This window comes from Microchirus variegatus, assembly GCF_963457635.1.
Source record: "Microchirus variegatus genome assembly, chromosome: 12".
Classification (NCBI taxonomy): domain Eukaryota; kingdom Metazoa; phylum Chordata; class Actinopteri; order Pleuronectiformes; family Soleidae; genus Microchirus; species Microchirus variegatus.
The window spans coordinates 6452322-6524410 of NC_139813.1; the positions used below are offsets into that span (position 1 = coordinate 6452322).

At 40.3% G+C, this 72089-nt stretch overlaps 1 protein-coding gene across 1 annotated transcript; it reads left to right on the top strand.

The window, feature by feature from the left end:
* Window positions 1–9844: 9844 nt before the first annotated feature.
* On the top strand, window positions 9845–57976 carry ptchd4 (patched domain containing 4; the record flags this gene model as incomplete). The annotated part of the gene is made up of 3 exons (XM_083899128.1): window positions 9845–10444; window positions 35972–36467; window positions 56301–57976. The coding sequence occupies 3 exons, from the start codon at window positions 9845–9847 to the stop codon at window positions 57974–57976; spliced, it is 2772 nt and encodes a 923-aa protein (XP_083755254.1).
* Between the last annotated feature and the right edge of the window lie 14113 nt (window positions 57977–72089).

The following is a 72089-nucleotide window of genomic DNA, read 5'->3' on the forward strand; positions in this document are numbered from 1 at the left end:
AAGTGCATAACAATGTTATTGCATTTTAACCATTTGTGACAACATAATGATGCATTTCCCGAAATGACTGTCAGAAAAAAAAGGGATATTTGAGTAAACCTTGGTTAAGGCTCATAGCATCGCAACAGTCTCTCTTTAAAAACACACTGGAACTTGATATATTGTAATAAATCGTATAAATGTTGATCTCAAAACAGGTAATAGCAACGCTTTAAATTATCTTGCTATTAAGAGGATAATAGATGATAATGCATTATCTTTATACTTGGACAGCTATACTTATATGCATTTGTGATTGACAGCTTTAAAATACAACTGTCATAGCCACCTGTCAAATCTCGAAGATTCGAAACGTGAGCTTGATTTCCAACTGGAAGACTTCATCCATATTTTTTATGGAATCCTGCCTCAAATACTGAGAAATGTTTGAATAAAACCATTTGCCACCACCCATGATTTCAGAAATGTTCATAATTAATGTGGCGGAGGGAGGAGGTCATATGCAACATTCCCCATGATGTGAAATAGAGGATAATAGCAATGTAGATAGACTAAGCTGTTATAATCAGCCATATTGGGTATTTAGCTAGCAAATTTAGAACATATTTTACATCTGTTAAGGCTGAGAATTTGTCCTTGTTGGCTATTTTTCTCATTCCCATTTTTTCTGCAATGAATGGAGTGGCCGTTCAAGAGGCTTATCATCAATAAGAAAAGACATACTGGCCAACTGGAGTGTACAATAAAATGGGTGGACGCACTGACAGACTGAGGTGATTCATGATGCGTGCGTCTGTTTGTGTCAGCACATCTGCGAGAGGAAAGAGGTGACGGGCCTTCCATTCACGGACTCACCAGAACAGATGGTGAGGGCAGTCAGCTCTTAGGGAGTGTTATTTTTTTTATTTTAATTTTTTTTAATCAAGCTGAGAATTGAGGTCTGCTACCTTCATTCTTCTACTCCTACTACTACTTATAAGGACATTGCTCAATGCTTTCTTATCTCCCTGCAGGCAAAGTGATGTGTGAGGGCGCTGCTGACGCTCAGAGGCCATAAAGATGCTAACTCTGCACAGGGTGCTCTCCATCCCCCACAAAGCAGTGCTCGACTTCTATCATCTACCTCCTCTTACTCTGACTGCTCTGTCTCCGTGGAATAAAAGTCATTTTCATGTAGGTGAGAGGGGGGAAGAAAACCAGAGGACTCTCTCTATCACGCTCTTGCACTTCCCCATATGCAACTTTACTCTTGCAGATGATTGTTACGCACTGCTGCTGAAAATCCATAAAACATGCTTCGCACTATACTACATGTTCATATGCATCTTCCCTTTAATTATTAACAGCGTACATTTGCGGTTTCACATTTTTTTTCCTGAGCAAAAACAAGAAAAGTGGTTTCTCGCAAGCGAGAGAGAGAGACAATATTGAATTAATATAAATTAAAATAAACTTTAAAATTGAAAACGGATAAAAAATGCTGCTGTAAATAAAAGCTGATTTTAGAGACATAATTTTAAGCAGAATCATTTCTTGCCTTGCAATTTCAGGCCCCTAATTTCCACCTCGCTCAACAATGACTCATGTAGCCATGGGTTGAATTGGGCTACAAGGCTGTAATCAGTGCTCAAGTACTAAGGATTTAATGCCACAGTCTAAGATAACAATTTAGCAAGTTAGCAGGTACACAAATTGATACAAACAATACAAGAGGCACTTCACATTAAACGGAGTGTGATCTTAAACCCTGAAGAGTATTACTAACTGGAGACATGTTGCTATACATTCTGGAATGCATTCCGTTCACCGACTGTATCGAATGTGAAAGGTTAAAGTCACCTACGCTTCAACATACAGCTAACTTCTGAAGATGACCCGCGTGACTGAGAACCTTCACAGACAAGAGAGTATAATGGCAGAAACTGAATTAACCACCCATAGTTATGTATGCACTGTACAGAAGTGTAGAACTGCCACAGGAGAGACAAAAAAGAACCCAGACCTTTCTGGTTTTGACAAGAAAACTTTCTTGTTACCCTTAAAGTCGGCATAATTGATCAATTGTTGCGGGATGTTTACATGGCACCTTTCCATTACACAGTTCCAGCGTGGCTCAACTTGACTCGTCTCGTTTTTTTTTGCTTTTCCATTAGGGATAGTACCTGGTACCTGGTTCTTTTCTTTTATTATATCTGCTCTGGCGAGGTTCCAAGCAAGGTGAGCAGATACTTTAGTATCAATATTTTAATATCGGCTCAGCTACACTGATTGGCAGAGAGTTTCGTCACTGGAGGCTAATGCCAAATAATGCCAAACTATAGATCATCTCAGCGACAGCACTTTTGAAAGCACTGTTGAAAGCGACCATCGTGAGCCGAATCACAACCCCTTCCGCTGTGTATCTCGATCGCTAAGTGTATAACTTCTTTTTTTGTTTTTGTAGCTTAAGGCCACATTATGCTTCTATGACTGCGTAATACGTTACCCGACTGCTTAACCACGGAGCCCCCTCAAGCCTTCATACCTCTGCGTCGTGTACGGATTCGCGCTGCAATTTCCCGCCCGATCAGTAGGGGTCGCTGCTCAAGGTTGTTGTGCTTATGGCTACAGTGAGCAATGGCGCCTTTTCTCAGTTTTATGTGTCACGGAACGCAGTTTTAAGATAATTTGAGACGAGGAATTGTCAATTTAGTGTCTAGACATGTGGTTTGTGTATTAAGATATGACAGCGATGTTATGGCAGCGATGTTGTCGGCGGTGATCAGCTCCGCCTCTGTGGACGCTCGGTGCACACTGTGGCCGGCACAGAGCAGCTTAGCTCGGCCTTTCCTGAGGACCAATCGCAGCTCTTGTCGTCTCCGTTGTCCCTTGACGGAGTGACTTACACTTCTTCACAAATATTTCGTGCAGTCGGAGACGACTCTGCGACAGGCTCTGCGTCGACACAGAGGGCTTTACGCAGAAGTATAAATTGGGCTTTAGAACAAGCCTTTTATTAGGCAAGAGAGGCCGTCATCTTGTGCCGTGTTTTTACAGCAGCCTGAAAAGACAAAACTCCCGAACTGTGCATTTTGGAAAGGAGCTTACTGGGTACTAAAATGGGAATGGTATCCTTTCTAGTATACAAAGGCCACGATTATTCACGATAAGTGCTTCATTAGATGTCAATAATACTTCATTTTCATTGTGAAAAAAGTTTAATCGTCATTTAGGTCCATGTCAAACGACTCTGCCAATGCACATGGGTTCTCAATGGCTTCATCTCTAATCTGCATTAATGAACACGCAGTAACCAGGTGAATTTTCTAATTGCCTTTCTCCTCCTTCATTTTGGCAGTGATGCAAATTTCAGCATCATTTCCAAGGCACTTACACTAAGATGCTCATTAATTCCCTTGCTGTTAGTACAACTGTTAGCCATGCATGTTTTAGGTGGACCTGATTTTGTATGTTTCGACAGTGCTCAAAGACATTGTTAACAAATTCTTTATTCTAGCATCAGTTTTGAATGAGGGACCGAAGTAATAGATATTGGATAAATATTCATGTAAAATAAGTCAGACATGAGCTACAAAACCCTACAACATATATATATATATATATATGTTTCTTTTTTGTTACATAAAAAACAAGAAGCTATAGGTAATTACTTTAGTCTGTGAGAGCTCAGCATGATGGTCATTTAATGACAGCCAATCTGGGTTAAATGGGCTTAGCATGAACAGTGAGGACTCATTAGAGCCTGGTCTATGGGGAACAGTGGAGTACAAGCTGAATCAATCAGTGGCATTCGCTCCCCAATGCTCATTTAGCAAACACCCCGCAAATACAAGTCAGATAAATAGAAAGATGAGGAAGAAAATACACGCTGCTAAAAATAGCTATGCTTAAAAACCTTTAAGCTCATTACAGGTTGAGCTGAAGTGAATAAGACCATAGTAACTGAAACAGGATGCCTGTGTTTAAGGTCTGGACATAATTAAGCATAATTAAGCATCACCCACGTCATTGTGTATTTTATAGGAGTTATTAACGGAGTCAATCAGCCCATAAAGCATCCCTTGCTTATGTACGCCATGCACCAAACAGATTCAGACATGCTGCCATGCAGGAAGAAGGGCACAGTCCTCACCTGTCAGTGTTCAAAAATGTTATTGACGAGGCAGAGACAGAAATAGCAACACATGGCCTCAATATGCACAGGTATTTTGGGATACGAGTGACACTGCTGATGTTCCTTGAGCTGACTGCAAGCTATTTTAAGCAGTAGATGTTTGCTTTTCATTCCAGAATCAAATGCTGATGTTGTTTTTGTTCAATTAAATAGGACAAGTTATATGATATTATAAAAAAGAATGGCTGGTATATAAGAGAAACAAGCATTTTTCTAGTTTTTTTTGTTACGATATGCCATCATTTGTTTACTCCTACAGCACAGCCTGGGGTCATTTAGCTTTTTTTTTATTTTATTTTATTATTTTCCTCACTGTCTGTTATTGCAGTTGTCCTACATTGGCCTGTTAATTTGCCACAGACAGAGATTTGTGTTTATGCAGCGAGTCAAACTAATGAAGAGTCAGCTCACATCTCAGTTGCCTTCAGTGAGATGGTGCAACACTGAGCGAGAGTTTAACCATCAGGTTAATCTGTTCGGTTCAATGGAAACAATGAGCCCTGAGCTCCAATATGGACAAATATGAAGTGTCTCACGTGTGTTTGTCTGTGTTGTTAATACCTGTATTCTCTTGTATGAACATCACAGGGTGACACTACTGTTTTCCAGCATGATTTCCATTTTGTGCATTATGGTCCAATTTAGAGTATACATAGGACGTGTACTGGAACATTGACACCATGGGATCGACAGTAAACCCTGACAAATTATGTGAATGATTGCAGGTGAATATGCAAACACGCAGGATACAGACGCTCTTCTAATTTTGGTTACTACTGGACTACGAAAACTATCCCCCCTTTCATTTTTATTTAGAATAATTATATTAGCTTGGTGCAAAAAGCAGCTCCACAGAAAAACGCATGTATTGTAAATAATAAGCATTCTATAAGCATTCTATTACACTTAAAAAGATATAAATATATTATGCACACACTGGTTTACATTGGTTTACTCAGGTTGCCACTGGCGACACTAACCTTACTGACGCATAGATTTTGGTTTCTAAAGGGAAGCACTTGGCATCCAATCAGAGGCTAAATGGAATGTGGTCATTGTATGGCCTTTAATTAAGTCCATCCAGACAGGAGGATTTACGGTTCTGGGAAGAGAAAATAATGACTACATACTGTAATATTTTCTCACTGAGTAAAGCCAGTAATCCATAAATCATTCATGGTACCTCAAACTATGCGTATAGATGAGGATTCATGCTGAAGCAATGCATGTTAGTGCATAATGGCTTGGCAATGATTGGTTGAATTTAAAGTGATTATCCCTGAAAGGGTAAAACATTAGATATAAAAGCAGCTCTGAAATAACTTGCCCCACTATTTCTGCCTTCATTAACTGAATATGCTGCTCCAAATAGCTTCACTACAACAGAAGTCCACATCACTGCAGAAGCTGCCCTGATCCGCCTGTCGATCTCCCTTTTTTTTAATCCTTTCCTTACTCAACAAGACCCCGGGATACTTAAATTACTCCACTTGAGAACTACGACCTTCCAGCTCTTGTTGGGGAGGTTTACAGACGAGTGTGAAGCGGTTGGGATGAGGATCAGCACCTCCAAATCTGAGGTTATGGTTCTCAGCCAGAAAAGAGTGGATTTCCCACTCTGGACCATCGGCGAGAGGTTGTTGCGTCAAGTGGAGGAGTTTAGGTATCTCGGGGGTCATGGTCCAAAATGTAACACTGAAACTATTCATTTTGTATAGAATTCAGTTCAGTTCAGTTTAGTTTATTGTCCCAAAAGGGAAACTTGTCTTGCAGTCAGGTACACACAGATAGCACAAAGATACACAAAGGATACAACAACAGAGAGATTAACTAGCTAATATAAGTTAAAGGGACATTGTGTATTATTTATGGGTTTATATAACCCATAATCCACTTTTTTATACATATTATGTGCTCCTGCATTGTCTAGTCGCTGTATAATATTCTTTGTTTCATTTTCGTAGTGTTTCAAAAAGTCATGTAAAATAACATGGTCGCGGGCCACTACTGCATTGCCACGACGTCATGTTTCTACGGGAGCCTGTATAGACACACGCGAGAGAACAAATCAAGCGTCGCTTTACTTGTAGTGGAAGTCCCGCCTCTACTCTCTCCGCTTCGTCTGCTACGGCCGCGGTAGCTCCGCCCTCTCCCTCGCCTCACGAACCTCATCTGCTGACACGGAGAAAGACAACGAGGACCGGCTGAGGATACCGTAGCGCTCAGGGAAGGGAGGGGGTGAGCAGAGGAGCAGTTCTTTGTTGTAAATTTCAGCCTCTCCTCTAGATGGCACTATAAACTACTTACTTCACCTTTAAAGTTAAAAACACTATCCTACTTTCTTAATCTACTAATTCAATGAGATTTACAGGGTTGTGCAAAGAGTTGTGCAAATTTAACAAACGTATTGCACTGGGAATAAAAGAGTTCTTTGTCCTGTTGGACTTAAAACAGGTGGATTCTAAATCTCCGGCCTGAGGGAAGGACCTCAGATGAACAGTGAAGGGTGTGATTTACACAGTTCAGTATAGGATTTGTTTTCCGCATAACATGTTTCTCATAAATATTCATCAAGGAAACTTGTGGGCAACCAATCAACTTACCAGCCACCTTTACAATATGGCTGAGGTTGTTCTAGTCTCTAAGGCTGATGCCCCCATATCCAGGCAATAAAAGCAAAAGTAAGAACAAGACAAACGCGGACAAGCAAACATTCCTGCTGCTGGTCGCTACCGGAAGAGCAGCGCCCGTCTCTCTGCAGCGCCCGTCTCTGAGGCATACACGCTACCTAGAATATACGAATGTATAACATATCCCAGCCATTTAAAACACAAGGTACATTGAAACTGTTTCAAACTATCACAAGGAACAAATAGAACAAGTGGATCTGCTGTTGAATCTTTTTCTCAGGAGGCTGTTTGTGAGCAGACTTTACTCGTGCCAAGATGTTACTCAGGTGCAGAATTAGTGACTGTTTGTGTCCTACTTTTTATGCCGCCTCACCACTCTCTCTTTAAGAGGCGCTGCTTGCAAAATCAGGCTCTGATAAGGTATTGGGACAACAACAGTGACATTTTACTCTGCAACACAAAGGGATTTTTCTATAACCCTTACTTTGTATAGTATCCTCTAAATCCAAGTCTATACAAATGGTATTAACCATGTTACAGCCAAGGGATAATCCTAATCCTTGACTGTAATGGATTTTTCAGTAATGAGATGTTTACTTAAAGATTTTAAACCAGGACCAGGTTCAATCCTTGTCCGTGTGACTATAGTCAGTGAGCGACTGGTTGATTAAAAGGACAATGCTGACATACCTAAGGTTGTGATTATTATTCAAAGGGTTTCAATTCAGTGAGTAGATGGGTTTTTAAATATGAACATTAAGTCTTATTTTTGGAGGTGGATTTTGTCCAATCTTTTAAGAATCAGTTCTCTCACAACAACACACACTTGCAATGTGAGACAACTTGAGAAATGTGAGGGACTCTAGAGGATGAAGTCCTTGATGGCTGAAATGTGTTGGCATCTTTTTACTGTTTATATTATTCAATGGCCATCAATTATTCAAGGCATTTTAACTATCACTTTCTAGAGTGCCTCAGATTTCTCAAGTTGTTTCAGATCTTTTGGATCCCCAAACTGAAGAGCACCATAGGGATATTACTTACTACACTCCTGGTGTATTGTTGCTTTCTTGACACTTTCATTGTGCTTTACAGAACACTACTGAGTAAAGGTAAATAACACTATGGAGAGTTGGATGCCTCCTCATTAGAAAGAAGAAAGTCAGCCAATCAAATCAAATGTTTTACTGTTCATCTAAAACACTACAAGGCTAAAATGGAGCTCTTGGACAAGGTTGTTCTCCTTGTTGCCAATGTTTTTTTTTTGTCAGACAAAGTGCACCTCACATCACCATGTTAGCATTAAAGCTCACATAGAGTGGTCCTGTTGGTCAAAAACCTCCTAGTTGTTGTAAACAAGCCGATAGAAATCCTCTTTTCTGACGGTGTTTCCCAGCCGCGAGATTTGAGACTCAACTCTCTCACCCAGAAGACAGAGTCTTGTGATTGGCCAGTATATTCAGCACACCCGCTCTCAGAAGCACAGCTCCCCCCTCTGGAACGGTGGATGCACTGCTACCCAATATCAAAACATTGTTTTAACAATGTTTAAAAATAGCTTCTTCACGACTCCCAGCCGCAGTCCCTTTTATGACTTTGACCCGGAGTCAGACCCAGAGTCAGAAGACACTGTTGCTCGTGAAACACCTCCACAACGGACGTTGCGTAAACCAGCTTTGAGTGGTCATCAAAGACTAGAAAGTGATGCATTTATAATTCACGTCTCATTATATCAGCTTTGAACGAACTCTTGTTTGACCGGTGTCCTTTCTGTGTGTGTGTGGGCTTTGTCCACGTAGTCCAGCTTCCTCCCACAGTCCCAAAACTGGACACTTAAAATTGACCATGGGGTGATTGTGAGACTGAATGGGTGTTTGGCCCTGTGATGGATTGACAAACTGTCCCCCAACTTTCACCCCATGTCAGTTGGGATTGGCTCCAGCTCCCTCTGACCCTCATGTGGAGGATAAAGTGGAAGACAATGAATAAATCAAGTCAACTGAGCTGAGCAAGAGTCAACTTGAGGTAGTCCAGCCAAGGAGCCATATTTTACCCACGCATGTGCTACTGCAGAAATGGGCAGATGTTGAAATATACCACACGCAGACCTACACACGGACATGGGCTTATATTAAATGAATAGAAGTCAGTGCTGTGTCAAAATGTCCATGTGTGCATGCATGTGCGTGTGTGAAAGAGAGAGAGAGATGGTTAAGCCACAGCTCCCTGTCTGGCCTGCATAAAACACTCAGCAATGCTGGGTTTTCCCCATTCATGAAGCCAACACTGACTCATCCCTGCAAGTGCTTCTGCTCCTCCAGCCACCTGCAGGAACATTTTTACAACTCTCATCTTTGCCTGTTGCCTCCACTATTCCTAAAATAACCAGTCACCCCCCCAACCTCTCTCTCTCTCACACACACACACACCTCCCACTCCTCCTCCTCCAGCCATCCTTCCTTCCATCCTTCCTCCTTTCCTCGCAGACCTCCCTGCAGCACACATGGTTACAGTTAAGTACATAAATCAGGCGCCACCACCACCGCCGCCGCCGCCGCCGTGAGAGGAGTTGTGCAGAGGCAGACAGACAGGAGTCGGAGCGCACACATGCACATCACACCGCCGCGGCTCATCGTCGCTGCGGCTGCAGCCGGTGCAGCGAAGGAAGGGGGGCGCGCGGCTGTTGCTGTTTATTTATTTGAATTTTTTATGAATTTCACACACATGGAGGCGGAATAGCGTGACAGGATGAGGCACACGGCGGAGGACGCGTCTCCATCGGCCGATGCACGATGGTGATCCATTGACTGTCTCTTGCGTGTGTGTGGCTCGCGGATTGCTGCAGTGCTGTTTTTCCAGGTGTTGTGGTGCGTGCGTGCGCATGTGAGAGTGTATGTGTGTGTGCGTGCGTGCGTGTGAGTGTGTGAGTGAGTGAGTGTGTGTGTGTGTGTGTGTGTGTGTGCATGGTGCTGATGTTGTTGCCTGGTGTTATTCTCTTACGAATTGGACTATAAACCGGGGGAACAGAGTCTGATGTCACATGTGCTTCATCGGGGGAAACGGGGCATCTGCAAGCAGGATTTTGTGGAGGATGCTGCGGCAAGTGATCCACAGAGGGCTCAAGGCTTCGTTCTACTGGCTGGGCTTATTCGTTAGCAGGCACCCCGTTTTCTTCCTCACTGTCCCCGCGGTCCTCACCATCATTTTTGGATCTACCGTCCTGAGCCGCTTCAAGCCGGAGACGGACCTGGAGGTGCTGGTCGCCCCGACGCACAGCCTCGCCAAGATCGAGCGGAGTCTCGCTAACAGCCTGTTCTCCATCGACCAGTCGAAGCACAAGCTGTACTCGGATTTGCACACGCCGGGCAGATATGGCAGGCTCATCCTGCTCGCCAAGTCCGGGGGGAACATCCTGGAGCTGGCCGACCAGGTCCTGCAGGTCCACAAGCAGGTGTTGGATTTACGCGTCAGTTACAAAGGGTTCAATTACACGTTCGCGCACCTCTGCGTCCTGAGCTACAGGGACAAGCGCTGCCTGCTGGATGATATCATCACCATCTTCGAGGACATCAGGCAGGCGGTGCTGTCCAACAGCACTTTCCATAAGGTGCCAGTGAGCTACCCCAACACCACATTAAAGGTGAGGAGTTTCCCCCCCCTCCCCCTCCTCCTCCTCCCTCTTCATTTATTTTTGACACTGCAGCTCCTCTTTACAGATGCACAACAACCAAAGCATGCGTGCAACATCCCACCCCACACACACACACATACACACACACTGACGGTGACAGTGCAGCATCAGTCAGCATGTAGAATATAGCTGGCCCTTATTGGAGCTTGCCATAATTTCTGAATGAACACAGCGGGCTTGTGCTGGGGGGGGGAGGGAAGGGGAGGGAGGGCTGCAGATTGTTACATGCAGCAGCAGCAGCAGCAGCAGCCAGAGAGGGAAACCCTCCTCACAACACACAGACGGCCGGTTTGCAGTTTTCCACCTCCCTTGTTGGTGCAGGTGAATTGATTGGCTGCCCGCATACAGCCCCCCTGACTGTTGCACTCTGCTACACCACACACATGCAACACACTCTCCCCTCTCCCTCACACACGTATGGGGATATCCTCTCTTTTTTTTTTAATGCAGTGTCTCCCTCTGGCTTTTTTCCTGCCTGCACATGCTTTACAATGACAAGGCTACTGTGGCTACACTCGCCTCATGTCTTCCTCTCTGTTGCTAAACTGGGAATCTCACTGCACTCATCGCAGATGTATTAGTTGCACACAAAACTGTTAAAATGTCAGTATGCTGCTTGTAGTACAGGAGCTAGCAATTTTCCAAAAAAAATCAAGCTCGAGTGAATGTTCTGTGGCACGCCGTTCCTTGGACGATATATTTCCTCCTCCAGCACATACACAAACGTGATTTAATATCACTCTGGATATTAGATACGCAAGGTTGAACACTCTGCCACTGCACCACTTACGGCTTTGCTAACATGTGAGTCCGCAGATTTTGTTCCTCGCGTTCCCATCTGTGACAAAGAATCTGAAATAGGACCACACACCACTTTCAGCAGGATCATTTAGCCCCATGGTGTTCATTTTCACAGCAAGCCAACGTCAGTCTTATTTTTCTGATGGTCCATGAGGACATTCATGTTAAATTGTAGGCCAAGCCATGCTCACAGCATCCTCTGCTGGACCACGCAGCATTCGACAAATGGTCTGATGCACTTTAGGCTCTTTTTTAGATTTCCAAGTTCCCCCAAGTGTATTTCAATATGTTGAATGCAGACAAGCAGGTGCTCATTCAATAGACCAGGGGTTCTCAAAGTTTTGATACCTGAGGGCTAAGTTAGGAACCCAACATTGGACTGAGGGCCGCCAAAGGAAAAAAACCAGAAAGAAATCTGATTTGTAATAATTGTAATGACCAGATTGCAGTTCTACAGTTTAGCCTTAAGTAATATAAGCGTTAATATAATGTAATTTAAGCATTAATATAATAAAGCTTTATAATTTACTGGGTAATTGCCCAGTATTTTGGCCATTGTGCTTACCTTATAATTACAGGTTAATACCAAGTAACACATTTCTGTTACCATATATTTACTGGGTAAATAGAAATTGGAGGCTGTAGCTACCTGCTTATTATCAGCTTATAACCCAATAATACACTAAAATTCACCATATAGAAACCACCACCGCCGCCATTGGCCCCCGGGCTGCACTTTGAGAACCAATGCAATAGACCCACAAACACATCAGGTGCAAATTGAGATAGGCGCCATTTTTTCTGATATGGTCCTCGTGAGCATGTTGCGTGGTGGGATTTGTGGTCCAAGGTCCAATGTGTTAAATTAATGAGGATTTATTTGCAGAACTTGAACATACCATTACCCATAGAATACAGATGTTTGTTTATGTGTATAATTGCTTTAGAATAAAAAATGTTTGGTTTTTGTAGCCTTACATTAAGCTAGGGATGGGGCTGATCCGATCCAGTATCGATATCGAGTGTCGATACACATTTAATTCACGGAATTCGGAAATTTCCGATCCGTCTTGTGCTTTCATATTGTCTGCTGAAATGTCTCCTCAAGCGATTCACTGTCTGCTCTGCTAGCTGGCTGTAAAAAGTGGAATGGGTTGAACGGAGGCATGTCTCAATGAGACGCGGCGTAATGATGCACGCATCGTTCCATTCCACAGTTTACACCCAGCTAGCAGGCGAGCATTATTGACCAGGCGTAAAAACCAGGAAGATCAGCTCCGTAACCTCCTGCAGCCGACGTAATCCCAGCCATCACCGTTTTAAAATGCCTGCTCGATTAGTAGAACAGTACTGACAGCGGCATAAAAACAATGAAAATCACACTCCTCTAAGCCAGGGTTTACGTTGGACGGCTTATTATTGGCTCAGCAGTTTTCTTTTAATATATACCAAAAAAAGCAAGATTCTGTCTTTTTTAATATAACATGAAATAACCATGTATGTGTAATTCATATTCATTTCCCACAGCTGCACAGTGCTAGAAATGCATGAAGAATAAACTTGAACTTGGAAAAGGTGCATGAACCATGAATCCAAAACCACTGTCAAAAAATGTCCATATTGATACTGTGTCTGCCACATTCACTTCCAGATGATAATATGAGAAAACTGCCCTTGCACAATAGCAAAGTGTCCTTTGTGCCGTAAATCAATCCTCCATTCACATGGCAGACAGCACAGCATATAGCCAATGGTGTTATTTATTAGTCATTTTATTCAATCAACATTTCACATGATAATAGTCATTTTAAAGCAAACGAAATAACTGACATTTTGGCTTAAACTTGTCATTGTGTTTGTGGGCAGTGTGTGATCGAGAAATGCTACATATAGATGCACTGCGATGGCTAAACTGTTTTGTAAACCGGTTTTATTCCTTGGACGAGAAGGTGCATTATTTGCTGAAACATTTCAAATTTTAAAGGAGCTTCATTTTACAGCACTTTAAACAATGAAGAGTATATATATTCACCTCATATCTGTCTTTTCCTCCTCCGTGACTGGGGTCATTTTCATGCAGGGGTTCTTTCTATGGCACAACACAACACTGTCTTCGAAAAAAAGAAAAGTACCTGCCTCCGTACTGGTGTCGTGCTACTGCAGCATCCTCATGACTGTGATCAGACAACAATACACAGTGAAACTGCAATGGGCAAAGAGGTTGCCTGCTGCCTCTTTAAACTGAAAAACGATTGTTTGCCCATAGCTTTTTGTGCTTCGAGGAATAATAATAATAAAAATCTGACTGTTATTTTAATTGTCAGCAATAAATATGTTTTTCGATGTCAAACCCGAGTTCACACTGAAAACATGGCACAACGTTTAACCTCTATACGCCAGTGCAAGAACACAGAGCAATAAAAACATATAACCATTAAGTTGCAGGCTTTGAGAGTTACTAATTGCATTGTTTTAAATTGTGATTTGAAAATAATTAAACGTCCAGCCCCAGTGCAGTTGCAGTATGAATGTTATGGGTTTATTTGGCTTCAGCTCTATGATGCTTTAGGATCGATGACATTCACTGTACAGTAGGGCTGCAATATATTAGGGAAACATGCAATATATGATATAGTTGTTGAAAATTGCAATCAAATGACTTTGCAATAAAAATTTTATAATGAACAAAAACTGAATTATAAGGTGTTACTGTAATCTAAAGAGAGTAATTATTTTAGGTGGCTGTTAGTCTGAAAGGCAACAAACACGTTTACATAAATACCACTATCAGTAGTTGTAAAAGTCAGTGCAATGTATTATTAGTGTTGCATATCTAAATAAAAGAGTCCAGCCATTCAGTCGAGCCTGCAGTTTCCACAAATTTAAGTATTTACGGTACAACAACAGCAACAACACCACCTGCAGTGTCGCATAACATCGCAAGAAAAGTTTCCTTATTTTTCAATGTCCCCTTTTACTAGCTCCATATGAGACTGTTGCTGTATAAGAGGAGTATTTAAAGGTCCAGTCTGCAAAATGTTGAGAAAATTATTTTAATTTGGCAGAAATTGAAGATACATTTTTATATGTATAAGTGTACATTCACCTGATTGTATGAATTGCTATTTTGCATTATAAATCAGATTGAGCCTTTTATATTTCCATCAGGAGCTGGTTCCGCTCTGAAGAGGCTGCCATTTTGGACCACCATGTTTTTACAGTAGCCCACAATGGACAAATTAAATTAAACAAGTTGTGATGCTAACCGAAACCTACATAGGTTCTCGCACACAAAAAAAGAAAGGATAGGGAGGGATATTCAGCTGTGACATGGAACTTCACCCATAAATCTTATTTAATCTTACAAATTGTACACGTTACAGGTTAAAATAGGTAAAGAATAATTTAGGGATACAATGGAAAACTACATTTATTGTAGTATTGCAGGCAATATGTAAAGTATCTTTTGTGATATGTGTGTTGCACATGTTGCTCTTGTGATAATGATACATTTTCCATGTATTGTGCAAACCTACTCCACAGCTCTGACAGAAAGTGGACACAGCCACTGTAGCAATTAGCTTATTCATCAAATGCAAATAGCATGTGAGGCACACGCCACTGTAGCTTCTGCAAACGTAGGCTCAACGTGTCACAATCGCATATTCATTGTGTGACAAGCCTGGACTCCAGCGTGGCAGGCTGTAACTTCCACTGAATGCTGCAACATCAGCGCCCCCTATTCATGCTGTATCAGTGTCCGAGTGGAGCAGTGAGACCATTCATCATCCTTCTCCTTCTGCTTCTTCTTTTTTTTTTTACTACAGAAAGTTAATATTTACGAGATACACAGTTTTCACAGTAGCTTTGATGAGGATTTATGTCTTCATCTAGTTGTGCGGCATAACACGCAGAAAGCTGCAGTTCATGCTCGTGCTCGTGCTGAACGGTTCAACAACGTAGATGTGAGGCTTTAATACTGGACAATCGGGCAATTAGAGTGGTTATACAATCTTCTGGTGTTGCAGCTCTTCGAGCAAAATGAGGCCAGTGTGTGCTGCAATCCAACAAGTCCGTTCCTACAAGTGTTTTGGCATCCGCATAGGCAATATGCTTAGTTGGCAAATTCACATTGATAACCTGCGCTCAAAATCATAACTCAGCAGAGAGTGTATTATCTAAGAAGGCTTAGGCTGTGTAGTGTCGCCAAGAGATTCATGCTTCTGTTCCATCAGGCTGTTTTAGAGAAGCATGGAATACAGGTCTGTTATGTAGACCTGTACTTTCAAAAACAAACACATTTCCCACAGGTCCTTGAAATCCTTGAAAGTTTGTGAATTTGTAATACGAATTTCAAGTCACCATAAATAGACATGGTTCATTGAAAGTGTATGAATTTTGTGCAAGAAAGAAGTTCAGTTGATACCTAAATGTAAATGTCTCCCTCCTGTGTTATGGTGCCACCTGTTTCATGCCCTGCATTGCTTGAAGTACGTAGACTAGGCCTACGCAGAACAAACTGTCATAATTACTAGCGGTATTGTGTACACTGTCTCTCGCTGCGGTTGACGTGAGAGTCCATGCAGAACAAAGAGCGAGTAACATTAAGCAAGAGATTGCAAATTACGTGATGACTAGGAAATAAGAAATTCCTAGATCTCTGGCTCAGCAATAGAAATTACAAAGACTGGCTTGCCAAAGATCCCAAGGACAATCACTTGTCCAGATGCAGAATGTTGCTACAAATCAATAAAAGTGGATGCCGTGGGTGAAGCGGCTCTCTCAAAGTGCCCTACGATCTTAAGCTGTGTCAGCACAAATAGCACATTCTGTTTGAAAAGCCCTTGATCCAAGGTGTGGGAACCCTGTAACCAGTGTTGTGCACAGACTTTTTGAAGGGCAGGGGCGAAAAGAAAAAAAAAGGCACGTGTTTTTGTTTCCCAATAGGGCACTTTAGAGCGCTTTTTGGCTCCCAAGAGGGCACTTTAGCACGTGTTTTGGTTCGAAAGAGGACACTTTAGCACGTGTTTTGGTTCGAAAGAGGACACTTTAGCGTACAATTTGCCACCAGAGAGCACTTTAGCACACTTTTTTCAACAATTGGGCCTTCCCCCTCCAGCTGTGCACACCACTGACTGTAAGAAGAAGAACTAGCCCGGCTAATGCTCGACTGCATTTCAAGTCTGTAAAGGGTGTAGTCACCTCCCACTTTCAAGAGGTGCCTCTGCACACAATTGGATAGACCTACAACCATTCAGACCAATAATCCAGATGGAGAAAAATGGATGGTATCTACCGACTTTTGCCCAGGGAGCTTCATGGAGCAAGTTGCCAAAATGGAACAGTCCGACCGAAAGACAGCTCCTCTTCAGTTGCCGTCAAGTTTGATATACAAAAGCTGCTAGATGTCACTTCTCTGTCATCATCATATTAAATCCGCCCTCTAACGCACCAGGGGTTTGTGATTGGTTCGCTTCTTTAGGGGATTCAGAGGTTTCTGCAGAGCGAAATCAAATCACTGGCAGTCTCGGCTGAATTTACCCAGGCTAAAGAAGAACAGTCCCTCCAACTTAAAGTAAAGTACAAACCTGTATCCTGAATATGAACTATAATCTTCTGGCAGACTATTTAGAGTTAAGCTGCACAATATATCAAACACTTGCCATCAACATCTGCTACACACACACACATTGCAAAGTGCTTCCTTTTAAAATAAAGATAGTTGTGAAATGTTGTCCCAGTATGGCAGCCTTGCAAACTTCGCTTAAATGGGCAGATAAATGAGCCAAGAACCGGCCAGGCTTTTGCAATAAAAGATTTCCAGTTGTAATTGAATTCCGTTTCCTATATTTAAAATGTAATTTGTGTTTAGATTGTTTTTTTCTGGGCCATAAGCGGTGTTTTCTTTGTAACAAAACTGTTTTTGTTTGTCTGGAGTTTTTTTTCGTCCAGTGTCTGCAAAAGCCACTCACTGTCATGGTTAACAGTGAATCCAAGGCAACACTGCATACTTTCAAACAAAAAGCTGCGACACTTTGAAAACTTTAAAACCTCTTTAGAGTAATTTGCATTTAATATCCTAAACAAACCCTAAATCAGGATCTATGTGCAAATTCATTGTAAACCTTAATATCAGTGCAATACACTGTAAATACTCTTAGCTAAATTAAGTTGGGTTAGGGTTAAGTTTTTTAATTCTGTTCTTTGTGTTTTCTTACTGTATATTCCTTCTTGAAGGATGCAACTTTTTTGAGCATCAGAAAATAATAATAACTACAACTACAAATAGCGATAGAAATAGTGAGAGCATCTACGGATCATGCCCAATTTAATCACTTTTTCCTGGTCCCATTGCCTACATTTCCTGAAAATTTAATCCAAATCTTTCCGCGACTTTTCGGGTTATGTTGCTAACAGACAGACAGACAGATAGACATAAAGACAAACAGACAACCAAACTCTGGCGAAAACATATACCTCCTGGCGGAGGTCAATAATTTCAATTTAATTTTAAACTGAAAACATTTTCTCACAGAATCTCTCTCTGGCATTCTATTGCAGCTTGAGGTCCAGTGAGTATTGTTTGTCGTGATAGTTTTCAAGATTGTGTACATTCCTTAGCAGGAAGTAGTTCCAACCTTATAGAACCTGCAGTTCTGTATTTAAAACAGAACCCAGCTCATAGTCCTATTGAAAAGACGCAGCAGTTCTCTTAATCAACATCTTGATTGACAAACAATGACGCTGATATATCTGTGATTGAATGAGCAAGAAAGTTGCTTTCTTTACAGTCCACAACGTCGAATTTAATTAAAGCATTTACTTGTATTGCCCTTTCCAGTTATGCACAAATTGCGCCTGTTTTTCTACAAGTATGGACCGAGTCACATATGCACATTAATTGCAGCCTGTGTGCAACATGAAGGGCAGTAATTCACTCTTGGAGGCTGGTGTGTGACCTCTTTCCTCTGCTGTTCTCCTCACTCTGTATCAGGATTTCTGTTTCTCTCAATGTCCCTGAATCATTTTTTTTTCTCCCCCCGACTGCCTGCCTGTCTGACAGGCTGTCTGGGCTTATTCCATTTGCCTGACTTCTTATATCTCATCCTGCTCTTTGAAGACACAGCTAGGGGTTTTATTTCTGTGCTTGTTGTACAGACACACGCTTTGTAAAAGTCCTACTTTTTGGTGCACGGAAGTTTAGTTCTTTTCCCAGGAGAAACCGCTTAAAATACACAGTATATAGAAATATATATGTATATATATATGAACAGTAGGGGCAGTGCATTACAAAAGATAATTATTAAAATAGCTATAAGCTTAAAATGCAATGAAAACACACACAAATAAAAGAATGGGCCAGAGGGAAGTTTACCACATGGTTCAAATCACCTTTTATGGCAAACACACTGTCTATGAAGCCATGCTGTTGTAACTCATGCAGAATGAGGCAATCATAGAGTTCCTTGTAAAAGACATCGTCTTGATATATGTTGATACAATTTCAATATAAGCTATAAGATCACTCATGCCCCCCATACCATCATGCATCTTGGGTTTTGGATGTTTTGTTGATTGTAGTCTGGATATGTTTCTTTTTTATCTTTGCCAAGTAGAGTTGCATCCATTCTTCCCAAAGACAAGCTAAAACCTGGACTCGTTTGACCACAAAACATGTTCCTACTAACTCTCAGTTCGTCTCAGAGAAGTTTGGGCCCAAAGAATTCAGTATTTCTTTTCATTTAATAACATTTTTGACTGCATTTCTTGATGCAACACAGCAGACCGTGTGAAGTGACAATGATTATCCGAGGTACTCCTGAGCACATGTGGCATTGTCCATCATGGCAGCATGACGGCTTCTCATACAGTTTGTCCTGGGGGTTCGATGTTCCCACATATTCAACAGCAGTTACTGCCCTTAGTCATTTATACACCGATATTTCCCCTGACTCCCTGAATCTGTTCACACTATTATGAGCTGCAGATGATGAAAGAACCTAAAAGTTTTTGAACTAACTGTGAATTATCTCAGGAAGTTTGTCACAAAATGGTGAGCAATGACCCAATCCTTGCCTGAACAGACCTTTGGTGGATGATCCTTTTAAACCCATATTTTAACACTCTCACGTGTGACCAGTTAATCTAAATTGTGGAACCTTCAGGAACATCATTACTCCATGACTATATTTTCACAACATGTTTTATATCTACTCAAAATGAGTTTAACAATACAGACAGGTACTTTAATATGTAAAGTATAGGTTCGAGTGATTCAACAAATTACAGATATTAATTTTGATTGCGATTTTGAGAATTTGTCCCAACTTTTCTGAAAATTTCTATTCTGTAGGCTACTTACATATGCATCCAACCCTTCTCTGGGTTGGTGATACTGCTGCTTTTACTGTAAATAGCACTTTGGTTGTTTTTGTTTCAGTCGCATAGTACTGTTACATATTTAACTGTAGACAAGTTGTGTTGCTATTTGTGTGCACCAAAACACTGAGTGTTGTTATTCATTGGTATTGTTAACAGTGGCTAGCCTGAGACACATTTGCATTGCATCAACTGGAACTTGGTGAATTTGGAGGTAACGTCACACCCATGTGTCTGATGTTAATGGAACACAGCTTTAGCCTCAGCGCTAACTACAGCGGCTTCATATTTCCTCAGTGCAGCCTCACTGCGTTGATCACGACTTGTTAGGTTGTGGGTAATGGTGATACGGTTGTAGAGGTAGAGTAGGTCATACTTTGAAGTTGAGGGTTTGATTCCCAGCTTTGCTACTGTATACGCTGGTGTGTCCCTGTGCTGGCAGCGTGTGAACGTATGAATGCGTGTGAATGAAAAAACCTGTAGGGTAAAGCAAATTTGAGTGGTCATTATGACTGGAAATGTGTTAAATACACAACATTTAGCTTTTGGTTCTTTTCACAATCAGGTCTATTTGTCGATTCAAAACGATATCAGAATAATGAAAAAGAAAATATGATAAAAATTATTATTTATTTGGTATGATATTATTCTAGATTTCTATTCATAAAGTAGATTCTACAAACTGAGTAAATACTGTGCAAACAAGCATTTTTATTCAAGATTCATTGTTTTTTTAGCAGTTAAGAAATAACATGGGCTTGACATTTACAGTTGAAAAAACTCTATGCCTCTGTGTAATGGAGATATTGATTCATCATCAAACAAGGTTGGGTGTAATGTTATTACAGTGCTGTGAAGAAGCATGTGCATTGGAATGGGAGGTTGGGGATACAAATCTGACTCTGATGTAAAACCACCGTTATCATTTTTTTGCATAATGACCATGTTGTTTTCTTATTATCTCTAAGTAGTAGTGTTCTCATCTAAACTCCTCCACATGGAGGTTCATGCACTCATTCAATTCAATGTGATATGCAACTTAAAGTGATGATAGTTTGCAAAATGCTGGGTTGTTTTGGAATCCAGTGACATTTTGTTCATCTAGGTAGGAGGACTTATTATATTTGCAGAAGGAAGGCATTCATTTGTTGGCCAAATTTTTTATGTTCTCTCCGTGTGTGAGTGGGTTTTCTCCGGGTTCTCCGGCTTCCTCTCACAGTCCAAAAACATGCAGTGTGGGGATTAGATTAAATTGGACACTCTAAATTGACCGTAGGTGTGAGAGTGAATAGTTGAATCATTGTTTGTCTCTGTTTCTCTCATATCATGTGGCGCTGATATGGACTGTTCAGTGGATGGAGCTGTAGAAAATGGATAGATGGAGGATGGCATTGATAGATTGTCATTCTATGACAATGTGATTGTGAGTTGTGAGGTTATTTAGATTTTTGTTCTGAAAATAAATGCTGCAAAATGCACTAAAACTGAAACATTCTTCAGGTCAAACAGAAAATGCAGATTGTGCTTAAGTGTTGAGTGTTGTTCAGCAAATGTTATCTTTCCGAATTTTGTGTATCATTAGTTCTCACTAGTGCAGTACTCGTTCAATATTGTATGTGCCTTATTTGTTTGGTTTTGTGTATGTGAGGGGGTGGAAGCGGCTCATCTTTTTTTATATCTGTCACATTTCTACCAATATCTTGCATTTGATATCCAAACCATGTCGAAATTTGCATTGCACACACTGGTGTCTTGACCTGTTGGATATTTATGTGATTAATGGGGAGATGGACAAATAACTATTAGTATTTTATCAAATGGATGAAAACAAGAAAGTGTGCCCTACATGTAACCCCAAAAAAGATGATCATACTGTATATCAGCCATCCTCTTATTTCTTTAGATTGACATCACCATTAAAGCTCACATAGAGTGGTCCTGTTGCACATATATGTTAGTTATGGAGGTCTACTTACATACATTAACTTGTTTTTATGGTCAAAAACCTCCTAGTTGTTGTGAATGGGCCGATAGAAATCACCTCCTTACTGACGCTGTCCTCAGATGCGTTGGTTCAGACATAAATCTTACACCCAGAAGACAGACTGTGTTGTGATTGGCCAGCCAGCGTAGAGCCTTCCCAACTGTCTTGTGATTGGCCAATTCCCCGGAAGTGACATAATTAGCACACCAGCTCTCAGAAGCGCAGCTCCCCCCTCTGGAACGGTGAATGTACTGCTACTCAATATCAAAACATTGTTTTAAAAAAGGCTTTGTCACGTCTCCTCGCATGTGTCTTAAGTCCCTTTTATGACTTAAGACACTGTCGCTCGTGAAACACCTCCACAACGGACGTTATTCTTCTTCTGCGGTTCAATGTACGCAACCGGATGTACCCGGACTAGTGCCCAGACCAGGAGAAATGCTGTTTACGTAACCAGAAGGGAGATCTTGTTGAGCCCGAGATTACAATAAAACACAGCGTTCTCAGCAATGGCTGAACTGTTTGTTTCAAAACTTCAGGACTTCGTAAACGAGGTAATGACGCAGATACACACTTAAAAACAGCGGTAATTGGAACTTCCGATCTAGGTCCACTTTAAAAAAAAATAAAATATTGGACAATCTGTACACAGATCACACAACAGTCACATTGAAATCAAGAAAATGCACTGTCATTTTTTAATCCTTTATACTGAAGTCTGCTTCACCTGATCCATTCTGATTGTCTCTTCTGTGTACACAGAGCAAAGTTAATTGGACGTTCCAAGAGCCAGCCCGTCAGACTAAATTGCCATTTTGCTTCACCTCTTTAGTCAGCCTAATTATAGTGGTCTCCTTAATTGGCATTATATGCCTGTGGGGTTGGTGTTTTACTCCTACAGGTCAGAAGAGAAGACCTGTGCCAGTCGATGTCATTATCAGTCGGTGAAAAATCAGTTTGCGATAGCACTTGCTTGAATCACTAAATGTTATTTACGCCAATTACAGTTCTGTGCAAATGTTTCTGGGCACCACCAGCTTTGTTGTTTTTTCTGTCAGTCAAATTCTGTGATCATTGGAATTTGTAATGAAGTGATGCCACTTAAAGCTGTGTAACAACGAATTACGTAATAACTCGATGTTCCGATACCATTTTTTCCCTCCCGATACCAATTACGATACTAGTGCTGTGGGTATCGGCCGATACTGAGTACCGATACCAATGTGTTATAATTGTCATTCTTTTCTTTTTTTTTTTTAAATCTTTATACACCTCCATGACTTTAATATGATTATCACTGTGGTGAGGCCTAAAAACATGAATGAATACAGCAAATTAAGGCCATTTATATTTTTAAATTAAACAGTATAAAACAGTAGCAACAGCAATAGCAACTTAACTAAAGAAATCCAGAAATAAATTCCTTTAATAAAACTTAAGTGCTGCTGCTAAAGTAGACATAATTAAAGCCTATTTCTCCAAGTTAACCGAGTTCCACCCTGCCAAAACAGCCCTGTTCAGAACATACGCTTTTGAGTGCCTGTCTCTTTAAATGCAAACGAGACACAGGGAACTACGTCAGCGTCACTGTGGCTGCAGTTGGTCCTTCTTTTCCTTTGTGTTCTTTTACGTGACACGGCTTCAAATGTTTGATTAAGTTGTGTTGGGATTATCCATACATTTGGTGATGAAATGTTGAATATGAATAATTAATAATTTTGGAATAATTCATAATTTATTCCAAATGTCACTTCACCACCTTTAGACAGAGTTGGGCATCTTACGTTAAAAAAGTAATTAGTTATAGTTACAAATTACTTCTCCCAAAAAAGTAGCTAGTAATTAGTTACTCAACAAAGTAACCAACGTTATTTTTTAATGTTCTACAGCGCTATTACATTCTATAACATCCTATATATAACGTCAAAGATGTTTATAATAACTGAATGAAGAATAAAAACACTATATATAGTATTTTAGAACATTTGGTATGTATTTAAACTTATTTAAATAGATTAAAATTTAACTTGCATAGAAATAAAAATATATAAAAACTAAATATTGAAAATAAAATTCACACTTCACATTCAAATACACACAAATGTATGGCATGGGGTAACCCCCCTTCCTCCTCGTGTTGGTATTTTATCAAGGAGAGCTCTGAATGACTCAGACTCCCCAGTGGACATGGGTAGCATGTCTTCAAAAACATACCTTGCAATCAACATGTTCAGCTCGGCCGCCACACAAGCGAGCGAAAATGAGGGATTTTCGTCTTTTTTTAAATTGTTCAAGTACAAGTTTGTTAAAAGCCACTACATGCTTCAAATCACAGTATTGTGGGTCTTAAAACCATAAACTTTGTATTTGAATTAAGGTTGTTTGATAGCTGTGAATCGATTCCTAGTTAAGGTGTGGTGATATCACATTCCAGGGCTGTTTTTTCGACCAATCAGCTGACGGTCACGGAGAATACACATGGCTACTTAATATGCACAAAGCCGTTTGGCAGGAGCTGCTGCTGCTGCTGCAGTGTGTGTGTGAGAGAGTGAGTGAGTGTGTGTGTGTGTGTTCACCGTTGAATGAAGATGGACAAGGAAAAATTACAGAAGAACTAAATTGTGGCTGTACTTCTTAACAAAGATTGAGACAGACACTGATCTCACTTCTGCTATGTTAGTGGACTTGTTAGCATTTTTAGCTAGCAATCTTTATGCTAACGTGTTAGCGTATTACACAATGCGTTGTTGTAAAGCTGGTCTTATATATAAGACGAGCTTTAAATTTATTAGCGAGCTGTCAATTAGTTTAACTCATGCAATATGTGTTCAAGCATGTCTTGAATCAACCTGACGTAATAGACGTTTTTTACTCTTCTCTTGTATCTCTAAATAAATATGTTCTATATCAGGATAGTAAGGCCAACAAAGCAACATTGGCTTCTCTGGGCTCTCACAGAGCTCTGGTGTTCAAAACTAATTCATATAAACACATGAAGGTCAGCCAGTTCTGAATTACATTCATCCTAACACCAATAATATTGTGTTAGGCCAGACAAAGCGCCTTGATACATTCATGAGAGGACAGTGAAATGGAGTGCTGGATTGGATAAAGTTATTCATCAGTTTGGGTCATATGCAATATGGCAATGTCAAGCCAAGGTCAATGTTTGTTTTACACCCCAGTTGGATTTAATAAATCATAAAACTGAAGGTGAGAGCGACAATGGTGTGGCTGCGGGGAAAGTTGATATGCTGGAGCAGGGCTGTGGCACTTAGAGTCCGGCTGCAGGAGAACCGACGTGATTGGAGGACGGGTAGAAGAGACACGGCACAGCAACTGGCTGATGAGGTTACGCATGTGTGTGTCAATAAATGACTCGCCCTCGGGTGCACTTGGGAACTGGGCAATAAAAAATCAGTCGATAGTGTCCTCAGGTGTCTCCTAAAACTAGATTAAGAACCCCAATTACGCATTTTAGAGTTGAAAATGCTTAAATAGATACTGAAATTTGTGTAAGGATATTAACATGGGTATTTTTCCTCGCTTATCATCAAAATTAAACTAAGTGCCTGCACAACCAATGAGATTTAAATTTCATGTGTTGGCACCACCATTTTGTCTATGATGTACTTGTTCACTCATATTATCCCTTAAGGGGGTTTATTGGCAGCAGTTTACAGTATAATTGCTTTAAAATATATATTTTAGGTAAGAATAAGGATTTTAAATGTATAGCCAAGGTTCCTGCTTTAATTGAGTCGACCTATCATGGGTTACCTTGTTTCTACAGCAGCCCAAGTGGACAAACTAGCCAGAGCATGCATTTGTATTTTTATTTTTTTTTAATGGAAGCTAACTATGTGAACCAGGAAGAATGGCTTTGCAAACATTTATGCATTGAACCCAATGCATAAACTGGCAAGAGACGGAATATGATTTTGGGGCCAGAAAGGCTGGATTCTTAGCAGGCATTGGTTGTAACCAGTCGATATGGAGAGTTTTTTTAATTTTTTTAGTGAAAAAAAACACTATTTCTAAAAATAAATGTGGATGTAGTTCCTAGACTTTAATAAGGGCATGGCTACCCGACCAAAGCCAGTTGGGACTTGACAGGATCAACATGTCGGTCCGGATTTGTAAAAAAATAGTTATTTATTAAATGTAGAAATGTATGTAAATAGGCACACAAAGGCTATTTAACCTCTTCTTCCCTGACCCTCTTTTTGGAGTCCCTGCTCTAAAATTACATGCCCAAACTAAATAGAGTAAATCTCTGCAGTTACAAGCTCTATGTGGATTATTAGTAAGTTTAACTGTAGATGCCACTGTGTCAGAGTAAATGTACATGGAACCCAGCATAAATGAAGGATATTTTCTATCGCCTAAAAAAATATTGCATTTTAAAGCAAATATCTTTAAAATATGCAGTAGGAGCTTAAAAACACATGGAGGTCATGTAACAACATGTGGACATGAGCTGATGCTGCTGAAGTGAAGTAAAGTAAAATGACAGAGGTTTTAGTAAAGAGATGTCTAGGCGTTCTCTCTTTTGGCACAGTTTGGCACCATCTGTGCCATTTGAGATTTCATAGGTACCAAATCATTAAACCCCATTTAATGTAATTAACATGTCACCATTGGTCTAAAAATAACTTGTTTTGAAAAAAAAAAAAAGGTATTATGACTCGCTGTAAATGGATGCTCCCTGTGCGGTGCGTATTAACAACTCTGTGAATCTGCAGCGTCTTCAGTTACGCAGCGCCATAGCTCTGGCTTACCTTGGTCAATTTGGGGGCAACCGTGAAGAAGAGGTTAAGCCTCTGGATTATTTTCCTCCAAAGGTCACAAACAGCTATGAAACTTTGAGCTCCTTGCACCAATATCTTCTATCCTTAATGGAAGTCCCCATTGCTACACTCAACAAAAATATAAACGCACAAAGAAAAACTTAGATATTGTTATGTGACAAAACAGAGTAACTATCCAAAAATAACAGTGCAACTTTATCAATAAAGTGGCTTTAATTTGCGAGCATTAGGATCGATTTCAAAACCAAAGTCCTGGAGTAATGGCAGGAAGAACACAATGGGGGTCGATGATCCAAGTTCACAAACTTCAATAACTTATGTGTCCACCATTGGCCTCAGGCAGAGCGGTACACCAGTGACGCATTGACATCACCAGTTGTCGATCGTGGCCTGGGGGATGTTTTCCCATTCCTCCTGCAGAGCCCCATGAAGTTGGCCGCCGTTCTGGGGAACTGGAACCCGGTTCGCTGTTGTTCCAGTCTCTCTGAAGCGAGTCCACAGGCGGCTGACAGCGGAATGATGCACATTCAGTTGTGTTGCCACAGCTGTAACGCTCAACCCAGCACTCTCACTCACTCACTCATGATTTGTCACATCTGTGGCATAAAGTCCACATTTTGGTGTGCCCTTTTATTGACCAGACCAGACCAGAAGTGTCTGTGTACTGGTCACGCATATTGACCACCACTCTGCCATGCTCCATGTCTCTCGTGAGTTGAAATACTCAATCTGAGATTGTAGTCAATAGGAGTGGCCAAGTGACACTGGACTACTGGGTTTGAGCAAAACAAATCATTCCATAAACAAATGCATCAAGAATCTGAGCAAATGGCATTCTTTTGTGCACCGTTTGTGCGTTTATATTTTTGTTGAGTATAATTGGTAATTTGCCTGCTGATTGGGTCTCAACTCAAAAAACGAAGAAAAAACTGTAATAATTGATTAGCATTCCTGAACTGATTAATTTCTATGTTTTTATTTAGAAAGCCTGTAAACACTTCTCCTTCAAGTCACATCCATCTTTTGTTAGAAACCTCAAGAGGTGTCACATCCTCCCTTTTCACACATCACTCAGCTCCTCACACATACTGCACACGTACACGTCTTTGTCGGGTGCCCCATCACCACCTACTCTCTCTCTGTCGTTCCTTCTCTCACGCACAACAGCACTGAACACTACACTTCATTTTGTCTTTCGAGGCTGTGCCCTGTTTTCTCCGTTTAAAAAATGCATGAATTCAGCCCCTGATATGCTTGTCATCTCTATTTTCCTGACGTAATAGAGTCCCAAAAACAGAGAGGATTAAAAATTCATTTGAAAACGTCCTGGCTGCATTTTAGTAGAGACGGACAAAATCACAGGCTCTTGGAAACAATGATGCAGTCACCAACATTCACTTCCTGATTGGTTCTCAGCCAAAACTTGACTGTCATCTGCAAATGAAAAGCTCTGTTAACACTTTGTATTTCACTTCATTGTCAGTTTCATCATTGTTGTTTCTCTTCAGTGATACTCAGGAACTAAGCAACTGCAGTGAAGGGAATCAATTCCGTTTGGTTTGGATGTGTACTAGAACCTCACACAAATCACAACAAGAAACAACACTCAGATGATTTATTAATTGACTACTAGTGCAGTGCACTTAGGAAGTATGTATGTATTGGAGCTGAAGATGATTTTTCAGGAATGGTAATACATGCTTCTGACTCTGGGTCTGACTCTGAGTCGTGACTAAACTATTTTTGAACATAGTTAAAACAATGTTTTCATAATGAGTAGCAGTGCATCCACCGTTCCTGCGCTTCTGAGAGCTGGTGTGCAAATATGTCACTTCCGGGTATTGGCCAATCACAAGACAGTTGGGAGATTCTGCGCTGGCTGGCCAATCACAACACAGTCTTCTCGTGGCAAGATTTCTGTCTGAAACAACGCGGCTGACAAGAGCTTCAATAAGAACAGATTTCTATCGACTCGTTTACAGCAACTAGGAGGTTTTGGACCATAAAAAACAAGTTAATGTATGTAACTAGCATATATGTGCAACAGGACCACTCTATGTGAGCTTTAAAACATTTGCGTTGTGCCTAATGAGGTTGCACAGTGTTTGTATTATGTTAGCCCTACATCTAATGCTAATCGTAGCCTCGCTTGCTAACCTTGGGGAACACGTTTTTCAAGTTAGCTGCAAAGTAGAAGAATGCAAATGCAAAATAAATATGTGCTCGCCAATTGATGAATGGACACCGACTTCGGTGTCTTCATCATTTCAGTATAACACCATGTTCTGCGGTGAACCGTGTGAGAATGTCTCACCCACTTTGAGGACAGCCTCTTCACTCCCACCTCCCCACTCCAGACAGCGCAGCTGCTGCTGATGAGCTACTGCCTGCAGCATATTGCAGCGAATTTGAAAATCAAGGATGCAGACCATCGGGCCATGCTCAACCCATATTCAAAGTCGATCTGACTAAAGGTCAGCGAGATATGCCTGTCACAGACACACGGACAGACAGACAGGCACAACTTGCTTTATAGATGCACAGAGCATCACAACTACAACTAAAATATATGGTATAATAGCTCCTTAACTTTTGATAAGTTGTTGCTAAGGAGAAACTTGGACTTTGTATGGTAACATTAGCACTAAAAACATCTGATATTGATCAAAAATGTTTACATTGTCTTTTAGTAGTTGTGAGGGCACAACACCAGAGCTCTGCTGTAGCCTCTGCTTCTATAGTTCTTCACAAAATGCTCTTGGTAACTTCTGCAAACACTGATTGTAGAACATCTCAACATCTATGGCTGCTCACTTACTGGAACTAGTTGAATAAAGATATTAGTGACAAACTTAACAATACAATACAAAATTGCAGCTCAAAAACAAATAATTTAACATCAACTATCTTACATGCAAACATGCTAGCTGCGTGTCAGTACAATTAAAAGGCAACTGTATGATGAATTTTCACTTTTTCACAGGTGAGTCAGTCATGATGCCCTAGAAATTTGCGGTTCAGGGAGTCCCCGAGGTACCGCTCTGATCTGTGACTGACCGTGCTGTGCAGTCATTTGCCCATTCGGGATCTTGGGGGAGCTGTTTTTGCGAGAGCACTGAAGGAAGGTGGCAGGAGTTGATGGTTGAAGCTTTTCAAAATAAATCATGGTGGCTTTTCCTGAATCATGTACAGCACCTTTAATAACCCCCTACAAGGAAAACAATATTCCACTGATCACCCTCAATGTTTACCTTGGAATAATTTAATAATAGATTTATTTTGTAATGAACAATTTATCAACTGGGTCGATATCAGATTACATACTGCTTGCATGTGTGTTTGTGTTAATGGCCCTGTAATAGGCTGGTGACCTCTAGATGGTATATCCCACCTCACACCCAATGGGATTGGCTCCAGCTCCCTCAATGCACAAGGATGAATGTTAGAGAATAAATCACTTGACTTTCTATTCATTATGCTCAAGCTTTTTATAAGAAAAGAGAATTAAAAATATTGATACATTTTAATGGATGTATGTAGAGACTTTTGTGCCACAGACTCCCATTTGAGAAGCACTGCTCTCATCAACAGCTGCTCATATGTACAATAACTGCATACTCGTTCAATTTTCACACACATTCTCTACCATTTGTTTATGACACACTTTCTCACCAATAGTGACATAGTTCACAAGTGTAAGTGGCAAATCTCTCACTGGAGGGAGGCGCGTTTGGTGTCAAACCACAGTTTGACACTCAATGTCGCCATCAGCTCCATTTGAAGATGTGTTGCAGACTGTTGCAGCAGTGTTTTTACGGAGAAACTGTTTTATTTTGGTGCTCTTTAATGAAGATTTGTTGTGTTATTATGAGGGGGATTTGTTGCTGTGTTATGAGGATATTCTGGTGTGTTTTATGGAGAGGATTTTGACACTAGGAGACAGGGAAATGTTGTTTTCTTAACCAGGCACTTTTTTGACTTAATTTGACTACTTTCCCTCTTCACTTCCACAATGATAACTAAAAAGTGATTATACCCAGTAATCTTGCCAAAAACACCCTATGTGTGTCTGTTATTGTGGATATAAGTGACATACATTTGGATAAAAAAACATACTTTTGTGGGATCTCATGACAATTTGTTTCCTCTCAAATTAATTGAAGTCAATGTACTTTTGGGTCAATAAATGTGTTAACAAACACACCAATGGATCGCATTCATCCCTGGAAGAAGTTTATAGAGTTTTATTTAAAGATTGACCTAAAATATAATGATAATAAAGCACTGCTTGTCTGCAACGCTGCACCATTTGCACTTACATTTTTGTTTTTGTTTTTGCAGTTTAGTTGTGTAGCAGTGTATTCATGAGGAGACAATTTAGAAGCACTGAGTGCTAATATATCGCAAATACAATCTGCATATATTACTAGATTTTGCTTGTACTTCGTTACATTCCACCACTGTGTACAAGTCACGAGTCACTCATTTCTGTCTGTCGTGTATAAAACAAAGTCACCACAGTTTCATGCGGCTGTGCAGTGTTGACTCTGCCCACGTTGAGTAGGTGCTATTTTCTAGTAGAAACACAACCTAAACTGTGCAGTGCTGTGCTGCGACACGCCGCCATAAAAGGCTTATTCAAAGGCTACAGAAACCATATTATTTTGATTTTAAAGCAAGTATACACTGATACAAACATACTTTTGTGTGGTAAATTCAATTTCTGCCAATGAAACTTCCAAAACAAACCTTACAAAATGGACCTTACAATCAAATCAAAATACTCATAATGCCAGAGCAGAGTAAAACATCATTTTCTTTGTGTCACTGCAGTACACTGCTTAGAGAAATTTCAGTAACCAATCACAGGAATCAGTCTATCCAGAGGGTTGAGATTTATATCTCAATTGTGTGCTGCTGCCTTGGCCAGGGCTCACTTGTAAAAGAGATATCTATCTCAATGTGATTCTTCCCTGGTTAAATAAAGGTAAAATAAAATATCAAGGCCCCCCGTTTTGAAACAGCATATTGTGGCTGTTTAACTGTGGTGGATTAGTTGGTTCATAACAAGATAATATCGGCAATAAGCCAACATTGACATTGTTACAACAACAACACTCATGTCGGGTGGAGTTCATGCCAACTGAGGGTTCCCCTGCGCGGTGCGCTTCTCCGTCTCCAAGTGGGTATCTGGGTGACGACTGCAGGTGTTTTATGAGACTGGAGGTGTTCCCTCCTTTGGCTCCTATAGCTAGGTGGCAGCGCCTGCACAGTGGACGGCCGTCGTTTATTGCTTTACTGTCTGTGCCTTGTTTAAAGCCAAAATGGTTCCAACTGTGACTTTTGGAGCAATGTTGCCCGGTGCTTCTGCCATGGTGAGTGTGCTGTCTCGTGTTTGTGACTGTAAACCGTGCACGCCCGAGCGAGACAGGACTTTAGCTTGTTGTTTGTTTTGAAGCGAATTTCATTCGAAGCGGAGCTGTCTTGATGGAGTTCGTTCTTGCCGGCAGAAACACATAAACATCCAATCAGCTAACAGACGGGCGGACCCAGTGTGCGGAATCAGTCTATCATATCCCCGGACATCACCAGTAACAGGCAAACAGCCAATCATTCAGCAGCTGTGTAGTTCGGTTGCAGTTGTTGCAATGTGGGTTTGTTTACAAGGGAGTAGCATACATGCAGTGGGAAGTCGGGAGGCCGGGAGTAGAGTAGACGCGGCCGATATGTAGCGGAAAGTGGTACCGGTATATCGTAATCCGCGGTATTACTGTCGTGTAGAATTTCTAGTATCGTAGGAACCGTTAAGATTTGGCACCACAGTGTACCGTGGGTATCGTGGAACTCTCAGCTCTATCCCTACATCCAGAGCATGTTCTCTGTTGTGAAGTGAATGTCGCAGGGAGTTCATAATCTGCACCATATGTAGCCAAGGTTTGCTTTTGCGCAAAGAGAGTTTCCAGCATTTAATAGGTGCTGTTCCACAGTGTCCTCGCTGTGTTTCGGCCGCCAAATTATCGGTGCATCCCTAAATATCTTTATTGACAAGAACAATGCAACCGTAATAATGACATATTTAATGGTGTGACTTGGGTTTCAATCAGCACCTGGACAAGGGGATGCTCAACGTTTACGTGGGAGCGCAGCGCCCTTGTCCCCTGGTTTAGAAAAATCTGTGGTGTATAAAAAAAATCAATTTAAAATAAATAGACAACCAACACTTAGCCTGGCGGGTTGTCTATTTGTCCCACAGACAAACATTGCTTCTCCTCACGATGACAGCATTTCAGTCACATTAACAGTAGATTTAATTTTTATTGGCCAATTCCACGATTCCGTCCACGATTCTGTTAACCTGGAAATCCTACGGCCCTACATAGGTCTAGCTTCAAGTGAACCAAATGCAGGAGGTGGACTACAATGCAGGGCATTGTGGGTAAACACAACCACAACATATGAGCTTGTAGAACGATAGCTGGCAGAAATGTCTGAGCCCATTGTTGCAGTATATGTGTCATATGTTCAATGATTGTCCCATTAACCAACAGATGAGCTAGTTCTCTTGTTCATTGTTGTCTTGTCTTCTCCTTCAGTAATTATTGATGCAGCTCCACCTCAGGCGAGGAGGGGAATATGTTATTTAAAATGTTTGGTTCGTTTTATTAAAGTGCAGTGTGAAAGCAAACTCGGACCGGCTGAATGTTGCAACCCCCAATCGAACCAAGTCCCCAGTCTCGGTGTGAATATGACTTGAGTCTAATTTCACGATACCAGTGTCTGAAGTATAATGATCTCATTGGGAATAAGAAATGTTTGTAGCTGACTTTGCTCAACCTATTTACACCATTACACCATGTATTTTAACATTGGTGATAATAGTATTACGTCAAGATCTCAATACACTGCTTTATATTGTACTATGAAAAGTACCTCGCCATAATACTTAATGGATCAAGTTGTAGGTTTGAGGTTGGATCTCCAATTATTTTGTGCACAATATCAAAATTTGCATACAGCATAGTTGGAGGGAAACTGATAGTAAATGATGAGTCATAATCATCGCAGAGATCAATTGTATCCACTGTTCGTTGAGACAGGATTATCATCAGCGCTGTTCTCTTGTTCCCTGCTGCACAGACAGCTTCCAATTACCAGCCACGGCAACACGTGAATGCTGTACATAACATGTTTATATTAAACATGACAAAGGTTACGCCAGAAATAACCGCTCTTATTTCTTCCTGACAGAATAATGCCACCCACGTTCATTGTCCTGACTGTCTCACTGAACTCCTCACTGCTCTGCTGAGTTGTTATTGCACAATTACATTATCACCAAATGCTTAGACAATGTGAAGACCTCTTTATTTTGCAGTATAATTATATCACTTTAAGCTTGCTATGGAGCTCCACTTCACCTGTTTTATCCACAGCCCAATCAGGAGATTGAATTGTAAATCAACAGTAAGTGTTATACTTGTGCAACAATCTCTGGGGATGGACGTTTCTAGCAGGTTCCACAGTTGGTTGTTTACTAATCACTGATATCAGAGAACACATGTGCTGTCTGAAAAGTACATAACTCTTCAGTTTCAGCCCACAAAGGCTATTAAAATGATAGTGCAAGTCTGCTTTAATGTAGTTATATGTGGTAATGACACATGGGGCAGCCCATGGCTGAGCAGAGGGGAATTGAGCTTGTGCCCGGCGGGTTGCCAGGTAGAATTCCAGCTAGGTCAATCCCAACTGTTAATTAGACACTCTAAATTGGTCCTAGCCATAGGGGGAGCCACAAGCCCAGATACATGGGAGGGTTGCATCAGGATGGGTATCCGATGTAAAAATTAAGATTGCAACTCAACTGCTGTAGCGACCCCTTGAGAGCGAGAAGTTACTGAGACGTAGTCAGTGAGCTGTGCACCCAGCAAGTGCACATGAAAATGCACATTTTAGCCACCTATCAGAAGGTTTACCCAATAAAAGAATAAAATATGATTTCACCATTAGACAGCCTTTACTAGCTGGAAAGTGAAGTTAGTCAACTACCTACTCCCTGAACCAAAGTCTATCAAGAAAATCAGCGTTTTATGCTCGTGGGGATTCAAGACCTGCTGGTCAACTAATGCTTTGTTTGATACATTTGTGTTAGTTAGGTCATTCCGGGCAAATGATTGCCAACATTAAATAAAAAATGTTTTATCTACCGTTAATCAGGAGTAGAATTTTTGAGGTGAGCCTTTTGTGTGACTAAAATAAGTTTTTTTCTTGTGTCCTCTTGGAGGACAAGACAGCTCTGAAACACTACACTTGTTTTTACTGACTTTTTCCTTTCTTAGATGTTTTTTAGAAGGCATGTGTTGCCCATGAAGCCAATGATTTTTATATCAAATGGACGTGTAAACAGCGCTGCTTCATAGAAACACTGACAGAGCACCCTCTCTGATGATGCTTTTTGTGTCCAATACAACTCTAATATCACAACCTTAAGTACCTACTGATGAGATAAGAGAAGACAGACTTAATTGTCCCAATGGAAACTTGCCTTACACACATTAATATTATTATTATTATTATTCATTACATTTTTATTACACCTAAAGCGCGTACAAATTACCCATTAACACATTCTTACTGGTGGTAAGCGTGGCTGCCAATGTGGGCCAAACCACCCCTCCACCACGATTATATATAGAGACGAACAACCATTCATTCATTGTATGTTTCTTTTTTTTCGAAACTGTGGGAGGAAGCCAGAGAACCCAGCGAAAACCCATGCACACACGGGGAGAACATGCAAACTCCTTGCAGAAAGGCCCTTGTTCCAACCGGGGCTCGAACCCTTGCTGCAAAGGCGAGAGCTCTAACCACTAAACCAACCGTGGGCTCAGTCATCAGTCTGATGCAGCCTTTTAAAAAAACTTAGCTGTTAATGAGACATATTTTATGCTGATGCATGTATGACCCATATATTTCAACCATTTAAAAAACATACTGCTATATGTACTATGTGGAGACATTTACTCACATCCTGGTCACTTGACATTGGTGGACGTCTCTCTTTGCCTGTTCTTAGTGACTCATTAAATTAAACATTGTACTGTATTTGTCACTGTTGGCCTTCAGTATTATATCTTTTTTCTGATATCCAATCTGGGGATTTTGGCTTGTATTGAAATTATAATTAGAATAACCTTAGTCCATAAAATGTCAGAAAATACTGACTGAAGCAAAATTGTGTTCTCAAAAGTCTTGATTTGTCCAAAATCATTCACATTTAATTACTTCTTTATTAAAGACTATTTAGAGAACTTCAATTAATCTATCAATTAATAAAAATACACAAACTGATAAATAGATTTTCAAAATAGTTGACTGTTAATTCGGTAGCTGGTTAATAATCGATGAATTGTTGCAGCCCCACAAGCTTTAAAGTGTTAAAAATGTTGGAATGATGTATTTTTACAAACACTGTATCATCATCTGTCTCTGAATCCTCTGCAGGATGGTCGCGTGTCCTTCATCGGCCACCAGCTGGGCGGTGTGTCCTATTCGCCCAACAGCCGGGATCAGCAGGTCAAGTTCGCCCGTGCCGTTCAGATCACCTACTACCTCCGCAATCATGGACCCGTGGTGCAGGATGCCATCGCCGAGCGCTGGGAGAACGAGTTCTGCGCCCTGGTCAGCCGGCTGTCCACGTCAGAGGCTCCTAATGCGCCTGACCAGCTCCATATCCAGTCACTCACTTCCTTCAGCCTGTGGCGGGATTTCCACCAGACAGGCGTGCTGGCCAAGGGCGAAGTGCTGGTCAGTCTGGTGCTGGTGCTCTTGGCCGCCACCATCTCCAGCTCCATGCGGGACTGTCTGAGAGGGAAGCCGTTCCTTGGCCTCCTCGGCGTACTGACTATCTGCATCGCCAACGTGACGGCTGCGGGGATCTTCTTTATATCGGATGGGAAGTTTAATTCTACGCTGCTGGGAATCCCGTTCTTTGCCATGGGTGAGTGGGAGTGGGACTCGTGAATGGTTGTGTATGTGTGTGTGTTTAGTTAAGGGGCTTATCTGGGTTCAACACTCACAGAGGGTTGATTGGGGTAAAGGATTAGCAGAATTGTGTTGGGCTTTTCCTCACAGGGAATCCCAGCAGTTCATTGTTGTTCTTGGCATTTTTGTGTTTTTCTCTCTGTGTGTGTGTGTGTGTGTGTGTGTGTGTGTGTGTGTGTGTGTGTGTGTGTGTGTGTGTGTGTGTCTGCAGATGGACTTGTGCAGCACATTCTTTTGTCTGGCAGTTTTTCGGGGTTTGTGTGTATGCATGTATAGTAGTCCTTAAGTGATGTAATCTTCTCAGACAATGAGAGGCAACACTATCATACATCAGAGTCCCAGAGAAGCATACTGATGGAATTCATCATGATGGCAACATGTCTGCATAGTCTCTGGTCATATTTCCCTCCACATTTACTTTAATCAGTAGCAAATGGACTTGCAGAATTCTACTGCAGGTTATTAAAGTTCATGCATACACACACACACACACACACACACACACAGCAGATGACTTAAGTATTTCACCCAAGGAAACATGTACATTTCAGCATGTACGTAGACTGGATGAGCCACTATTTCCTAACATACTACACAGAATGTGTGAAATCTGCATCTTAATTTGCTTTACACACACTTTAAAGAGAAGTTACCATAGTGCAGTGAAATGTACAAAAAAACTTCGGTTGATCCAAATACAAATTCTCATGGACTCATCTACTTCATTCCTAGGAGACATCAATGTTCTCAACCGTGTTGTTAAGGAAATTAAAAGGGGCGCATGATACGGAAAGCTAGGTTGGGTCGGGCTGTAATTATTTTTTTAAACCCTTCAGTGCTATAGACTTCAAAGTAATAAGATATGACACAAAGTCCCTTTGACATAAAAGACACAAGTCATTAATTCTTTCTTTTTTTCTTTTTTTTTTAAGGGGAAAGTGAAAACGGGCATAACCTCACTGTCCTCAAATGTACTGTCAGGGCACCGATGACATTTAAGTTTTCAGTACTGGAAATAACTTTGCCATTAAGTATTTAATATTATCCAATTATCCTAAATAAACGCTATGTATGATTTTAATGTAAATTCAAATAATTTAGTCACATTTTTTTTTTTACTATAATCACCACCAACATTTGGACAATCAATTAATCATTTTGAGTTATTTATATATATAATATAAATAAAATAAAATAAATAAAGCAACATTTGTGATTATAGCTTCTGAAATAAACATAACAGTTGCTATAAATCTCAAAGAAATAACCTGAACATAAATACTCTACATCATCACTACTGATGCATAACAATATTCCTTTCTTATTCAGTTCATTCATGTTTAAAAATACTAAATGTTGAGATGAGTGACTTCAGTTGTTGTCTACTTTGTTCCTTCCTATACAGTTTCAGTTATACTGAACATATAGATTTCACTACACTGCATGTCACATTCCCTCCCTGTGCATTCATAAGGTCACAGCATCCCTGGGGGTTTGTTACCACACTGCTGCAGAGTCAGACCCGAGGACACAAATGAAGTTTAAGTAATGCTTAGAAGCAGGTGGCTGGATTAACACATGACTTCGAGGAGAGGACAGGCTGAAAAGCAATGTCAAAGAGAAAATGTGAGATATAAAGAAATAGGGTGTAGAAAAAGAGCCAGAGAGAGAGAGAGGAATACAGGAAGCAGGAGGTGGAGAAGGGCCAAGGAGATGGAGAGGACTTGATTAAGTCTGTGATTTCATGTGACAGGACCTCAGAGGCAGCAGATGTCCACCCTCCTCTTGGGAGGTTCTGACTGAGACACACCCCTATCACTATATCAATGACAAATCAGAGCAGACGCTGAAAATGGAAGCGGATACTGATGCCCAATTATGTCAGTGAGGCGCCCCCTGTTGAGAGGTCATTAGTGAAGGTTATTTTGATTATTCAAATGGCAACTTGTATGAAATGGAATTTTAATTCTTATCTAATTTTTCTCTTTTTATAAATTGGCTGCCTCTGTTCTTAAACTTAACCCAACATGAAGGCTGTTTGTTATTATGTGTATTTTCTGACAAAACAAAGCATTTTCAAATGTCAACTTTTCCAAATTGACCTTAATACTTTGTTTGACATAGTTGTAATAAACAACCAAAATATTGGGGTTTCAGCCACTAGGAAAAACATGACACCATCAAAGCCAAAAAAATACATGCTTTTCAAAATAAAACTATGGACATTCATGCCTAAGAATGAGGAACTCAATCATGTTAGGATGCATCTCGGCAGCACTGTGTGGAGTAGATCGACAGTGTGAGTAGGTTTTGTGTCATTGCCTGGTGAATGATTTGTCGGTCTCACTGAGCTCACCTTCCTCTGCGCGTCTCTCCCTCTCACAATCAACACCACCAGGAGGAATTCCACCTGTCGATCGCCGTCACCATATCCATACATGTTCTTAAACACCCTCACAGGTGGCCAGACCCCAGTTTCAGTTCAGTCGTTGGGTTTTCTCTTTCAATTTGTCAAATCAAGTAAAGTCACTTTGTTTGCGCCCATTTTCAAATTCCAAAACATTTGCATCCTATACTTCACCTCACCCTTCCCTTCCAAATGTGTTGGAGAATCTATGTAGCCTTCGGTTAGCATCAACGCTCAAAAGATGTTTGTCCACTACTCTAAAAACATGGTGATCCAAATGGCAGCCTCCTTAAGCCCTGGTATACATGCCGTGCACGTCACATTGTGCGCCAAATATCGCAGACCCTGTTATACTCGCATGTCAGGGTCCTGTTGTATCCCACTTTACCATCGGGTGGCGGTACAAGTTTTGGCGCTGGGAATAGGACGCATACCTACCAAAGAAGAATAGAACGATGCTACAGCTGAAAGGCCCATCGGGCAGGGGAGTTGGTGTCTCAGCAAGTACTTCTTGGCGACTACCTCTTCTGTTGTCAGAATGTTGTTTATTTTTCTTCTGCTTCGTGAAAGGGGCTTAATACTCCACCTACTGGTGGGGCAGAAATCCAGCTAGTGCATGGGCTGTCCACCCACTCTTTGTACGTGTATCCAAAATCTGGGCTGTATGCCTCCGCGTTGATGACACCCTGGTGGGTATAGAGGGCCTTTAGAGCCAACACAACTCTGATTCGAATAGAAAAGGCTCATTGTGGAGTAAAGAAAAATAACATTTTACACAAAAATTACACACAATTAGGTGGAATTATTTTATTTAAGATTTCATCTGAATGAAAATAAGTTGGCCTACATTTTACACAGTGGAACTTTAAAATACATAATTAAAAACAAATAACAGAAATCAATCAAGCACTATTACAAGGATTAAAACGATTAAGAACTAAGTCAATGGTTTAAAAAATAATAATAACACAGGTGATATGCAATTTTTTTTTCCGTTTGTTATTTAACGTTAATGAGTCAGCTCGCAGCTTCTGGCTATCTCTTAGCCACATGCTAACAAACATCTTTGCTGAAACTGTGATTCTCAGACTCCTCCGAGTCTCTCTCTGCACATTTCCATGATTCATTCATGTGACTGTGAAATACACCATAGACCTAATTATCTTTTGCCTGAATATAGTCCTGTGGTTTCTCACTTCTCTCTCCTTTATCTCCTCTGTGTGGAGGCTACAGTAACACTTGGGATCATTGTGTGCTGCTATTTAAAATCCTTATAGTTGTGTCACCATTCTGTCACTTTTGCTTTGTAGAAAAGGAAATTACCAGTACATCATTGTTTAGGGCCACACAGTTGGTGTAGTGGTCAGTGCTCATGCCTTTGCAGCAAGAAGACCCCAAGCCCTGGTTGGAACAATGGCCTTTCTGCATGGAGTTTGCATGTTCTCCCCGTGTATGCGTAGGTTTTTTCGGGTTCTACAGCTTCCTCCCACAGTCCAAAAACATACAATATGTGGATTAGGTAAATAGGTCACTCTAAATTTCTATATTTAGAAATGTCTCTATATGTGGCCTTGCACCCCGCCTATCGCCCTATGTCAGCTGAGATCCTCTGGTGGAGGATAAAGCCGTAGATAATGGATGGATCATTGTTTATTTTTATTAATACCCAAAAATGCTGAAATACACCTTTAATTTTGCCTTTATTGCAAATGTATCCACGTGTTGTCATGCAGTAGGCTGCACTGACTCTAAAACATGGGTTATTGCAGGACTGTTACTTTATCTGAATGTCTGTTGAAGACAAATCTGTTGTTATTTTGTATTGTATAACATTACATGAGTCCAGAGGAGGACTCATGTAATGTTATGTGTAGTGGGGTTAACACCTTGACTTTAAGTTTTGCTGTGAGCGGACAATCGTAAAAACCAATGCATCTGAAAAGAGGCAGCTTGAAGTATTTTGGGTTCTACACTGGAGATAAAAAAAAAATAATGTTATGTGTGTGAAGCAGCAGAAAAAAACCATCCCAGACAGGCAGTGATCAACCTCGTGTGACTAATAGTAAGTGTAATAACACATAGTCTCATCATGTTTGTGTGTGTGGGCGGAGGGTGGGATATATCTGAATATCTTCAAAGGATTGGCGTACGTGTAATATTAATTCAAACTTTATTTTTTGAAAAAAAGAATTACAGCCCTAATTTATGTATCCTGCTTGTACTCTCACAGCAGGTGCACATTCTCAACAAGCCTGAGAGGCGAACGCTACTGAAACTGATACTGCTATTGCAAGCTTCTCAAGAGCCATAGACCCCTGCTTTAAAGTGGACGACTGTGTTTACAGTTTCCGTTTTAATCTGCTGCAAACGACCCAACTCCTCATTTTATTTCCCTTCAACCTGATCAGGATCAAGACTAACTCTCTTTTTATTTACAGATGCTCCTGGCACATACAGACATTTATGAGGGAGCTCTCAGAGAGCTGCGGTTACTTGCACCAGAGAGTCTCTCTCATGTAGGGCTGAAACAACTACTTGATTAATTGATTACCAAATTAGTAATTAACTATTTTGATAATCACTAATCTTATGATTATATTATTATTAATAATAATAAATAATAATAATAATAATAATAATGAAACAAGTTTTCAGATTTTTTGGCTTCTTGAATGTGAATATTCTGCTTTTTTTTTTCATATAACAAATAAATCATTAAAACTGAATCATTTTGGTTTGTGGACAAAACAAGACTATCATTTCCAGGTTTGGAAAACAATGATAAACATTTTCCGAAATGTTATGGACGACCCGATTACTCGATTAATTGAGGGAATAATCCTTAGTTGCAGCCCTGCTCTTATGTGATGCATCGCCAAGTTGAGGCGGATTTCCAACCGGGCGCGTTACAGCAGCGGTGCGGTGCCTTGGGAGCCAGCGGTATTCACAGAAGATCATGCGATAATCCCGAACGGACAGTTCGGAGTTGATCTGGTGTTTCTCCACTTCAACAATCAGTCTCTCGTCGTACATTATGACTCTCCGAGACCCTCTGATCAATTGACTGTTGACCTGGCAGCACCGGTTACGACGTAATGTTGATGTGAAGTTGCGATAGGCTATATGACCTGCGTATTGTGTTTTATTTTGAAAGGGAGGAAGAAGTGTTTTACTTTGATTCTGTGTCGGACTTCCTGTCTGGTGCGATGTTGAAATGGTTCAGCAGCGGCAACGGCAAAGATACGCTGCACTGTCTGTTACAGTCGCTGCTGCAACTACCTTTGCTAAAGGCAGTCAGTTCATACACATGTCGTGCACAGTAACTGTCAACTGATATGGTTGAAAACCCTCTGCATGAATTCTTCAAATGTGGCAGCATTCATTATTTTGAACAGGTAGCTTGAATATGACAGTAAGACTTAACCAGAAAAGGGAAATATTGGGCTGGTATTAGAGTTTTTGCAAGGTCCTTGACCTCCTCCATTATAACAACAAAATTGGGCACTACAAAATAGAGAAAGAGTGTATAAAATATTATTTATAAACTAAATATTTTAAATAAAAATACCTGTTTCGCTTGGAACAGTGCTATATTCTATTTGACTCCTTAAAATGCCTTAAAATGCTCTATAAAGGCAAAAAATAGGAAAAAAAATGAATTTCTCTGTGAGATGAATAAAGTATCTATCTATCTATCTATCTATCTATCTATCTATCTATCTATCTATCTATCTATCTATCTATCTATCATAAATAGGTCAAATAGAGGTACAGATCAGGAGAGAATTGCCTTATTTCATTGTTGTGATGCAATAAAGCAAAGTTGCACTGATACTGAAGTAAAAAAAAAAGGGTGTAGAACAACTAAAACCTCCATCCATTGAAGTTTAAACATTTTTGTGAAGTTATATCATAAACAGCATCAGCATAAACACAGATGGCTTCCCAGGATTATTTTTGGCCGCAGTTCTTGACACACTTCACCTGCTTCCAGCTGTGGAAAATCCCATTTGTGGTTTTTTACAAGAGCACGGTCTCCTCACCCTTTATTAAATACACACAGTTTTTTTAAAGTAAAAAGACTTGCGACTGCAGTCTGCAGAGGTTGGCATGGAGGAGAGGGGCGAGGGATAGACTGATCCTGGGCCAGACCACACAACACAAACGGCTTCCAAATAAATGGTATTTCATTCCTAAAATGAACATAGATCCATATACCTACATGTAATTAATTGGGTGATGTGAAAAATGAAAAAAAAAAAAACATCTGTGCAGTCATCTACGTGACTCACGTGACTCCGCTTGATTGACGGGCAGACGGACGGTGTTGGCAAAGGTAATGCGAGAAAAAGTTAATGATGTCGAGACTTCATCCTAATTGTCATGGATAAAAGACCAAAGAAGCTGTCAGGTGCCCAGTTTAGAAAAAGAAGAAGAAGAGGAGAATCTTGCAAAAGATAAAGGTATGCAGATTTCTATGAGTGAAAGAAGGCGAGAAATGTCAAGTTTTAGGTAGTTTACTGCAGGAATCTTTTATTTATTTATTTATTTATTATTATTATTATTATTATTATTATTATTATTATTATTATTATGTGTAGCTTTCTTCAGGGAATTTTCAAGCATGTTCATTAGATCCTGTGTGGATTTGTGCAATTAACGTTGGAGTTTATGTACTGTATTTCATTTATTTATCTTGTTTTTTCTCTGTTCTTGTTACCTTTTTGTATTTGAGATTATATATAATAAAATAATACAAATCATTTTTGTCGTGTTGGTGGCAGGGATTGGGGGTATTTTTCTTTTGCGGGGGGGGGGGGGGTGTCTAGGGATGTTTCGCCCAGGGCGTAAATCTATCCAGGACCAGCCTTGTGTGTGTGTGTGTGTGTTTGCACATTGAGAAGGAAGAGACAAATATATGGGAATTGAAACACTGCTCACACTGCTGTAACATGAAATACAATTTTAACCATTAGAAATTAAGAAACCACTTGGCAAACAATGTTGAGATTGTGCAGGTGGCTATAAGTGAATGCAGCTAATTGAGTTGAGTAATGGCGTGAGAGTACAGTGGTTTAAAAACACGTCAGCTGAGGAGGTGACGCTTGTCCTCAGACCACCTCCTAATGTGTTTTTTGTCATTGGGTCTGAGGACACATTCAAGAAGGACAGGGAGTGTTTTAGACGTGTACTTAGTGTCATCTGCACGTGATTGGATGACTCTGGATGAATGTTAATACCAGGTCTGAATGATGTCTTACTCTTGGAGCTGTGAGATTTAGAGACTGGTGTCATGGAGCAAACACTCAAGATCATTGATAGCTGTCAGCTGTATATTCAACATTAACTAACTTATTTCACTGACAACGGCTTCAAATATAAAAAAATGTGTCATGGTTTCCCTTTATCGCCCAGATTGCAGAAGAACTAATCAATTATTCTCTCTGAACATTCCAACCAATGTCATCTCTGGCCTTTGAATCGTGTAGAGGAGGAAACCTGGCACTGGGCAGGTGCCGCCGCATCGTCGGTGGACCTTTTGTTTAATATGGAGCAGCTTCTCCTCTTGCACGTCTCCCTCGCGTCTATCTGTCGTGTCATCTTTGAGCTGGCCAATTACTGCCGAGCTGAGCTTGTCACTTTGTTCTCTCCCCGGATTTATGATGGGCTGTTAGAAGTGTGAAAACAGGCAGGCGGTGGACGAGCGGGAAAGAAAGCAGAGGAGGACTCATGAAACATGCATGCTGTGACTTTACAGAAGAAGTGACGCCTCTGCCGGGCGTCCAAATCAACTCAGGTATACTGACCTTCCCAAAGTGTCTACTATTTTACTCAACGCACTACTGGGACATGATGGTACTCTGGGATTCCAAGCTGTAATTTAATTTCGTATCTTACTCACAATGAGAGAATAGAGTAAATAGTTGAGTGTGCGAAACCCAATTAATGATTAGCAATGATTGATTGGGCACCTTGCTCAGGGGTACCCCAGCCTGTGTCCTGTCAGAATTTGAAGAGACAAACCTCTGGTTACAAGCCAGGGTTCCTTTCCACCAGGCCTCGGCTGCTCCCATCATGCAGATGTGTAGGTGTTTTACTTTAAAGCGGACCTAGAAGTTCCAATTAACGCTGTTTTTTAGTGTGTATCTGCGTCATTACCTTGTTTAAGAAGCCCTGAAGGTTCTAAACAAACAGTTCAGCCACTGCTGAGAACGCTGTGTTGTATTGTAATCTCGGGCTCAGCGAGATCTCTGAAAAAACCCGGTCCGGTTACGCAAACAACGGTTCTCCGGAACAGCAGATCCTCCTGCTCCGGGCACTAGTCCGGACACATCCGGTTGCGTACATTGAACCGCAGAAGAAGAATAACGTCCGTTGTGGAGGTGTTTCATGAGCGACAGTGTCTCCTGACTCTGGGTCAAAGTCATAAAAGGGACTGTGGGGGGGAGTCGTGAAGAAGCTATTTTTAAACACTGTTAAAACAATGTTTTGATAATGAGTAGCAGTGCATCCACCGTTTCTGAGAGTGGGTGTGCTGAATATGTCACTTCCGGGTACTGGCCAATCACAACACACTCTGTCTTCCGAGTGTGAGTGTTGAGTCTGAACCATCGCGGCTGGGGAACAGCGTCAGAAAAGAGGATTTATTTTGGCTCGTTTACAGCAACTAGGAGGTTTTTGACCATAAAAACAAGTTCATGTATGTAAGTAGACCTCCATAACTAACATATATGTGCAACAGGACCACTCTATGTGAGCTTTAAGTAGAAAGTCAGACTACAAATGGCTTCCCCCAAAGTCATGACTTTGTGGTCAGAGCAATACTCAAGTCATCTGATGTGGACACAAAGTGGTATCACCACCGACGACAGTAGTGAGGCATGGGATGTATGAATCAGGAGTTAAAAGTGGGTCATTTTGTAAACAGGCTGTTGGTACTGGGCAGAATGTAAAGTGCACTTGGGTAAACCTGCATTAAAAATACAGTTTAAATAATGTACAGTATATACTCACAAACCCCTAGACAGCATTACAGCCATCACTTCTAGAAAACGACAACAAGCATGTTTGTTGACACGTTTTTTTGTTGCTCTGCATAAGTCATCGCGATCATTGGTCTGATTGGTTGTAGGTCTATCCATGATGCATATGGAGCCATTTAGATCTATGTCAGTTGGTCACGTCTTTTGAAAGTGGAAGGTGACTACAATTTCAAATTTAACAAACACAATCTGTTGTTCATTTACAACTGCAGTGTTCTTCTAAATAAACCTTTTTGTTTTTCTTCATTTTTTGTGGTAAATGGTATTTTAACATGCAGTAAATTGTACATAGCTGCCAGATATTGGAAGTTTATTGGAAATGGACAAAACCACTTAGTTACAGGACATCCTCTGGTCCTTTTATGGTAAATCAAGCAAATTGTCCAGATGAACATTTTGAGGGTGAGGTAAAGGGCGCTTTATGCTCTGCACATCTGCAAAAATGAAAAGGTTGTAACCATGACATGGTAGTTGAGAGAGAAAGCAGTGGTGATTTCAAACTAAAGTAGGACACTTTGGCAGTATTAAACAGCTTTACATTTAAACTGTGATACATGCTGAATATTGGTCATTCATCTTCTCAGTTCCTGGGAATGGTTTGGTTTGAGGGTGTCCATCAAATATTTAGTAAAGTATCATCTGCTTAGTGAAAATATATGGCACTCTGCTCCGGGGAGAATATGTTTCTGTAAAGACACTTAATTTCCCCCAGTGTGTCAGTCCATTTGGAAAATGATTAGCGCATTTATCCAAATGAAAAAAAAAACACGTAATGCTGTATTTCCAGTATATATTTGGTTGGGCGTAAGGAGGGGTCATTATATCCCCGCTTTCTGTATTGTGACATCATTATCGAGAGTGATATTTTTGCAGATTGATTTTCGAACAAAATAGATCCACAGATGGTGAAAAGTCCACTGGGAATTCCTGCCTGTTTCAATAAACAGCGCTGGAAGACTGATGATGGAGCCAGAGATTATTGCAGCGAGTGTCTCTGGGCTGATGGTGGTATGACAGCTTCACAGTCATTTTTTTGAGGACCGCAGAGAGGAATAATAAACCAGGACTATATACATTCATTAACATGGTCTCCATGACTATATGGTACCAAACTGTAAAATACACTGTGTCTGATGTGTCCAAATTAGAAATTGAATGTTGCTGTGGGCAACGAGAGAAAGACAGATTTGATACAGGAGCGAGACATTATTCCTGGCCTCAATCCCTGGATCTGTACTGATTTATTTAGCTTTTCCATGAGTGCGTTTGTGCACATGTGTTTGAGAGTGCATTTATACTGTATACGTGTCACGTGTGGCTCCCTGTGTATTGATAATCACATTGCTGTCGGTTCTGTGATGGAAAAAAAAAAGCATTTAAAAACAACCAGGTTTGAGCGATGTACTTTATAAAGTGAGAGGTACAACAACAAGGTACAAAACATAATGCAATACAAAATGACAAATGTTAAAACACAATTTAGTTACATGTTCTATCCTGAATTGGAGACCAGGGGAAGAGGTTGGCTCTTTAAAAGTGATTTAAAATGTCCAATAGTCTGGGCAGATTTTATTTGAAGGGGTAAATCATTATATAGTTTTGGGGGCAGCAGTGTTTGTAGCCTAAAGACTGGCTAACTGTGGTCAAACTTGAATTTGGAGGTAGGTGCTGACCACCAAATTGGTGAGAAACATGGGTCACACATTTAGCGTCAGAGAGTTGAGTATTTACATGCGAGCAACTCTGAGCTTTTCTCTCCTATTGGTAACCAATTTAGTAGAAAATATTTTGTTTTAATTGTGTGGTTCTATTGATTGACCAGTGTGTAGTAGTGTGCCACAGCACCAGATCAGCATTACTAACCAGAGAGCCGAGCAGTTCTTCACTGATGTGTGACGATGATATAGCGAACACGATTGACCCGACACTCTCGTGTTTAGTGTTTAAAATTGACCAGAATTGATTATACAAAGTGATTAGCAATTAGATACAGCATTTGACCAATAGGTGCGTCACAGTTTTGGGCACCTAAGAGAAACATGCCCCATGAGTGGATTATTTATCTACAGTACTGATGAAATTGTTTGATATTGGCCCATATTACCAGAGGGTGGCCTAGTCCCCCATCCCAGATTAATGGGAGGGTTGCATCAGGAAGTAAAATATCTGCCAACTCAGATATGCGGATCATCCGCTGTGGTGAGCGAGAGAATCCGAAAGAGAAGATACACCTTTGCATTTGCAATTTCCAAGAATCTTAAAATCAGTATATTTTGATTTGTATTCAGAAATCTATCCATGTCTACTTGTATGTTCACACATACTTGTTTAAAACTTAAGATTATGAAACAGAATCATAATTAATTAGAACAGGAAACACTATACCACCCTCTTTGCAGATTTGGCATTTGTGTCAGTGTGTTGATATCGACCAGGACTGCAGACACTTTTACTGATGAGAGCCAGTGAGCAGGTGTGTTAGGAGGCTAATCCATTTTTAATGAAACATTCAGCAGGAGGTGCAGGGTTCTGAGAGGACGCCTCTTAACAGAGCTAAGTATGGCATCAAAGGGTCTTGAAATTTTAATAGCTCAAGAGCAAACTTTTATTAAACGTGCATCATCCTCGCCGGCTCCATAGTTTGGTCTGTTGTGATATTTTTGAGTGTCACTCACTTTCTTATGAAGTCACATCAAAGGTTGGACCGGGACAGCAATGTTTGAGCATGACTGTTTTTTCAGCGACATTTATATAAAAAATTGAAAACAAATCACCAGAGGAAACTGTAGAATCTGAGAGAGATGTTGATGTATTTGGTGGCTGTGTGTATTGTTGCCTGCTTTCGGGCTGGATTGATGTCTGCACGGTGGCAGGTAACACATTAATGCAGACCAACATCCATTGTTCATCTATGTATACATCAATAAGTCAGAATTCAGCCAAAAACCCAAAATCCCATAAATCTGGCATGAATATCCTACATCACAACTTAAGTTAATAAAGCTCTCATAGCGGACGTCACACAACCCAAGTTACACCATTTTGGCAGGAAGTGGCCTTGTTCACGTTCATATACATATGTAACTGGCAGCATTTACCAGGCAAAATGTCAGGCATTGAAAGTCAACATGGTGAATGGCTGAAAATAGGCTGATTTCACCAAAAACACAGTTTTTGACCAAAAAAATTGAGAAAACTAGCTTTTTGTGAAAACAAGCATTTCAAGCAGATTGGTGACTTTGGGGCAAATATTTTTTGCTTTATGCTACATTTACACTAGCACGGGTATTTTACAAAACAGAGACTTTCCCCTTTGTTTGTGCCTTCAGTTTACACACAAACTGCGATTTCACCTCTGAAAACGATTCTTTCTAAAAAATTCCGGCAAAATGATTTGTGCACAGTTATTTTGGAAAACGAAGGGAGAACAATATCAGTTTTTAAAAACCAGCTAATGTAAACGTAGCCTTAGTGACACCTCAAACATCTGAACAATGTTTTCCTTCTATAAAACAACAAATTCGACACTCATAATGGACTTTTGATGGCAAAACAATTTTTACATCTGACAAAAAACATTTTTAGTATGTATGTACGTTCATGTGTGTTTGTGTGTGTGTGTGTGTGTGTTCTCAACACTCAGAAAGGGCTTTTGATGGCAAAACAATAACTTATTTACAAGATTCTCAGTTGAGACTACACACGACTACACGCAAAAGGAGAAATGCGGCTCTCACCGCGTCACCCCAGGTCCTTTTTTGGAGTCCTTCTTCTTATGATCTATGCTGATCGCTCATCCAAAAAGAGCAGTACTGTCATCTACAGGTTTAATTCGTCATTACACTACAGGTTTGATATTGAGAGACGAGCTCCGCCAGAGTGTCTCGCGGTGGAATAAGAATTATGGGCACCAATTTGTGGTGTTACGTGTGTGTGGGTGGTCACAAAAACCAAAAGAAGCTACTTCATTAGAATGTTGGTTAATAATAACTGCTGCAAGAGCAGGATGAGTAAAAGAAGTACAAGTACAGTACAAGTTAAAACGTACATACTGCAGAAAGAAACAACTATTAAAAACTTTTGAAGTTTCCACAAGAAAATAACTTACAAATGCAAATGACCAAATTTGCTGTTTCACACTTGGAGGTAATTGCAGTTTCAAACTCTGTCAGACTCCTACTGAAAATGCAAGTTAATGATGCCACTGAACTGCAGGAGGGAGTGTGCCAATGTCACTGTATGTGGAATATTAAAAGCAATGGAGCAGTATTTTATTTAATTTTTTTTTTTTTAACCTTATGATGCAAAGTTCAGTGATATATGGTTTTACATTCCTCTATGCCATGACAAGAAACCCAGGAAATCAAATCCACATATACATAATTATACCAGTTTTAAGAAATAACATGTCAGTGATGACAGTGATCCATCCATCTTCTATACCGCTTTATCCTCCATATGAGTGTCGCAGGGGGTGCTCTCTCCACAGAGACGAGAATCTAAATGCCGATTTGGCTTTTGTGACATTGCGCCATGCGAATCTTTTGCTACAGTATTCAATATTTCAACTCCAGTGACTGAAGTGGGATTCACATTGCATTGGCTTTGAATTGCCCAGATAATTTTCAACCATTTAATGTGAATGCACATTAGCACCAGCAGGTTAGCATTAAATGAAAAAAAAATGTGTACGTTCAAACATCAGTGATCTTCAGACCATGATCTATTCTCTCTTATAGCTGCTAAATGAACATTATGGATTTGTTGTTACAGTCAGCCACGCTGGCAAATATAAGAATTGTAGAAATATAGAATAGTTTATGTATTATATGTAATGTATATGTTGTCCAAATTTCATTCATAGCTGTTAGAATAAAAAAGCACAAGAGAATGGGGTTCATATGTTATGCTGTGTATGAATTGTATTTGGCCTCCAATTGTGTTTCATTATATAAATGAGGAAACTTAGTTTTACAGCAGTATATCAATATGATTTTTAAAAAATCAGTATGCTGTCCATCCCTAGCAGGAATTTGTTGACAAATATCCTGATTGGAGCAATCCACTGCGGGCAGGAGTATCTTGACATGTCATCTCGACACATGGTGGCTTGATTTCTGTGGTCTACAAGTTTAGTTCAAAACAGGACTTTAGTTTAATCACTCTGTGACTTTTCATGCAGGTCAGGGGAAAAGGGGAAGGTTTGTCCAACCAGAGCCTCCATTATAGCATCACTGTGGTCAGGCTGTGACACGATAAGGCTGGTTTTTTTTCACCCCCAACCCCCATCTTCTCTTTTAGGCAGAAAATAGTCCACAGGACAGCCAGTGACAAAGTGCCCTCTTAAAATCCATTCAGGCTTGTATGTGCATCTTGCAGGTGCTTCAGATACAAAGCCATTTGCCTCTCTGTCTCTCCAGTCTGAGCTACAGCTTCATATCTTTCTTCCTCTCCGCATCCATCCCTGTTTTCTGACACACTGCTGCAGTGGCTGGCACACAACACAGGCTACATCCCAGCAAAAAGGAATGTGTAATAGGTAATTCAGTAAAAGGTTGCAGGGGATGTGAGTTGTGCTTTGCGGCTGCTGTCTCGGTGCATGTAAGGAGGTAAGAAATGGCAGAGGTCATTAGTCTAATTGCGCGCTGAGACTTAAGTGCAGCACACAGAGCCTCGTGCCTCTCAAGCTTTTCCATTTCAGCTCTGTAGTTGTGCTGTTTACGGTTGTAACAATGGCTGATTTACCCTTTAATATAATTTCTAGTTCTAATATATATATACTTTTGTAATGTATGATTTTGCCTCATGCTTGGGAAATTATTATCTGCTTAACAACTAATTCATCAACTTTCAGTCAGCAGCTAAATCCATCCTTTTATTTATTTTTTTGAATTTTATTGTGATATTTTTTAATATTACGGGGCCCCCGAAGTGACATGAGAAAAGAAAAAATGAGGAAAAAAAATAATAATTGGATATTGAAATCTCGAGTTTCAAATTCGTAGTTTCCCAAAAAAAAATGAAAAAAAATATATAATTTTGAAAAAAAGTATAGATCTTGAATTTCCGGGAAAAAAACAAAACAGAAACAGAAACAGTTGGATTACAGATGTTAAGATGATGATATTACTTTACAGTAGAAATACATTTTATTGAAAGAGAAAGTGTTGGTGTAAGTGTTTATTTTGATGTTGGAGCCATAATCACATTGTATTTTTCCAACACAATTCATACAATGCATGTAAAATTTGATATGATCAGTGTGATTGCAACATTTTCAGAATTTCACTTATTCTACATGTTGTTTATGAATAGACACGTTTGGAGAGCAACAGAATGTAAGTAAGTAGAGAATAACTGGGGACCCAAGGACTGATCCCTGAAGGAAACAGGAAAGAGCCGCATCAGACGAGGCTTCAATCAAATTAGATTTAGTGGAAGAACTGAAATCACCAAAAAAATTAGCATGGATTTTTCTGGTTTTGCAATATAAGACGCGGCTAAACTAGACGGCTTTAAAGGTGCATATTAATTATGTTTTTCTTTTCCAGGTTGACATCGCTAGTAGCGAGCTGTTATTTCCAGACATCTGCACACGGCTGAAGTGCTGAAGTTGTTCACTGCAGCTGTCAAAACTTGCAGTCTCAGAGGAGAGAAGGGAGGGAAAAATAGAGGCAAAGTCTATGCAAAAGTTTCCTCCAGAGTGTGTTAGTGTGTGGGCGAGACAGTAAATGAGTCTGGTCTTCCCTGAAGGCTCATAGTAGAAGCAATAATATTCTGAAATGGAAGTCATATACTGCGCGTGGGTGTGCACATGCATGAGTGTGTGCTACACTGTTTAGAGGACAGTTTTACCACAGCAATAACAGTCGCTGTTGGGAATGCAGCAGTTTCTCGGTCAGCCTCAGTTAGGAAGCTATTGTAAATTTCCGGGGTGTTTATTTGTTCATTTTCTGCCGTTTTATTTTCCACTTGAAGGTCGCAGGGTCCAATCGAGCTGACAAGGCGGAAGGTGGGGTGCACCCTGGACAGGTTGGCGGTCCACTGCAGGGCCAACAAGATGAAAAACCATCCACTCATTATTCACACCTATGGTCAATTTAGTGCCTAATTAACATAATCTGCATGTTTTTTGGACTTTTGGAGGTATCTGGAGTACCCGCAGTGAACCCCCACACATGTGGAGAGCAGGCAAACTCCACAAGGCCCTTGATCAAACCGCTGTCGCTGTGAGACACTGCACAACTGTGTGACCCTTCCAGATGTTCAGTTCTACAGCGTTCACTGAGCAGACTTTGGATTTGTTCCAAAGATGATTAGCATTGAGCTTCAGTCATGCTCCCAGCCATGTGCTTTTCTGCCTCCTCCGCCTTTTCCCTTGTTTCACTCATTAATGCTCCTGCACTCTCTGCACCAACTGTGCTAGTTTTGCTTGATTTGTCTCTCGGGTGAAATGCTTTTAAGTGCACAATATGTATTTTTTTTTTGCTGGGCAGGGATCTCTCAATCAAAACAATAACAAAAGACCTTGTTTAATGAAGTCAGGAAGCAGAGTGGGGGATCATGGGAATTCTTGTCTTGTTACCCTGTGTTTTTGCTTTTAACGGAAAAGGATTTAATCTGAAGAATGCAAGAGGTAGTCGTGACCCAGAATGAAAGAAATGAAAGACAACACACTGGATAACTAGTAGTTCCAAATATTTCCTTCCTCGCTCTGACACACTTTGCAGAGGGTTTGCTCGTGGAGTTATAGTAGAGAAGGACAAAGTGGGTTAACGTCATTAAAAGGCGACCATGACTTTGAATAGAATTATGGATTTCTGTATTATTTTACTCTTCTTTTTTTTTTTTAACCCTAACCCTGCACATAAGGTTCATATATCTATCTTTATTTTATAGATCTATAAATAACAATGATTAACACTCACACATTCATACAGTGCATTGCCTGGGGAAGTGTAGGCCTGAATTGAACCCCAGTTGAAAGACGACGCTGCACCACTCAGTCTGGAGGAACACACGCACAAACACACCCTGATTGCTCATTGTTTTTTATCCACCTTCACCAGCAATTATTATTCACCCCTCCCCCCATCTATCCACACTCCAAACCAACTGACACTAACTAATTGACCGACTTGTAGGACATCTTAATAAAACTAAAAGCAGAAAGTGTCATCTAGCCCACTCATTACATTGGCCTGATCCTTTATAGTTAATTAACTTTTTTTCCCTTCTGTGTCAAACAAAGGGAAATTTATCATATTGTCAAGAGTAGTAGACCTTTCTCACTCTCCTCTCCACCTCTGAAAGGAATATTTAAAGCTGATGGTAGCAAAGAAACACACAGAGGGGCCAAACCCATTTGTCTCTGTCAGTGAATTATTTACATAGTGGAGCAACATTAAATTAATTGTCGTGTCCATGGATTTATAAGACAATCTCCCTGACCAGCAACTTCCATTTTTCAAATGCACGTGGATCAGTCTTGTCACTACAATTGTCACTTTGCCAATTGCCCGTACCGTGAAATGTACCAAGCAGCAAACAAAACATGTCAAAATCCTATGTAAAATATGTTATGCAAATTGGAAGTTGCGTGATGTTCACCCTCCCTGGCAGTGAAACAGTGATTTACTTCTTCATGCTAAACTCCTGAGCTCTGGCTGCTGTAGCTGCAGATTAAGTCTGTGAGCGGCATAAATAAAAGCTGCAGCAGAGGAAAGTGCCAATGCGGGCGATGTAGACCTGCTCGGGCTTTGACAGAGGTGCCATTCACCCTGCTGTAAGTGCATGTACCATCAAATAATAATCTTGGTGAAATTATTTGGAGGTTGACATCCAACATTTATATTTTCATTTTATCATTACACATTTTTTCAAAAATGAGGTAACAGAAAAATATTTATTTATAATTCGTAGTTGCAGAACTCTTTGATTCTTGAACTTGTACTGGTAGTGGGACGTGAAACAGAATAAAAAACAGAAAGTAATATTCAATGCAAGGGAGAGAAAAAAGCAGCAGGTATTTTTTAGAGTTGAAAGTTATCACATTCTTGAGCTTCATGCAACATCACAGCTGTAGACATACTGCATATGTGCTGTGATCACATGAACCTGGGATGTGGGCTGCGCCATAATGATGCCACAGTAAATCACTGCTACATTGGGTTGCGTTGGTTGGTCAGTGAGTGAGCAAGTGGTTGATTGGTAACTATGTCTTATATACCGTGAATATTTATTTCTACCTCACATTTTATCTCTTGTTACCCCATTTTTTTAATCCCTTTTATGTATGTATATTTCCTTATCAGTTTATACTTGCTCTTGCATGACATTGTGTTCTTGGTTTTATTTGTCTTTTGCTTTTATTTACGGTGACATTTGCTGTTCAGAATTTTGTGGCTTTACCTTTGTGTTTATCTTGTTTCTGTCCCTGAGTATTAATTCTGTTTTTGCTTTGTTTGTCAAAGCACTTTGTAAACTGGTGTTTTTGAAGGTGCCACACAAATAAAACTGATTATTATATTTTGAATTCACCCAGGATAATTTCATGCACATTTGAAATTTCTTTGAAAGACTTAAAAGACTGAAATGCACAAAAAAATATGCAGTTCACACTATACGCTTAGCACGGACGGATATTGGGCTGTAAATCACATATCTTTCGAAAAGTTTGCTTGACAGTCTTCAATCCTAACAGGTGACATACTAAGGGAACTGGTGTGTGTAGTGCCGAATATGCAACAGATATATGACTAAAAGAGCTGGGTCCTACGGTGGCCGAGAGGGGCAAACACACTGCAACGACCCAAAACACATGCAGGAGGACAAACGACAAATGACCGACACCGCCTTATAACACAAACATACACATACACATTTTTTCTCATTGAAGCACAAACATGTATTCGGCTTCCCATTTTTCTTGAAACTGCCTTCCAATCTGCATCAATCTTTCTCTTCCTGGACATTTTGGGATTATTTGTGGATATTTCAATCTCAATTTAATTCGCCCCATGATGCATATACAATGATACACTGCAAACTAGTGACGGGATGCCGTCACTTCACGGGTAACACAATCGACATGCATTGTGGGAAATGTAGTTTATGGTCAACACATCCCTTAAAGCAGCATAGACCTCGAGGGCCACATAAAATGATGGCCCCCGGGTCTTGAGTGTGACACGTGATGTAGAGGATAGTCAGAAACATGGTTGTTTTAAATAATTATGCTTTAAATGATAACAAACTCATTCTCCCATTTCGGACTGTGTCATTTGTAATTTACAGACGGCATTAACACATCACTCTTTCTCTCTTTCACTTCATCCAGGCCATGGAACCAAAGGAGTGTTCGAGCTGCTAGCAGGCTGGAGGAGAACGAGGGAAAACCTACCCTTCAAGGAGCGCGTGGCGGACGCTTTTGCTGACGTGATGGTTTGCTACACCATGACCAGCTCACTCTACATCATCACCTTCGGGATGGGAGCTAGCCCCTTCACAAACATCGAGTCGGTGAAAATTTTCTGCCAGAGCATGTGCGTTGCTATACTGGTCAACTACTTTTACGTGTTCTCTTTCTATGGCTCCTGTCTGGTGTTTGCTGGACAGCTGGAGCAGAACCGCTACCACAGTGTTTTCTGTTGTAAAATCCCCTCGGTGGAGTATCTGGACCGCCAGCCCACGTGGTTTAAAACTATGATGAGTGATGGACATGACCTGTCTACGCACCATGACAGTGTTCCATACCAGAATCACTTCATCCAGCACTTCCTGCGAGAACACTACACAGAGTGGATAACAAACACTTATGTCAAGCCCTTTGTGGTAATTCTGTATCTCATCTATGCCTCTTTTTCGTTTATGGGATGTTTACAAATCAGTGACGGATCGAATATAGTTAACCTGTTAGCTAGTAACTCCCCGAGTGTTTCTTATGCGCTGACTCAGCAGAAATACTTCAGCAACTACAGTCCTGTGATCGGATTTTACATTTATGAGCCCATTGAGTACTGGAACTCCACGGTACAGGAGCACCTGAAAACTCTAAGTCATGGTTTCAACAAGATTTCGTGGATGGACAATTTCTTTCACTACCTGCGGGTGGTGAATGTCAGTGCGTCAACAAAGGGCGACTTCATCAACATCCTAAAAGGCTCCTTCCTGCGTAGCCCAGAGTACCAGCACTTCACTGAGGACATCATCTTTTCAAAAAACCGTGACACCGATGAGTATGACATAATCGCCTCACGGATGTACCTGGTGGCACGGACAACTGAGAAGAAGCGTGAGGAGGTGGTGGAGCTTCTGGAAAAGCTCCGTCCATTGATGCTCATCAATAGCATCAAGTTCATTGCCTTTAATCCCACATTTGTGTTCATGGACCGCTATAGCTCCTCCGTCATTTCCCCCATCCTGACCTCAGGCTTCAGTGTACTCACCATCCTCATCCTCACTTTCTTCCTGGTCATCAATCCCTTAGGGAACTTCTGGCTCATCCTCACAGTGACATCTGTGGAACTGGGCGTCTTGGGTTTGATGACCCTTTGGAACGTTGGCATGGACAGCATCTCAATCCTGTGCCTTATTTATACCCTCAACTTTGCAATGGATCACTGTGCACCACACTTGTACACTTTTGTGCTGGCCACTGAGCACACTAGGACGCAGTGCATTAAGTTGGCACTGGAGGAGCACGGGGCTGCCATCCTGCAGAACACATCCTGCTTTGTGATTGGGATAATGCCCCTGGTGTTTGTGCCTTCCAATCTGACCTACACACTGTTCAAGTGCTCCCTCCTCACCGCAGGCTGTACTGTGCTGCACTGCTTCGTCATCCTGCCGGTCTTCCTGACCTTCTTCCCGCCATCCAAAAAGAGACACAAGAAAAAGAAACGGGCCAAGCGGAAAGAGCGCGAGAGAGAGCGGGAGCGGGAGAGGGAAAGGGAAAGGGAGGAGATAGAATGCATTGAGGTCAGAGAGAATCCAGATCATGTGACAAATGTTTGAAGAGATGTTAGCAGTGCATATCAGTGGGTCAGTTACTGGTTAATGTGAGGTGTTCTCCAACTGTGAGAAACCTCTGGAAATGCAGGGGGAAGTGGATGTATCCCCTGTAGAGTGGACACCTGTCACTCCCAACCAACAGCAGCTAAGCTGGCCAGAGTAGAGTGCAGCGCCACTGGTCAGTCAGTCTGGACAGTGTATCTCATTTGCACAAACTGTAACATGCTCTCGGTTCTAAAGCTCTTTCCCAGCTATTTGGAATAAAAAAAAAAAAGAAGTAAGTTGGCAGAACCTATGCTTGCTAAATCTGTAGGTATATTCTAAAAGTACAGTATGCTAGTCCATTTCAATATTAGCGATTCTATGTTCTCATGCAACCCTTATCACAAAAGACAGTGAGTGAGGATGGACGCAGTCTGTTAAATAAAGTATGTGTGTACACGTTGGTAAAAGTGAGTCGAGTTACGATACAAAAGTGCACAGATTGTTGTGAAGTTGTGCATATAACAGTGAACGCACCTCACTCCTCAAATAGGAGAACTGCAAAAGTAAACAAAAAGACGAATTATGTGGTAAGAGAATGAAACTGTGGACCTGGAAGCACACTGCATGCTTAAATCACAACATGAAAAATAGCTTAACAGCTGAACTGGGCAGATGGCATACACTGTGTCTACTATGAAGAATTATCTTGAACATTGCTTTATGTCAAGGTTCATGTAAGCAGGAGTCAAATATTTCTTCTTCATTCCAGAAGTCATGTACAGTCTTAGACGATGGCGGAATTAACGTTTGGAGAGATAGTGTTGTGCTGTTGTACAGCAGCATTTAAAAGGCAGCAAACCTGAGTACATATGAGTACTCGTGTAAGAGTTAATTCCAAATTGTTCGTGCAGACCAGTAAAGTCAAACGTTAAGAGTGAATATCAGACTGTCTGGCAGACTGAAACATTTCTGTGAGAGAACAAATATCTCTGTGATCGACTCACAGGAGTTCGCTCGCATGACACTGGTAATTGGAGGGTCTGAATGTGATTCAATACTAGAAACGGTGCCAAATGGTGCACACCAGCTTATGTCTGTCAGATTTGTATAAAAACAAACAAACAAACAAAAAAAAAACTATCCCAATACATTTGAACTTTGTCCTAGCTCATTTCAATGATTGCTGTTCGGTGTTGTTCAGGTTTTTGAAGCAAATTATGTAACAGGTTTTAAATGAAGCAGTGAGGCACTTGGGTTTTTTCTTTTCTTTATTTTTTTTTTTTTCAAAGTAAAAGGTTTTGAGATCAAAATCAACAACTATACGTTATATTCAAATTACATTTGCGATTATACTGACATTTAAACACACTTAAAGTTCAGCCCTGTGTTTAAGTAAGGGCAGGTTGAAATGGTGTGTTATAATAGGCAGTGCATCTTTTGTTTTGTTTTGTGATTATATTCTTCAAGGATTTCTTTTATCAGCCTCTATACTGATGTGGATATTTCAAGTGGAACAATTGTAAAATTGGGGTTGATCATGCATGGTCAAAGAGAAACATCCACATTCCTTGCCGTTTTTTCCAGCTGCGCAGAATTGTTTCGCCTTTTCATCTCATTTTTTTAATTGTTCCACCCACAATGTAAAGCTGCTGTCAGTCATGCCAGCCTTTGACTAACGTCCTGTTTGTTGCTGAGAGACTCACGTTACTGTGTAAACACTCAATCAGTGATAGCTGTCAGAATAAAGCCCTATTTGACATTCATTTAATCACAGTATCTCACTGACAGCAGCTTTAAATGTTTTCATTCATAACTGTCATCAACAACATTTGCAGCAGCTTTTATTTCAGCAAAAAGCTTTATCGATGCATTCCTGTGTTTCCCACTCTGCACTCAAATGGCAATCAAATGAAACCACAAGCAGAAAAGTGAACAGAGCTTGACATTTTCTAGGGAGTTTATGGAATCCAAATCAGAGTTTGAAGTAATATGAGCATTGTACTTGAAATGAATGCTGACGTTGGCCTGTATCTGTTGAATGTGGATATATAGGGAGTTTGTGTGTTTTTACAAACACACATGCTAAGACAAATGTTAAAAATGTGATGAATTGTTTTGTTTAGTTCTGCTGACACCACATAGCCAAAAAAACAACAAAAAAACAACAATGCTGCTTTAATTAATACAATTTGTCCTCTGCTCTTCTCCTCTTAAGAGATTGACTACTTGCTGTGTAAGAATGTATTTATGTTAATGCTATCATATTGAATCATTGAATTTTGTTCCAATCAAGTTGGATGGAAGTTATTGAACCTTAGTTAATTGATGAACTACACTTTAGGAGCATGGCCACGCCTCAATCACACCGCTAATCACCAGCAAAGCCTTTATATTCCTGGTCAACCCTCTCTGTCTCCCTTTGTCTCACCCACCTTAGCTCTCTACCCTCCATCCCTTGCTTTTTTATTCTCGATGACCACTCAAAGCACTTTGTACCAGTTATTCCGTATCGCTCATTCACTCTCACAATCATGAATCAAACTCTTAACCATTTAGTTGGGGGGATGACTTGCTGTGCCACTGAGCCATCACCTTCACCCCTCCACCCTAACTCCTTCATCCATCAACCCTAAATCCTTCATCTAATTCTTTCCTCCTTCAACTCTAACTTCTCCATCTCTCAACCCTAATGCTTTCATCCCACGCACCCAACTCCTTTGACCCTAAATCTACATCCTCACTGCCATGCTTGTAAAACCAGATCTAGACCATTTTTATTTTCGGGACATGGAGAATTATTGTGTTTCAAGTCACTCCATTAGAAGATAATAAACTGTGGCCACAAAAGGCATAAATATGGATTTGTGTGGTGAAGTCCAGATTTTAGATCTTAACTACACATCGGAAATCCAGATTCACCAGAACAGGCTGCGATTTGTCAGTTGTCCAGTGTTGAAGAGTCTGCCTCGCATTGTCGTTATTGGTTGAATCATACCTAAGTTGACGTGTGTTACCTGTTGAAGCCCACCTTTCTCCACCCCACACTTCTAATGAGTCGATTATCTCAGTGACCATAAAGATTCTATCTATCTAATCACTTTTTTTTTTTTATCTGAAATTCAGATATCCTTTCAAACTGTGAAAGCTTAGGTGAAAGTTAAAAGTATTTTGATTTGGCAAAGTACCAAGAGCAAATCTCACCTGTTCGCTTAGCTGTTAGCTCCACCAGAGTGAAGCAAAAAGGAGGCATCACAGGCAAGAAACACAAGTGTTAAATCTTGTGTAGATGAATAGTAAATTAGCCTTGGCGAACCCGGCCGAGTATGCCAGCGATTAAATGTCCCTCTGCAGACACAATGTTTTGGTCAACGACAGAATCTACTAAAAAATGAAAACCAATCACCAATGGGTCGTTTCTCCTGGAGCATTAGAGGTGAAATAAGCGCAATGGCGACAGAGAAGCAACATCTAGCAGCTTTTGTATATGTCCAACGTGGCTGTCATTACATTAAGCTGTTAAACACCATTAGTAGATCGCCATCACTCCTTGAAAACTACAACAAGCACATTTGTTGATGTGTTGCTGACGGACCGTCGGCCTGATTCGTTGTAAGTCTTTGTGTGCAGAGGTATTTTGATCTATGTCCGTTGATCACACCTGTTGGGAGGTGACTTACACCCTTACCAGGCTCATATTCAATCTCAAATGACATAAAGATGAAAGACTTAGCATAATAATGTCACATGTGTGTGTATGATGGCAAGAGAAATATCCAAATACCAGTGCCGTGTAATAGTCATTCAAACTTGATATTTAGGAAAAAGGTGACAGCCCTAGTGTATTTCCAGTGTAAACATGCCAGACGAGCTAAAGATAACAGATGTGTGCACAGGTGTCCCAGTGCTTGTTGAGTGTATGAACACAAAACACAAAGGCAAACAATCCCAGAATTGAAAAAAAAAAAAAGAATGACAATGACAGTTTTCTCAGTTACCTCAATTTGCATTCCATCATTTAAAAAATGTTTTAAAATTCCCTTGTTTAATGGTCAGTCTAAAGTTGGTAACTAGTGTTAGTCAGAAAACAAAGCCCAACAAATTTGAAACCACTCTCTGACTGGCAGATCTTTGACCTTGTCAGGAATGACTCATCCTTTCAAAGCTGTCGTTGTGTGGACGCCTATTTCTTAGCTTACTCTCTGCAAATATCAATGAAATGTATGTGTTGTACATGTTTGATAAAGGAAGGCATATTTCCATATGACAAATTATGAAAGAGGCTGGTGAACCTCCCTGGTTAAACTTAAATCAGTCATGCAAATGAGAAGTAAAAAGCTAAAAAAAAAAATAATGTCCAACTTTTGTGGAACTCGGAAAAGTAATTCATAATATTGAATTGTAATGACCTCTATACATTTCATCACCCAGATATTACCTTACTTAGAGAAATAAGGATTTATGGCAGGCTACTTCCTGAAGCAGCTGCAGTGAACGTTGCATAATGTAAAAGCTATGTCATGTATGTACGTATAGCAAGAAGGCATGAAATCTTTGAAAAATGGGAAAGAAATGCAAATCTTTTACAATTTACTTCCCAAAAATGGACTGTTTGCATGGCACTGTATTGTACGTATGTATGCATGTATTTATTTTTCTGTATGGAGTCTGCGTATTTTTTTATTTTGCTCCACTGTGGTGATTTCAGTTCATTGTTTCAATGGATGTATTGTAACACCATGTGCTGCAAAAGAACAAAATGACTATCTGTTCCAAAACAAAAGCCAGAGGATATTCATCTGTAAAATACCTGTAAATGAATCTTTTCTATATTTTATAAGAAAAAATGCTATAGAAAGATTTTTAATGACTGAATTTTCTTAAAAAAAGAAAAAAAGAAATAAAAAAAAAAAGTTGAACACAGTAGGCCAGTAACAAACAGTGGAATGTTACTAGTATACTAGATCTTATTCCTTGCAAACTACAGTGTCAGTGTTTGTTGATGATTCACATTTTTATGTGGGGAAACTGTTGCCACCATTTTTTTCTTTTGTGTCTTGACCTCTTTACAACATCGACTTGGCCCGTGACATTAAAAGATAGCATTCAGTTCTCAGCAGCCCTTTTGTAAAACAACACAATAGTCTATCAGGCTTTGTATTGATCATTTTCAACAAAAGTGCACGTTAGGAATTTACACAATTTAGATGGAATCACCAATTTATGTCCTGAATAAAGTTGACTACACTTTGTTATATGGCAGGTCAAGCTTCTCAGCTCTGAAATTCAGCATTTAGCAATATTGTTCACTCTTCTGTAACATCATCCTTAGATACTGGTGTCTTACTTATTGCTGGCTTGAAAGCGATTGCCTAAGAACACTTGCCAATGTTCAGCTACTTTACAATTAGCATCATTCCCAATACCAAATGCTGTCTGGTTAGGCTATCGTGTAATTTGAACTCATTAGAAATGCATAGTCATGAATAGAAAATATTATTATGAATAAGCTACGCAGAAAGGGTTTACCTCTAGATTATTGAAAGAGCATGTCATGTCTTATATTTGAAACACACTCTGTTTCATTTTCACCAAAGAAAATGAAAACCCACTATAAAGAATGAGTTATTATTCAACACTTTCTTGCTGTCAACAAATCCCTTGAAAATACCCAAACCACCTTGCCTTGGCACACAGACCAAGGTAAATGGTTTCCCTTTTTTTTGTTTGTTTTTTTTGTTTTATTCATTATTAAATATCATTTATCATTAAAAAGGCTAAATGATAAACAGTTGGGTTCTGTAGTTATTTAATGTGGCGTCGCTTGCGGCAGCAGATCTATACGGTGAATACAATTTTTGACATCGATTCAAAATGCACCATGGCTGAAAGTGGAAATTCTTGATCCTAATATGTTGAAAAATGTCGACACCGATGTGCTTGTTTCCTTCATCTCTAAATGAATGCACTAGACTAAAACTCTACATAAACACAGCAACAGGTGAGCTTTGGTTAAAGAGCGTGGAACTAGTTTAGCTTCGGTAACCTACGAGAAAAGAAAATAGGTTTCTAGTAAGGAACCATGCAAAATAATGTTTAACCCATAAGTGCATGAATCTGGTAGTCACTAAAAATTGCAGGTAAAAATTGGGATTTTTTCTTTGGGGAAGCTAATCACTCAATGATCTTAACTTGAACACATATCGCACCTCTCCAATGGAAAAAGTCAAACTGCTTTTGACACTGCAGATTTCTTTGAACAGGTCATTATGACATCAGAATAAATCCACACTGCAATAAAGTCATACTACAACCAAGTGAAGCGAATAAATGATCTGCCGTGTTGTGTGATGTAACTTTCTGGAGTCTAGGGGCCAATTCCAATTCCTATCTTAACCTTCAATCTTAACCCTCAAGCTCAACCCTTAATCTTAACTGGCCCTCAAAACCAAGTGTTGAGGATTATTTTGTCACTTAGAAATGGGACACCCCTTAAATGCAGATACGTCTTCAGACTGTAGGGGGCAGAATAACGCCAAAGCTGCGTCCAGTCTGTCAACTCCAAAAAAGAAGAAGAAGAACACATTTACGTCAGGATTATTTATTACGATCTGTTTGTCAGTCAAGTTATTAGGTTGTCAGTTAGTTATAAGATGATACTCATACAAATACCACAACCACGGACATATTCAGCTGACAGTTACCACACACCACGGCTTATTGAAAAGTAAACGATAGCAAACGATCGATTGCCCGCACCGGCCGGCTATTGACAAAAGATTGTAAAATAAAAATAAATGTTGAGATTGAGGGTTAAGCAAGGAATTGGAATTCACCCTAGTATTGGGAAGTATTGCCAATGTTGTTGGACAAAAAACACTCAACAAAAGCAGACACACGATACATGGTCCACGATACCAATGATACTAGCATACAATGATTCTGTCACAATCATATTGCAATACATTGTGATATACAGTACTGTGCAAAAGTTTCAGAGCACCATCAGCTCTGTTGTTTTTTTCTGTCTGTCAAATCCTGCGATCATTGGCACTTGGAATGGAGTGATGTGACTTAAAGCTGGTCTTATATATTAGCGAGTTGTCAATGAGTTTAACTCCTGCTACATGTGTATGTAATGCTCAAGCATGCCTTGAATAAACCTGGTGTATTACAGCAGATATTTTCTTTAAGTTAAATAGTAGGACAAACACAGGATTTACCAGTAACATTAATTAAGGTCCCACTCCAGTATCAACAGAGCTGTGTTATTGTTCACATGTAAGAGTAGATCACGCTAAATACTTGACAGCTGTCGAGGATGTTTTTTTTGTTTTTTTTTATGAAATATACAGAGCCCCCGAAGTGACATGAGAAAAAAGAAAAATGATGAAAAAAAATAATAATTTTCTCATGTCACTTCGGGGGCTCCGTAGAAATATGCTTGCAAAAAACTGCATTTATATTTTCTGGATGTGTACCAGTAAAGTGAAATAGAAATAATGATCCTCTATTGTCGTTATAGCATTGCTAAAACAACAAATCTAATGGTGGATTAAGATTTCTGCACAGTACTCTATGTCTAACCGAAGGAAACAAAACGCTAAAAATGCATGATTTCTCTATTTAGTCACAACATGGTGAACAAAGTGCATAAAGTCTTTGTATTGAATGTGGATGGAGCATCTCTTGACATAGCTTTCACCAACATTATCCTACTGTAAACTCCCCCTTCTTCAGCCAGGTAACTTACGCCCAGTTTTGTTTTGAAATTTGGCAGTTCAGACCAAATTTCCCCACATATTGAGAGACTGCTTTGCTATCCACAACCAAGCATCGGGCAAACCCACCATCAAAGCATTAATATTTAGGTCCACAAATTACTGTGAACATGATATCACTGTGTTAACATTGTAAACCACTTTTCATCCTTTTAATACTGTTACCGTTAATGCTCTTTAATGTATGCACAGTAAAGGCTAATGTATCTCAGTTGTTAGACCAGTGTTCGGTTCTGCATGACTATATTTCATACACATGCAAATGTGCACTGGAGTGAGAAATACGACATGAGTGATGAGTTTGTATAAGCTGTGCTGAGTTTGTGTTACCATGTCCATGACATGCAAGTGTTTTATCTGTATAGCGATATAAGCTAAACAAATAACTTATAATAACTGAGCTAATCTATGCCTTTTACCAGCCTGAAGATTTAAACTCTCAAGGATGAGAGAAATGTTGGAAGAAGGAAGAGATTCAGGAAAAAGGGATGTCAACAAGGCAGGAGGTAAGCGCTTGTTTAACTTTGAGAAGACTTCACTAGCAAGGATGCTGATAATGCAGGGAATGGAGGTGAATATGAATTAAAAGCGAATGCAGCACTGCATTCATTTCAAGTCTCTTGTTCAGGTAAAAATGTATTAGGGGTCTGTTCGTGTTGCATCTTAAAAGAACTTGAAAAACTTGTGGAGGAAGGCCGTCATCGAGTTGTGCTTCTGTCGCAACGAAACCCTGAAAACTGCAGAGATGACAGAAGTTGCAGAAGTTGTAAAAACCACCACGCTCTCATCTGTGCACACCTGCTGCGGCATGTCAACAGCCCCTCGCTGACTCAGCATGTTTCATTGTATTGTTGGGGTCATTGTCTAAAATCAGGTTAATTTCAATGCCACTATGAATCAGGTCTTATTTTATGACTTCTTGAAACATAAAAGCTCTAGCATGTTGATATTGCACTGCAGTAAATGTTGATGGATTTGTGAGAAATTGCTTTTTGAAAAAAAAAAAAAAATGGTGAAGCTACTACGTGCCAAGCTTCAAAAACACTGGCTCCTACACTTCCAATAATCCTGTTTTTCATTAAACTAATCCTGGTTAATTCACATTATGGCCACAGCATGACACTCCTCTGCTCCCAGCTCATTACAAAGGTTCCTCTGCTAAAATGGACCCTTCGTAAAGCAGCCATTCTTAGTCTGATAGTGATCTGGCACACAGCCTGAAACTGGGTAAGCTAAATAGAACTCACCCATCATTAATCTGATTGTATCCACCTGTGCGTAATAGCTGCTGTGCAAAGGCCACAGCTGCAGAAGGTCCAGCTCGTTTAGACTAGGTTGTATATGTTGTAGTGTAGGCAGTCATTGCCAATGCTGCGGTAAAACATTTTTCCACCATATGCAGAGGGGCTTAGTAGACCTGCCAAACAGAGTGCCCTCTCTCTCTCTCTCTTCTCTCACTCTGAACTGCCATGATTTGTGGAAATCCCCTGTCATGGACCCAAATTTTACAAAAACCAAGGGAGGAAAGCAGAGAGGGAACGTAGAATAGTGTGGTTCTCTCTCAGAGTAGTTGATTTACTGTACAATCGTTGAACAATGACCCCAAATGTATCCTGCCTCCCCCAAAGTGAGATGGTTAAATGGCTTTTTTTGTAGGATTGCAATATGACCATGACCATACATTGCAAAAAATAAACCATGCATGTCAGTTTTTGAAGTCTGAAGTTCATAGATGTCCACTTGCAAACAAGCACCTCGTCTCTTGTCTTCTAATTCCCTCTAAATGGGAACAAACTACAAAAGTGACATTGTACTCGATTAAAGAAGACTCGAAACAAGCGATTGAGACCATTAACTCCACAGGAAAATGTTTATTGACGACATAAATCAAGTGAGGCTCTCTTTTTTTTCAGAGACGACTTTTCCTGGTTCGTAAGTCAGCCCAACTGTTTCCTGCAACGAGGCAGCGATGTTGGTGTTACCAAAAGTGTTTAGTGACACATTATATCATTTAGCAGAGGCTGTGCATAGAGGGATGCAGCAGTGCTCCACATTGAGAATCAGAATCAGAAAACTTTATTGTTTGCCGTAACAGAAAATGTTCTCCAGCGTGGCTCGACACACAGCATAACAACATTACAACTAAAATCATGCAGCACAGAAGAAGTATAAAACAAGCATTACAAATATTTGACATTTAAGACATTTTAGAAACGAGCTGAAGGCCTCGTGTATGATCTCCTGTGATGAGATTAGCTACTGACAGTTGAGTTTGCGTGTTTTTACTTTATTATCGAGGACAGATGTGTCCCTTCACAACACTTAAACACAAACTACTAAAAGACATTGTAAACATTTTCATCTATATATCAGAAATTTTAATAGCTAATTTTACCTTAAATCGTCTAAGTTCCCCCTCAACGACAACTGGTCGGAATAAAAGTCTCTGGCTTATATTTAAAGGTGCATTATGTAATAAGTCTAATGCAACTGGCCATAAAGCCAGCCAAAATATTTGCATTAAAAAAAATATGTTGCAGACTGCAAATCATGTTTATGTTTTGAAATCATGTTTTGGCATGTGGCGCCACCTGCCGCCGTCTACCAATCATTGCAGTCAGTAGAGCCTCAGCTGCCGAGCAACCATGGGTTGCCAGTTACGCCAGAAATCGAAATCTAAAAGACCTCGGTATTTTGAATTTGAATGTAGTAACCGTTTTTGGCCACATTCTTACATATGGCACCTTTAATTTCTGTGCGTATATGCCGTTCCATTCAAATGGAGTAGTTAGACTTACGCTGCCAAGCAGAGGACTCCACTTTAAGTATGTGTTTTACACAGGCTGCAGAGAAAATGGAAAAACTGCTGTGTATCCGAGCTTCATATGGAATGAAAACGGCAGTTTCGCTGTACATCATAGCAACTTTATTTATTTTTTTCAATCCCCTGATGTTTTACTTCCTGAACTGACAGAGACTGGCAGCAGGAGCACCTGCTGTCATGTCGAGCTCCGTTGCAGCATTATTGCACCAAGCTGCCTTGGCTGGAGATATTTTTGGCGCCCATCTTGTCTTAATCCCGTCGTGATTCTCCCGTGGATTATTCATGCTCTCTCTCCTCTTCCCTGCTCACCCCACTCTCTTTATCACCATGTTGCTCTCTCTCTCTCTCTCTCTCTCTCTCTCTTTCTCTGTCCTTCCTCATTTCACACCACGTAATCCTCCACTTTTGAGCAATTTACTTAAACCTCCTTATCAAAACCATACTGTTGTTTATCATGCCTAGCTGTGAAGTGTCTGCTCCAATGCTGGGGATCACGTCTATGATTTATTCATCCATATTTTTCCTCTACTGGTTCCACATGTATGAATAAATAAATAAAATGTAAATCAATAATCCTGTTAACACCACAGCTGACCTTTTAATGTATCCCTCCACTCCATTTAGATTGCTTATGCTTATATACCATTGACATATGGTCTCAATTGCCTGCTGTTGTGAATAGAATAGAATAGAATAGAATAGAATAGAATGCTTTATGGATGTCTGGGATGAAATACAGTGTGCTTATGATTTTATAGTTACTGCAGGTGAGTGTTTTGCTCTCCTTCTCTTTTTCTCTTTATCAGTCTATCATTTTACTTTAGCAAAGGTCATGCAGGCTTTCGAAAATGAAAGTAGTTGAAATGTTTCTCTCTATGTGGCCCTGTGATGGACTGGCGACCTGTCCCGGGTGTACCGCGCCTTTCACCCTATGTCAGCAGGGATTGGCACCAGCATCCCCAGCGACCCTCATTTGCAGGATAAAGTGGTAGAATTCAATATTCAATTCAATTTTATTTGTATTGCGGTTCCTGGGTTCGAGCCCCGTTTGGAACAACTTCGGAACAAAGGCCTTTCTGCAAGGAGTTTGCATGTTCTCCCCGTGTGTGCGTGGGTTTTCTCCAGGTTCTCTGGCTTCCTACCACAGTCCAAAAACATGCGATATGGGGATTAGGTGAACTGGTCACTGTAAATTGGACCGTAGATATGCGAGTGAAAGTGAATGGTTGTTTGTCTCTATATGTGGTCCTGCGATGGACTGGCAAACTGTCCAGGGTGTACCCCGCCTATCGCCCAATGTCAGCTGAGATAGGCACAGCACCCCCCCACGACCCTCTGGGGTTAATGGATGGATGGATGGATAGCGCCCAAATCACAGCATTATAGATAGCGGAGAAACCCAACAATTCACACAATGCATCAGTGGAGAGAAAAAAGTACAGTTTCTTTTCATTTTAACAGGAAAACCTGTGTGTGATGACCGTCCCCTCTCTCTGAGTGTTTGTTGCCTTACAGGTGCTTGATCAGCAGCTCTGATACACCTGATCCTGGAGTGTCAGTAGCTTTGCCTGAGAAACATTGTGGTTGGTTTGCTGCATCCATACTTCTGTCCACTCCTTGTACTATTACTCTACATAAGCCGTGCTTATTTATTGATTTCCTGAGTAAAAAAAAAAAAAAAGGTTAATTGGCGTATGTGTGTCCCCCACAGTGAATGAAGGAATGTCTTTTCGAGGAATGGTGATCCTTGTTCCGCAGGACGTGAGTTTACAACATCAGAATTTAAAAGTTTGTCAAATACTAGAAAGCTCATCGGATTAGATTCTAAAAGGATTAAGGAATGGGGTGAGAATGAGGATGAGAATGACGGGCAACTTCGATCTGTGATTTTGGACTAACACTTCAAAATGTGAGAGGACCTCAAACTGTGGAAGGCAGCATTGCACCTCTTAGTGTGCAGCTTATTGGAAATGAAACTTATTGGAAGAATGAATCTCATTAGGTCTAATTACAAAAGACACTCCGATAATGAAAATAGTCCATCTGGCAGAGTGGGGGAGGGGCCAAACATGCAAGGAAGAAAAGTCTGTTCACATTAGCTGGAAGAAAAGACTCCTCTACCTTTCTTTTTTTCCCGTTAGTTTTGCACTGGTTTCACACCAAAGTCATAGGAAATAGACTTGAAGCTATAAATGTCAGCCAGCAAATCAGATCGAATATGTAAGTGTAGCCAAAATCTGCCAGAAACTCCCTCTCAACCCTTTCACTCTTCCACCTGTTGGCCCACATCTTTCAAAAAATAATAATAATAATAATTAAAACCCTGTATTTTATCTGTTGCTTACCGTCCTGACAGCACTTCTCCTCCTCTGCTACGGCTGTGGCCACGACCAAGACAGCTGTGAAGCCACTGCTGCTTCCTGCATCAACTTTTATCGTCAGCCACTGGCGCCTACAGCAGACTCGCCGCTCAGTATGTTCACATGGGATCAGAAAACACAAATTATAGCATTTGTCTGAATAAAGTGTGTCTCAAAACTAGTCAAACTAGAATTATAGTGAATCAGATTCCTCATAGTCAGACTGATAGACCCAGATAAGGAGTCAAGCAACTACTGCATGTATTCAGTCGGACAAGAGTCTGACTTAAACTGCTCTGCACATGTGCTACACGTAATAATAAAAATAATAGAAGAACAAAGAGGAAGAAGAAAACGCTGTCAAAAAAAAAATCAATTGTTCAATTAAAATTCAGGCTTTAACATTTTTGTACTGACAAGTAGACAATCTGTATGTTCTGTCACCTCAAAGAATTGAGTGTTAGGGTTGAGGGTTCAGATATACTGAATAATAAGGAAATATTTATTTGAAATTAAGTTCATAAGCTATATATATGCCACTTTTCCCACTGGCCTGACGTCTCCTGAAATAACAGCTAAAGATGAATTCCCTGACAGTAAAAAACGAATGAAAACTAATTCCTTCATGTGTAAAATGAGGGCATTTCAGAGTAAGAGGTCTAAAAAAAAATACAATCACAGATTTCCTAACATTCATGTTGTGGGATTGCTGAAGGTGCTGCAGGAGCTCAGTCAAATAGCAATGGCGCCACCCAGAGGCCCATGTGCATACAGTTTTTATTTATTTAATTATTCAGCTGAAGAAAGGAAAAGTCGAGAGTGAGACAGAGAGACAACAGAGACAACACTAACATTTGGGAAAGTTGATTACACTCGAGTAAAACATATACAGTATATTCGATCCTCAGTATTTCTGTGTATTTATTGTTTTATTAATTAATTAATAATCACATTATCATGCTTGTCTTTACTTAAAAAAATCTAAACGTTACATTCTTATAATCGCACCACATGTTGATTTGGTGACACTGACCAAGTTAATCAGCTGAAACATGTCTTTCTGATTTAGTTAGTTAGTCATAACGTGTATGTAAATGTTCACAATAATTCACCAATATGCTGTTCACTTGTCCTGTGTGTCTGTAAAACATTTTTTTTTTCATGCTAGA